General features: G+C 48.4%; 1 protein-coding gene and 1 long non-coding RNA gene across 2 annotated transcripts in view; one reads left to right on the top strand and one right to left on the bottom strand.

The window, feature by feature from the left end:
• Positions 1-6,386, top strand: part of TRNP1 (TMF1 regulated nuclear protein 1) — a 6,963-nt gene extending 577 nt beyond the window's left edge. Inside the window, exons 1-2 of the mRNA XM_078682624.1 lie at positions 1-1,723; positions 1,988-6,386. The exon at positions 1-1,723 is cut by the window's left edge and continues 577 nt beyond it. Of these exons, the coding sequence (XP_078538750.1) occupies positions 4-1,146 (1,143 nt within the window). The 5' untranslated portion in view covers positions 1-3 and the 3' untranslated portion in view covers positions 1,147-1,723; positions 1,988-6,386. The remainder of the gene's footprint in view (positions 1,724-1,987) is intronic.
• A 17,437-nt stretch (positions 6,387-23,823) lies between these two features.
• Positions 23,824-54,068, bottom strand: LOC144825135 (uncharacterized). Its single transcript, XR_013609296.1, has 3 exons — positions 53,885-54,068; positions 53,315-53,422; positions 23,824-25,363 (listed from the first exon to the last, which is right to left on the bottom strand). It is a non-coding gene; the product is annotated as an uncharacterized LOC144825135 (long non-coding RNA).
• Positions 54,069-72,089: the final 18,021 nt, after the last annotated feature.

Below are 72,089 nucleotides of genomic sequence, written 5' to 3'. Positions count from 1 at the left end.
ATTATGAGTGGAGAATCCGAGCAGGTGATTTCTACTTGTGGTATGCCTTCAGAGGCCAGACAACAGCAGGCTGAAGGGGGTATCGACCTGTCCACAGAGCCTGGGCATCATAGGAAAGCAGCGGGCATCGAGGTGAGAAACCAGAAGTCCACCTCTGGCAGTGATGTGTTGCCAGTGTCTTGCCAAGAAGAAACAGTAGAGGGCATCAGTCCCTCTGCAGAGCCCTTGAACACCAGGGCCTCACCCAGCAGCGACGTGTGCCATGAGTCTGTGCATCTCTCAACACAAGGGGCCGGCGACCTATCTCCAGGATGCGACCCCCAGCAAGACTCGGTGAACAGTGACCCATCGCCAAGAACTGAGCATCAAGCAACGCACGAGGGCGACAGTCCCCTTTCAGGGTCCAGGCACAAGAGGACCAAAGATGGCACCGACCCGGCCACAGGGCCCGAGCACCAGCCCTCCCAAGCGGCCACAGACCTCTCTCGAAGGCCGGACCTCCAAAGGACCTCACGAGACTGCAGCTCATCCCCTCAGCGCAGACTCCAGGCGAGGACACAGAGTGGCCGCAATAGTCCTTCTTGTTCGGGGCATGAGAGGGCCTCGCGGGACAGTGACGGGACCCAGAGGACCTCAGCAAGCCTCAAGCGAGGCCCGGGGCACCGTCAGCAGAAGAGCCTCACAGGCGGCAGTCCGGGCCGGAGGCCTGGTCCCAGCTCCGGCCTGGAGGTGGCCGAGGCCCGCCGCAGGCTGCTGGAGGTGGAGGGCCGGCGCCTGGTGCTGTCCCAGCTGGAGAGCCACATCCAGCAGCTGCACCAGGTCTTCGTCCAGACGGAGCTGCGCGTTGTCGGACGCGCAGACGGGATCGACCGCCTGGGAACTGGCATGTCCCAGGCCGAGATCTACATTTCAGCCCATGGGCAGCGCCTGAAGAAGAGTTTGCGACGCCAGAAGAAGCCACGGCTGCTGGCCTCAGCACTGGGACTGGCTGGGTGCGTGCCATGGGCTGGTAGACTGCATCGGAGGGCAGAGCCGATAGAGAGAGTGCCCCATTCCCCTGCTCCTCGGCGAGGCCTCCCCACGGCTCCGTGCGCCATCATGAGACTGGTAAGAAAGAAGAGAGCGGAAGACAAAAGTGACATCTGATACTCCCTTATCACCAGCGTGCGTGTGGGCACAGTGCACCCCACCGCAAACAGGTCATGACATTGGCAGAGAGCCCATCCCATACTACATCATCCATAACATTGGTAAAGCACAAGCCTACAGGACTGAGAAACCCACTCCCCATGCCAAAGAGCCCTTGACTGGCATAGGCCAAACACGTCTCTTGTTAAAACTGCACGCAAGGATGCGCACCCTATTTTAACGTTCTTTGTGATCTCTGGTGTGCACGTCATCATGTTTATGAAGGTGCATCTGACTGACGCTGGGGTATTATCGTTGTCATCTCTGAAACTACGAGTGGAACAATCACTGGCTCTGCGCAGTTTGCAGCCATTTGGCCCCGCTGGAGCTCCCTGCAGAAGTGGAAATCCCACGGCTTCTCTGACACATCAGTGGTGGTGGGAAATCTCCCGCTGACTAGACGTCGGGTGTGTGAACTGCCTTCAGCAAGCAAGACTCATCTAGCTAACTGTGGGCGAAAGAAAGTAAGGAAAATCAAAGAAATACTTCTTGACGTACCGAAAGCAAAGAAAAGCGACAACGACAAGTTTTTAAGGTAAATTTATAAAAAAAGAATTATAATTTTAACGATAAAAATGTTGTATACTTAAAAAAATAGCACTGTGGCCTTAATTGAAAGGGCAAAGGCGAATTGAGGGCCTGGGTATGGGTTAGTCTTAAGTTTAGATTTAGGATTGTAGCATGAGTGACAGTGTCTTGTATTTTCACCATGAAGTGTCACATTAAAAAAGTCACGGACGGTTCTTCCTTTTTGGGTGATTATGAGTATACGTATTCATTATTTTTTTTGTCCATGCAGGTATCTACCAAACATCCTTCAGAAGTAAGCAACGTTGCAGCCAAAGAAACTCTTTTGAAATAATAGGGACATTCGGTCATTACTTTACAGACTTTTAGCCCATCATTTACCAGATGTTAACCTCGCTAGCACGTCCAGAGAATCTTCTGGATGCCACATTATAAGTCAACAACCAACCAGAATGGTCTAGAATGTTCTGACATTATTCCCATGAGCAAGAGACAGCAACGATTTTCTAGCTAGAATGTAACACCACCACATCGGCATGGGCAAGAGGCTGCCACTATGTGCCTCAGTGTACCAACGCAATACCAGCATGGCCAAGAGAGTGGCATAGTATATGGACGCCATACTGTCATGGCCAAAAGACACCACCCGCAATGTGCCAGAGTATACCAACACCATACTAACAGGACCAAGAGGGGCCCAGAATGTGCTAGAGTGTGCCAACACCATACCGGCAACCCTTACAGATAACCACAATGTGGCAATTTGTCATGGCAGAGGCAGCTACGATGCACCTGAATGTTCCTGCACCTTATTGACATGGCCAAAAAACAACCACAATGTGCCACAATGTAAGTATACACGATTAGCATTGCCAGCATGTCCTCGCAGTGTGACAGAATGTAATCTTACCAGCATACTCAAAATACCGCCATAATGGCCGGGATAATTTGTCCTCTTCCGTGATTGTACAGAATCGCCAAAGATTGTGACCAACAAAATCCAAAATGCTGATAATTCACAGAGAAATCTGTGGCCAAAGTTTGCCACCTTACTAAAGCTGAGACCCCAGACTGTCATATGGCCTGGTTATAATCTGTGTGTTCAAAGTTTGGGATCCCCCATCTCTGAGGTAGGACCCCTCCACAGGCCTGCACCAGGCACCTCACCTTGCTGAAATGGACATGGCAGACTCCCTACCCTACCTGGCACAAGTGGAGGTTTTCTGGGCGCACTGCACGTAGTTCAGCAGTCTTCATGCGTGAGAACCACCCATGGCACCAGAAGCAGGGTGCTGTGGTCACCCTCTGTCAAAGGTGCTGGACACTTTGCTGCTGTTTGGTCCCCCTAACCCCCACCTATCTGTGGTACCTTGTCACAGTACCTTTCCAGCGTTACCCACCTGGAAACGCCCTGCCCTCGTCAGATTCAGGGCAGATCACTGGAATCTGATTTTGGACCTGTCTTCCTGGGCAGCCAGCTCAGATGCCACACATGACTTGGATTCTGCTGAGTTACATTGGCTTGTCATTCATGTTCTTTTGTGCATCGTGGGTGACGTCCTGAAGGATAAAACACATCGACGTCAACGTGGTGGGCCCTGCATAGAAATATCCGAACATGTTTAGCTAGAGGGTCTGCAAAGTCTCAAAAGTAAGGCATCTTCATACGTGATAGTTTGCCTGTATATTGTTATTTGATTGCAAGCACCAAAAACATTTAAACGTGTTTTTTTTTTTAGTGAGCAGGATTTGTAACTCAAAAGAATGTATATCTGCGGTGTTTTTTAAAGATGTGCACAATCCCCATTTTCCAAAGTCACTTGAAATGTCAATTCAGCAGTTTTAAACGTGTTCAGTTATATTTTTGTCACTGCTGTACCAATATTGTGAAAGAACCCTCTCTTTCTCTTCGGAAAACTAAGCATCTTTTAAGTGTAGGACGTTCATAGTCCTGGTGGGGGCAGTAAAAGCCTTTTTTTATTTGCTGAAAATTCCACTGAAAACCAAAACGTAGAACGTGCTGTCAGTGCCCTTGCTGTGATGGACAGCTCTCCTCACGCCCTTTGGTTGTAGACGCTGGGAGGGAAGGCAGGAGAAGCCGCCCCCACTGCCTTCTCACTGGGAATACGTTTTGATAATTACAAGATGTGCTGCTTTTCCCCAAAGAGAAGGCGCACACAACAGTGCAAAACAAGATGTCTGCCAAGGGACGGCGTAGTCATGTTTTCCTTGCTATGTAATCTGCTAGATAGTTATATTAATTTCCGTGCTCGGCGTGGGGGTGAGTGGATGAGTCATTTACCGACTGAGCAATGTGATGTCGGGCTGTTTGCCGTCAGCTCCGAACGTCAAAAGGCGGTCTAACCTATCAAGCACTTTAATGTTATCTATTATTGATCCCATACCCGTCCACTGCCCTAAACAGGCTTTCAAAATGTTGTTATTCACTGCAATTACGTCACAGCATTAAGCTTGCTCGGTCTTGGCGCACCCCCCCTCTTATAGTGTGTTTTCCATGTTTAAAATGCCACAGTTTACAATAGTGGACGGGCTTTGAATCCATATATAGCATAGACCTATTCATGTATAAGTGTGAATAAAGGGTATATTTCCACCTCGGGTTCAGAGTGATAGTTTAGACAACTCAAGCTTTACTCTTGTCGTCTGTTTCAGGTCACCCAGAACTCCTGGGTGAAATAATATCACTGTTATTCACAGTTACCCATCGATATGTTCACATGTAATATTGACTTGAGAATATTTATTTGCACCGATATGGCATGAATGTGTGTAACTTATTCATTTTTATTGGGTGTAGTACGGTAGTTGTAGAAGGAGGCCTTATTCACAAACGTAAGTTCGGTTATACAGTCATACACTTGCATTACGCTTATCTATTCATGCCTGCCCTGCTCCATTCCTATGAATTTGATGGTGCTGCCTAGAGGACGTATACCAACATTTCCCCCTAAAATTGTAAGCAGTCATGCGAAAGTGATTTTATGCGCAGAGTGCCTAAAAGGCCAGGTGGGCCCGCAAGCTGCATCTGAGTTTGCAGACTACCCACAATGCTTCAGGCAACTTTGCAAGATACAGTAAAGAAGACCTGCCTATCCTTTATGATTCTGGTAAACTTTAACAATTTCACACAACTTTAATTTAAACAAACTATTAAAAGTAATATATGGAAACACTAAACTTGATAGTTGAAAATAAACACCTTGGAGGTTATTCACTGTTTGTGCCGGCACTTTTGGGGCACAAAGCAGCTCAACGCTTTGTGTCTATTTGCTAGCCGTTATAAAATTCCATAGGCACAGTGCAAAATTGTGCAGCGCCTCATGAGAGCCCATGCAATCCATAGTAAATGCAGGTCCTGGTCTTTAGTACAGAGGCTACACAGTTTCTAGCTCTATCCTTTCTTACTAGTGGTGGATATGTTTGTCCTTCATTTCCATAACATTTCAATAAAGTGCTATGTGGACATTATCCCTGAACTTTATACCTTAAGTTGGGTTTTCAGACGCGTGTTGCTGTGATACATCAGTAGTGGGTATATTTCCATACCAATTCTGCAGTGCTTAATGAAGAACCCGAATTTATAAAACATTCTCCTGTTCATATCGCTCCATTTTGGTTGTAAAATTAATTTTCACCTTGCGGAAATAAAACGTTCCCTCTTTAATCAAGGGTAAAAAATTGACTGGAGTCATTTGCCTCCGAAATATATTGCAGCAGTGGTGAATATCACCTGCTGGGCCTTAAAGGTTGTGCTTTAATCAAAGTTAAATATGTGAAAGTGGTTCTTATTAGACTGATAAATGAGCTGCTGTGTAAATATTACCATTGTATTTCACTATATTGTTGGGTCTGGCTGTCGGAAAGGTTAGTGCCTGTAGATAGTGTAATGCAAGGTTTCAAAGGGGATTCCAGTAGGACTGGATTTATCCAGAATTAAAGGATAACCTTCAACTATGTAAATTTGTTTCAAAGACCTTTGTTATATGCAAATCTGTTTTATGGGAATAATCCAAATGTCAGACATGGGTCTGGACGCCCTGGAGGTGTGCTGTGCACTCCTAGTCTAGTGGTAGGGTGACAGGCAGAAACTGTGCTATGTCATGTGACAGGATGTCTGAAAACACGTCACATAAATGAAAGTTCTAGTTTATAGTACAGCTTTCTGTCTTTGTGGCTGCCTTCTGCGTACACATGCTACATAAGATTCTAAATCAGACAGCTAAACACTACTTTATGGTTTCATTTTGATTGGCTTCTAGCTGTTCAAAATCTACTGAAGAGAATCTTAGCTGGTACCTGAGAGATGCCTCATTATAATATTGACCCATATATCCCTATGGCTTCATCCCTTAATAGCTGTCTGTGAAGGTCATAGAGTTCTAGTAAATAACTGGAGTGTTCACCTGGTTCAAATAATGTGCCTACATTGGTAGGCATCCTGCTGGAAAAGACAGTTGTAGAACCATTCACTCTCCAGTGGAGAAGGCTGAATATGTATGTGGAAATATTTCTCATCTCTGCTGCTACAACTTTTCGAATTAAACCAGTTACTGAACCATTCACTCTACAGTGAAGGCTGAATATGTATATGAAAATGTTTCTCATCTCTGCTGCTACAACTTCTTGAATTAAACCAGTTACTGAAAACACTCCTTTCCATGTGTTTGTATTCTATATTTAAAATTTCCAAGTGTTTGAAAATGGTGTTGTCCATAATGGTTTTCTATGTTCTAAAAAGTTGCCTCATTGTCCTGTCTAATTAACAAGTTTGCCTATTTAAACATATTTGTAATTTATTTCAAATGTAATTTTGAATATAGTCATTTGTAAAGTATACAGAGAGGCATTTTTATAGACAAAATATACATTTTTAAATATGTTTTATCATCTTCTTGCATTTAATCCTTAATAACAATGTATTTAAATTTAGTGCATATTCAGACAGGGAGATGAAAGTATTGACAAAAAGAAGTGGGAAAAGAAAAAGTCAAAATGAAACGTCCAACCAACAACTCCTTTGGAGGATTTCTCTACTTACCGGAGCGCAAATCTGTTTATTTTAAACATAAAATCTCTCTGCTAATAGATTCCTTCATCCCTAAAAACAATCTTCTTCCATGCTTTTAAATAAAAATTGAAAGAAGCTCCAGTTTATCAAAATATTGCTGTTTTTAAAGGAAGGCCATATTAAGCGACAGAGAAGATTTGTAGACCAAGGACACCAAAATGACAAAAATCCAATGAGTGGATCCGGAGGTATGGATTGTTAAAGTTTTAAGTAGAACTAACACCAAGGAAAAGTAAACAGCAGATCATAGTCAATAGTCATGGTAGACCAGGACATAGGCGAAATGTCAGGCTGACTGATATAGTGCGCCGGATGGATACACCAACCAGCTTTGTCACGGCCAACGATTTTACCTTCGGACTTAGTCTCTTTTAAGTCACAATCAACCAAGAGTACACTTCTAAAGCCACCCTAGGACCTCAGGGGAGGCACTTAGAGACTAAAAAGGTGTTAGGCAGATTGCAACAGCCGGGTTCAGTGTAGGTCCGGTTGCCACTAGTCAGCTGTGGACTTCTAGAAAAAGTACGTAGTGAAAAGAGAGGAGCCCCTTCAGACACCCAGTGGGACTGGGGCACTATCACAGTGCAGCATAACAAAAATCCCAGTGGGAAATAAGTTTTCAAGGTTTTTTACACCCTAAGTGGGTCTCGAAATGTCACTCATTCCTTTCATACCCCAACATCATACTTCAATCAATATACCTATATCTACCTGACAGACCAGTGAGTTCAATTTGTATGCAATTTATTGGGTTACAAGTTCATAAAAACATTTTTTATGTATTTTTTTCATAAAAGGCTAAAATTCCGAATGGTACATATCAACAAATTATTAAAAACAATATGCAGTCACAATAATCACAACAACATTATACAAAAGCATAAAACAAGTTCATGAGAGAGTATTGTACCAGACCTATACACTTGGTCTTAGAGAACTACACATCCCCTATCATGCTTATATATTTCTCAAACAGTACTTGACAACATTTGTGCATCATCGGCTGTTCAAGTAGTGAGAAGCAAGGAGATTGTGCATTAATTCATGTGCGTCGACGCGTTTCGATGGATTTTCGTTTTATACCATCTTTATCAAGACCAAAACTTCACTCTCATTAGACAGGAAACAGTCGTGAATGGAAAAATGCCTTCTATTGGTAAGGGTAACTACTGAGTTGATACCACGGCTATTGTCACCCAGTTCGGTCTGACTCACTCCGTGGGTTTATGTACAAAGAACTTTAGTTCTCAGTGGGAGCTTAGTTGACTGGGCGTGGATCTTGGTTCAGCTGTTAGATTGCTGGTTGTTTGGTTGGTTGCATTAGTGTAATCACCCCTCAGTTTGAGAAACTTGTAGGCCTCCTGCTCTCAAAGTGCCTTTCAAATCCTCCTTTTTAATTTCCGGAGATAGCTCAAAGCTGGTTGGTTCAACCAACCAGCTTTGAGCTATCTCCGGAAATCTCCGGAAATTAAAAAGGAGGATTCGAAAGGCACTCCGAGAGCAGGAGGCCTACAAGTTTCTGAAACTGAGGGGTGATTACACTAATGCAACCAACCAAACAACCAGCAATCTAACAGCTGAACCAAGATCCACGCCCAGTCAACTAAGCTCCCACTGAGAACTAAAGTTCTTTGAACATAAACCCAAGGAGTGAGTCAGACCGAACTGGGTGACAATAGCCGTGGTATCAACTCAATAGTTACCCTTACCAATAGAAGGCATTTTGCCATTCACAACTGTTTCCTGTCTAATGAGAGTGAAGTTTTGGTCTTGATAAAGATGGTATAAAACGAAAATCCATCGAAACGCGTCAACGCACATGAATTAATGCACAATCTCCTTGCTTCGCACTACTTGAACGGCCGATGATGCACAAATGCTGTCAAGTGCTGTTTGAGAAATATATAAGCATGATAGGGGATGTGTAGTTCTCTAAGACCAAGTGTATAGGTCTGGTACAATACTCTCTCATGAACTTATTTCATGCTTTTGTATAATGTTGTTGTGATTATTGTGACTGCATATTGTTTTTAATAATTTGTTGATATGTACCATTCTGAATTTTAGCCTTTTATGAAAAAAATACTTACAAAATGTTTTTATGAACTTGTAACCCAATAAATTGCATACAAATTGAACTCACTGGTCTGTCAGGTAGATATAGGTATATTGATTGAAGTATGATGTTGGGGTATGAAAGGAATGAGTGACATTTCGAGACCCACTTAGGGTGTAAAAAAAACCTTGAAAACTTATTTTCCCACTGGGATTTTTGTTATACTGCACCCCTCTAGAAAAAGACCTTTTGCAGCTTGTTGTCTCCCTGTAGCCACACAATGGTCAACTAACTGACCTTGGACTACACTTCTTTGTCCTGGGTACAAGCAGGAGCAGGTCAAGTACTTCACGGCTCCTCTTATGTCACAGACAGCAGGTCCAGTCCTCTTTTGATCTTCTGCAGGTCCAGAAAATGTTCTGATGAGGGTGCCTGGAGACCAGGAAGTGTCTATCAACATCTAGTAGGTGGGGTTGACCTCTGGGAACGTTCTTACCAATGGGGTATATTCTCCCAGTGCCAACCATACCCACTTTTCCAGTAGTTCCTGTTTGCCTTACTGCTAACAGGCCCGTAATTCCAAGTGTCCGGGCCTTTTCAAGATGGTGAAAGTCTTTGGCCAAATTAAACTTGGGCTCTGGGACTGGGTTTGTGTGTGGGGGTGTCATAGGGAAATCACCAGTGTACTCCCACATCTAATTCTAAAATCCAGTTTGAAGCATGCACTGTACTAACAACAAACCAATAGTCAGAAGTGTTGTTGGATAAAAGCAGTGTCTTTAACACTGTGCGCGGAGCCCGCTTCAAGGACACCGTGCTCAGTGTTAAAGTTAATAAATAAATAAATAATCAGAGCGTGGTGTCCGTGAAGCGGTGCCGCGCTCAGTTTCAAAGTTAAACAAAAAAACAAACACAAACAGAGCGCAGTGTACTGTCATTAGCGAGTAGCGCCCGCCATTGTCCAGTGAGTGCTGAATGAGGTGAACCGGAGTTTGTGACAAACAGAAGTCTACATTCTTGACAAAGACCACCATTAACCGCTGCCTCTCGTGCTCCTCAATTGTCATCTGGAATTCCCACTTAAACATTTTGAGCACCCGCATCAAAGGTGGAAGAAAGCGGGCGCTTTGAAGTGATTTTGTTTGGGAGTGCATTCCAATACTTTGCGCCAGCTGCACGGAGTGGCACCGTTTACTTCTCACAGGAAGCGATGCTGATACCCTGAAACCCTTGCTGTATAGGATTAAAGGTCTGCCCCAGCTTTGTATTTGTATGTATTTTATTTTTTGTAAAGCGCATAAATCACCATTCGGTCTCATAGCGCTGACAGAGGGCAAAAAGAAAAACAGAACGAATGGGAGCTAAGTCCCCGATTAAAATAACCATGTCTTGAGATTTTTACGGAATGTTTTGTGGTTGGGGTTTGATCTTAGAGCCAGTGGTAGGGAATTCCATGTGACAGGGCCTATCTTAGAGAAACTTCTATCCCCGTTTCTCACTGTCCGAACCTTAGGGATTTTTAGGAGGTGTTTATTGGATGAACGTAAGGTTCTATCTGGACAGTATCCATGCAATTTGTTCTTCAGGTATTTGGGTCCTAGTCCATTGATTGACTTGTGCACTAAGCAGCATATCTTAAACCTAATGCGCTTCCTAATTGGGAGCCAATGTAGTTGTTTCAAACATGGAGCTGAGGGGGTGCGCGGAGGAAGGTTCAGGGTCAACCTTGCAGCTGAATTCTGGAGCGTTTGCAACTTGGTCAATGCGTTTTCGTTTATGTCTGCCAATAATGCATTGGCATAATCCAAACGGCTTATGATAAGGCCTTGAATCAGAGGCTTCCGATATATCAGAGGTAGCCATTTGAAGATCTTTCTTAGGCTTCTCATAATGCCAATACTTGTGTGGACCACTTTGTTTATATGAGGGGCCATGGTCAGTTTGTCGTCTAAAGTGACGCCGAGATTCCGGACCGTGCTTTTCGGGGTTGGGCATAGGCCCAGTTCCTGTGGCCACCATTCCTCAGACCATATTTTATTGACTGCACCGAAAAGCATTATTTCAGTTTTGCCGGCATTCAACATTAGGTAATTGTTGGTCATCCATTCCTTTATCGCGGACATGCATTTACAGAATCTCACTTTGGCATCTGAGGGGTTTGAGTTCAGGGTGATCAGGATCTGGGTATCATCGGCATAAGATACCGTGTCAAAGCCGAAGTCCCTGATTATCCTAGCTAGAGGTGACAGATAAATGTTAAATAAGGTAGGGTTCAAAATTGAGCCCTGGGGAACACCTTTGTCATTCCCAATCACCCCTGAAGAGAATGGTCCTGTTTTGACCCTGGAGCGTCTCCCTGCTAGATAGCTCTGAATCCATCTGAGGACATGACCTCCGACACCAATCCCGGCCAGTCGTTCTAACAGGACGTCATGGGATATGGTGTCGAAGGCCGCCGAGAGATCTAAAAGAATCAGAATAGCAGATTGTTTTGCGTCCAGAGCTAACCGGATGTTGTCAACCACCTCTAACAGGGCGGTCTCGGTGCTATGGGAGGCTCTGAACCCCGACTGGGAGATGTCCAAAAGCATGTGTTCTTCCAAGTGTTTCACTAGCTGCGTGTTAATTATGGATTCCATAATTTTCCCAAAGAGTGGTAACAATGATATGGGCCGATAATTTATTAATTGGTTAGGGTCCGCATTATTTTTTTTTAGAATTTGCCTGACAGTGGCTTCTTTCCAAGCTGTGGGGAAAGTAGAAAGTGCTAGGGATATATTAAAGATTGAGGTTAATACTGTGGCTATGGCTGGGGCTATCTTTGCTAGGACCTGAGCCGAGGCTGGATCGTCAGGAGAGCCAGATTTGGCTTTCTTCAGTTTATCGTTAACCTCCTCCTCTGCAATAGTACAAAATTCTAGTAAGCAGTTGTGTGAGGCCGGTGGCTCTGGGGGGGGTCGGTGCATGTGGCTAGGGTCATTAGTTACCTCTGCTTCTTTAGGGAAAGATTGATGTATTGTATTTATCTTATCTTTAAAGTAGATGGCGAGCTTGTCCGCCCAATCCTGTGATTCCAGTGTTGCTCCTTGACATGCAAGGGGGTTAGTGAACTCTTTTACAATGGTATAGAGTTCTTTGGCAGAGTTTCCCGCTAGTTTGATTTTTTCACCCAAGTAAGTTTTCTTTGCTGTAGCTATTTTACTGATGTAATCTTTATGCGCGATTTTATAGCGTTGTTTATCCTCTGTGTTTTTGGTTTTACGCCATTGTCTCTCCACAGATCTAGTAGTCTGTTTGGAAGATTTTAACTCATCTGTAAACCAGGGAGACTTCTTGTTCGGGCATTTAGTTAGACGTTTGGGGGCTATAAGATCTAACGCCCTGCCGATTGCTATATCTAAATCTGCAACCGACTTATCTATCTCTGCGTCTTGGTTTAGCTGGGGCGGTACAAAGACCTTAGTAAAGGAGTCCAGGTTAATCTTTTTCCAGGGCCGGCTCATTTTTTTCACCTTTAGATGGTCGCGAATGGTCACATTTGCTTTGATGGTGAATTTTATTATCATGTGGTCTGACCATAAGACAGAGGATAGTGCAGTTATAACAATTTCCTGGGAGTTGGTGCATATAATATCTAAAGTGTGGCCCGCTATGTGGGTGGAACTAGTTTCAAGCAGCCTTAGGTCCAAGGAATGGATACTATTAATCAATTCCGCTGAGTAGGGCTCCTCATGCTTTTCAATATGGTGGTTGAAATCTCCTAATAATAAAAAGTTCTTGCAGGCTAGTACATGGGGTGCTAAAATGTCCACTAGCTGGGCGGCAAAATTGGCTTTGCTTTCTGGGGGTCTATATACCAAAGCTCCTTTCCATGATTCCTTACTATTAAGATTAAAAGAGAAAATTAGGAACTCGCCCCAGGTGGCTAGGAGTGTGTCAATAATGTGAATTTCTATCTCTGTTTTATGAATGATTGCCGTTCCTCCCCCTTTTTTAGAAGTTCTATCCAATCTGGCTATTTTATAGTCTGTGGGCAGGGCTACTGCTATATCGGGGAGAGCTGTTTCTTGCAGCCAGGTCTCTGTTATAAAAAAGAGGTCGGGTGCCTCCTGGTCCAACAGAGCCCAAATTTCTAGGGCGTGTTTGGGGAGAGACCGTACATTTCCGTATAAGCAGGTCAGTTGCTTGCGAGGGGGAAGGTATTGAACGATTTGACTTTCCCTCACCTGCAAGTCAGGATTGAGTGCTAAGAGCTCGGTGCGGGTATAACTAATCATCTCCCTGCGTCTATACCTGTCCGGTGGGAACCGGAGGTGGCAGCTGGCGACGATCTGGCGCGGACAGGCGCAGACAGGCAGGGCTTGACTTTGGCGCGACTTAGGCGCGCTGCCTGCGCGAGTCCGCTCGGCACACTGTGCTTTATGCTTCAGTGGGCGGGATCGCAGTCAGTGGGGAGTCTAGAGCGCTAACCGGTGTGGGCTACCGGAAGTGCTGTTTGTTCACGGTCGGACCCCGCCATTCTAGCGGCACAAGCCGTGACGGATCGGGTGACCAAGCAGGTTCGACTTTTAAAACACTTTCAAGCTGCAATAGTTATTAGAAAGCGCTATTCAAAGTGCACATAATACAATTGCAGATGACGGCGCTACACAGTTAACACTCAGAACAAGAGCTGTCTCTCAATTTCAGTCAGTCTCTTTGATTTTAAAAGCAGTTTAAAATGCACAAGTAATATTACCAAAATACTCAAATATTTAAAACGGAGCAAGAGCTGCCTATCGTTCAGTCAGTCTCTTGGGATAATCTGTCTGTCTTTCCCCAGCCCTCATTATTTAAACCCAGTCATGGAGGACGAACAGGAGGCCATTGGTATCCTGGACAGAGTGCTGGAGGAGGAGTACGTGTTTCTGTTGGATAACTACGAGATCATCAAGATGCCTGCGAGCCCCCTGAAGCTGGACTTCCTCCTGCCGGGAAAGGTGGGGAGCGTGGAAACACTGCTTTTATTGTTCATGTTTACAATGTTCATGTTTTGCAGGTCAGTGCACTTTGGAAGGCCAATGTGGCCATGTACGGACATTGCTTGGGGGTTGGAAAGGTGCAGAGGGCGTGGCACAGCCTGCCCTCTTGAAGATGATTTGCTCAGTGCGCACAGTAAAGCCTGTCTTCCTGTTTATATGCGGGGTGCTGGTGCAAAGCGTAGGCCTGTCCCTGCCATGGCCGGCGGGCTCTGGAAATCTTTTGGTAGATTTAATTTACCGGTGCCAGGAGCAACGGTCGTTTTCCTGGGGAGCTGTTCGGAAGGGGGTAGGTGATAAACCAGAGGCCCATTTGTGCCCCTCAGCTTGGCAAACGCTGTTCTGGGTGAACAGCGCGCCCTCTCTGCCCCCTTGGTGTGGTGCCAATAGGTCAGCCTTCCTGATCACAACGCGTGCCTCTGGCAGGATCAGGCTGCACTTTGCTGTCCCTGCTTCCCGTCTGTTTGCAGGTGTGTGTCACACAGAACTCTGGGCATGGCTTGGATGGCGTCCTACCTCGGTGCCCTGTGGGCATTGCTACTTCTCTGAATGTAGCTCAGTAAAATGCAACAAGCATTGAAAATGCAATAGGTCTTGCCTTTCATTAAGTTAAAGCCATTTGCTTTGCTATACAATACCATTAGCAAAGCAAATGGCTTTAACTTAATAAAAGGCGAGACCTATTGCATTTTCAATACTTGTTATTAATGGATCTTAGAATGGCTGCTCATCAACCCCTTCACTGCGGCGGCTATTCTGCCGCAGTGCTAAGGGGGCGGGCGGCCGCGCGGCGAGCGCATGCTGGTGACGGAACCGCTCCGTCACCAGCCGCGGTTGCGCTGTGCTCATGACGGAGCGGTTCCGTCACGGCCCCGCCCGCTCAATGGAACGCTCAGCGCAGGCGAAGAATCCGCCCCGCGCAGGCGTGCCGAGCGGGCCATGACGGAACCGATCCGTCATCAGCACCGCGCGATCGCAGCTGATGACGGAGTGGTTCCGTCACCAGCAGGGGAGGGGTTCATCAATGGACTGTCACACTGCATTTCTTTATCTGGTGAATAATAACAGTGTATTTCTTTAACTTGTGAACAATAGTGCTGCAACCAGTATTTATTGTGTATAAAAAACAAGGGTAGGAGCCAAATACAGAGGCATGACCAAGATGGCCGACATGGTGAACGCGTGAGCTGGGAGCTCTGTGCCGGTATAAACAAATGCTGCTGTAATCTGTCCTGGACCTGGGCCCTCTCACCACATGGACACTTCCTTTGGTGGAGGGTGACCAACGATTGTTGTCTTTGGGCCACTGTCTCTCCACTGAGGGGGCTGTCACCCAGTCTAGGCCCACGATCTAACTGGAGGAGCAGCGGGCTGTGGCAACTGGCTGGAGCCTGGGCATCGTACTCTTCAGGCCTGGCGAGCCGGACTTCCTCCCCTGCCCTATTCGAGCTGCCCTGTTGGCAGGAGTGGGCAGTTGGCCCAGTGAGGTCCATGTATGCAGAGGCCACCGGTGAGTGGCACCTCCTACACACATGCAGAGGGCTGTGGCAGCCTAATCAACAAAAAAAACATAAAGTAACTAAGACACTGGGATGCGGCCCCCTGCATTATAGAATGGCTGTCTCGTCTTTCGGCGGTTGTAGTGGGCACGCAACGGGGGCATCCCCCCACCACTTTGTGGCGATACTGCATGACCTTCCCCTATTAGGAGCCGCCTGCCTCAGACCTGCGTGTCGGGGTGCTGGCGGTGCTGGACCCTGACAGAACATGCGTAAGGTGGTGTTGGGAATGCTATCGGCCTGTGGCGCCTGTGGCTGCGAAGCGGGCCAACAGCCGAGAGAGAGGAAATGACCCGTGGGGCCTGTCAGAGCAGTGGCCCCCACTTACAGTATATGCCAGTGTGGGGGGCTGCAGCGGCCGTATAGGCACTGAGGCGTGTGTCAAGAACAGACAGTAGTGTCCTTACTCTGTTGTTTGAGGGCTTTGGGAGAAAGAACCTGACTGCTGCATTGTGATCGCCTTCAAGGGGCCCCTCCTGCACACTGGATGACTGTGTAAACCTCCGCCCCATTTTCATTCTTGCAGTGACTGTGTCCACGAGGGCCCTACCCTTGTCATTGGCCCTGCTTGTCAACTTTACTAGGGGATCGAACAGAAGTTAGCCTAGAGAGGCTTCTGGTTGCTGCTGACAAGTGGGTATATTGCCTTTGTGCTGAGTGTTAGGTTCTCCATATGTCCCCTAGGCCCATGGCTTCAAGGAAACCACTAAGCTGACCACCATGTCTCCCAGTGTGCATCTCCGGGGTTCCACTCCTAGTCACATCCAACCCTGTCCACACGATGTTGTTCATGTCGCCTCCTAAGACCAGCCAGCCCTCTGGGAGTTGCAATAACAGGGTACCCAATGCCTCCAATGTACAAGTCTGGAGCCCCAGGGGGAGGGGCGGGGGGGGGGAGTACACTGAGCATAGATTGAGTCTCTTCCCCTCCCATGTCCCACTAGCAACCACATATCGCCTCAATGTGTCTGTCCGTATTTTGCCTTGGATAAAGGGGAATTCCCTTCTAACCAGCACTCCCACCCCTCTAGATCCAGAGGTATACTCTACATGTGCTAACAAAGTGTAACCATATCTATCTAGTGCTTTGCAGTAGTAGCCTTTTAAATGTGTTTCCTGTAGGAGAACCATATCTGGTGCAAGTCTTTTAAAGCATTACAGGACCACTGACCTTTCAAGTTTACCACTGAGTCCATTTACATTCCAGGACCACACTTTCACTGAGGTAGGCTTCGGTTTATGTTCTGCCATACTTGGGTAGGTTTTGAGTCAAGTGTCCCATCCTTTTATATTGGTCATTGTCCCACTGTCAAACTGTTTGCTCCCATTGTACAGAACTTTGTTCCGCACCTAACAACTTAACCCCATCTCTTACCCCCCCCGCTACCCTGCTTTAAAGGTTGTGAAATCCCCAACTCTCCAACCTGCAGAGTGCCTGTCACCCCTAAACCTGCATAACAACTCTATCTATTCAATTGGGGGGCTAATTAACTAACACAATTTCACTCCCTCCCGTCCGAGCCCATTACCGTCTGGTAGTCTCTGTGAGCCTCATAGGAATGTTCTCGGTCAGTTGTCCCAATCGTGACTGCTTCAAAGTCTCAGTGTTCCTGCCTGGAGCACAGATCTGCCTCAGGGATAGTTCTCAGATCCCTCCAATCTTACCTCCGCTATGGTCTCACTTATATTTCTTGTGCCCCTTCATCTCTGGGTGGGCTACTGGATCTTGATGTTGTGGTTTGTTGGCCACGCTTGTGGTTCGGATCTTTGTCTCTGTCTCTGCCAACTGAGCGCTAGTCCTCCAGCCACTTCCAGGCTTCCTCAGGAGATTCGAAATGTCAGGCTTTCCCGTTGGCTATTACCCGCAGCCGAGCTGAGAAGAGCATCATGTAATTCAAGTTTTGTTCTCAGTTCTTTTTTCACTGGTTCAAAACGTCTTCTTTGTCGCTACACTTGCAGAATAAAGTCTGGGAAAAATCTATGTATGTCTCCTTTTGCTCTGGCTGCTTGTAAGATAGCGTTCCTGTCACGGTGATTGAATATTCTGGCAATATTCGTGAGAGGTGGGGCCCCAGGTTAAGGAGGAGGTACCGGAGCACTGTGTGCCCTCTCAATGGAGAAGAACTTTGATAGCCTTGGGTGCTGCAGCTTGTTTACCATGAAGTCTTCTGAGAATAGATCGGCATTGGGCCCCTCTGCCCTCTAAGGTACTCCCATTACCCTTATATTGTTTCTTCTCACCCTCCCCTCCTAATTCTCCGGCCTTGCGGCTATATGTATGGCCTGTTGTGTGAGTGCGTGCACCTGGTCTTCCAGGTGTTTCATCTTAGACTGGAGTTTAGGAATGTGAGTCTCAGCTGTTGAAACCTCACTCAGTTTGCAGAGAGCCGCCCTGATCAAGGTAACCCCAGTAGACACAGAGTAATTTTTTGGTTCTAGGGAGCCCTTTGCCTCCCGGATCGCAGCCATTATGGCTGCCAGTGAGGGTTCTTCACCCTCCTCCTCCACAGTCTTAGCGGGCTTCAAGATGGCGTAATTATCCAACTTGTTGGTTTGGGTGGGGACCGCACCTCTGGGCTTTCCCATCTTCTCCGTGGGAATGGGTCTATAAGCAGTCCAACCTCCCCGACGGATCTGTTAATTAGGGTTCTCTCTGGATATCTCTTACCACTGTGTGGGTTCCTTGCGGGCCCTGCTGGTGCTCCCCACTGTCTCCTCAGGCCAGTAGCATTAGGTCCTGCATTCTGGGATCCAAACCTGGTCCAAAAATCTCCGGTCCTGGCCTGGTCCGAGCTGGGGGAACCGGGTCCGGTGATCCTGATTCCTCCACACCCACTACACATCTGATGCTCTGCTGGTTGATTGTGGCAGGGCGGGGTTACTAACCCAGGTCAATGGAGCCCTTTTCTTTTGGGAAAGTCACGTATGTGGCCTGTGTTGCTCCACCGCCTCCGTGCAGGCCGTGCACCACTGCTTGCAAACAGGCCATGCTGTTGACTGGCGCACATGGCCAGTCTCCAATTTCAGCCATGGGCCACCACTGTGCAGGCCCCGCACCACGACTTGTAAGTGGGCCGCGCTGTTTGCCTGGCAGTCCCGCTGCAGTTCAGGCCCAGCCCCAGATGTCAGCCGTGGGTCACCACTATACAGGCCTTCACCACTGCTTGTAAACGGGCCCACTGTAGTTCAAGCCCGGCCTCGGATTATGCCTGTGAGTCCCCCGCACCCTCGGGGTCAAGCGCCAAGCCCATAATTGTGTTGGCGGGCTCGGCCGCCTCGATTGGACTCCACTGCAGGTCCAAGCCTCGCCCGTCTGTCCGGGCACATCCTTCTGCCGGCCCACAAGCTCAGCACACTGCTCACCACCGTGGCCCGCCGGGTCGACAGTCAGTTCTGCATGCCTCGGCCGACCTCTGTCAAGACAGATTTGGAGTGGTGCTTTGGTGTTGCGTGGCCATCGCCTGAGGTCTCCGGCAATCTTCTGCACCGTGTCTCGTGGCGGGCTGGAATAACGAGGAAGGGTGCAGGGGAAACGTTCCCCGCCTCTCACAGCTCCCCAGCTATGTTCCCCAGGCGCAAGGAATTGGACGGATGTTCTGAGGTCCGTCCGGAGCTACACAACACTGCAGCCATCTTGGTCTGTGGTCAAATCACGCCCCCCCAGTGACATTGTTATAGGCATCAACATATTCTAACTTAAAATGGCACTTAGAGTTGCGGGACTCCTACTTCAGTAGAGTTGTACACCCAACCCAAAATTGCGCTACATTGCTACGCACTGCTCCTCCCAAAAAATAAACCAACGGATCAAAGCACTGAGCAGGAACTAAATGGCTCAAAAGATCGACACAGGATGTGATCCTCGACCAATCTTATTGATCCAACACGGCTGGCAAATGGTGTATCAAAATAATCCACACTCGTGGGTAAGGTTGCTATGATCCCCGTCGCCAAGTCGGCGATGCGACGAGCGCAAGATAAGAAGTTTTTAAATTTTTTTTAATTTAGCCTACCCCGTCATCTGTCGACTTATCCTCCTCACCCTGCCTCGCTCACCATTCTTACCTGTGCCGGCCGCCACTGCTGTATTATACCATTCGGAAACTGTAATACCTGAGTGGCATTTCAGTTTTTTAAATAAATGAGGTCACAATCTTTTTTCTTAATTAGAAGCAGCTTTACACAAGTTATTTTGTCATTCTCGGGTTTCGGACAAGACTCAAGTAATACATCTCAGCAATTGTGACATGCTGTTTTCCTGGCATTCTTGACTCTCTTGTTGGGATGATTGCAACTTCATCAGACAACATAGAAGCTTGTCATATTTAGAATTGCTAGAGCAGTTGAGCCCTAGGTTTTCCACAGGGATTGGGGTGTGATGACTCAAATCTTAATAACCTATTCCTATTGGTTGGTGTAGATAGACCTCTGTCCAAAAACCACCATTCTTTGCTATAATTATAATGTCTAACAAGCATTGGAAATGCAATAGGTCTCGCATCATTAGAGTTAGTGCTTTTAGAATTGTTTATGGGTTTTTGTTGTAAATCTTTAGCATTTTTGTTTCCTGTAGCCAATGGTAAAGAATTACAAATAAAAAAAGCCATAAACATTCCAAAAGGTTTGTCTTTTTTTTTTTTTTTAAATGGCGGTAAGGATGCCTGCGTGACCTGTTCAGCTTAATTAGTGGCCCCTTCAAAATCTGTAGCTTGAGGGTGGTGTAGGCGTGCGTTTGGTGCGCTTTTGTAAGAGGGGGTGGCCTAAACACGTCAAGAAAAAAAACACAGCCAGCAGCAGTGAAATAATGGAACACTCAGTGTAAAATGAGGTAAGCATGCCCACGCCTCCTGGGCAGGAGTAAAGCACGCATTCTCCCCTTCCAAGGGCTGTAATTAACCCCCCACCACCTGCCGCGCAGCTCAGTAAACAGCAATTAAGATAATCTCATCTTCCTGATTTAAACACCGGGCGCCGCTTGGTAACAGACGGCTGGCACGGGCGTGCCTGGGATCCGTGCCAGTTCTCGCCGTGTGCGCGACGGATCAGTGGCATGAGGGGGCGTGGAAGGACTGTGCGAAGTGTGACCCGAGCTGGCCGAGTTGCGTGTGAGGACGTCTGTGAAACAAAGAGCATTGCACAGAAACGGAAATGACGACATGGAATGTTTTGCTTTGAGCGCACAAGACTACGTTCAATAACTAACAGTAACCCATAACACTGGACTAACCTTGGGTTCTGGAGCTGCGTGCTGGCCAGCGTAAAGTGCCTCGACGCCTCACTAGGGGTAGTAAGCACTACATAAATACAATTACAATTTACTATGTAAGAGATCCAGCGTGCAATGGCTGCGAGGATCTGACACGAGGAGAATGCAATGAGAAATTGCCCCGGTGCGGTTGCTAAGGTGATGGCAGTGTTCTTTTGTTTTGTAACGCACTAGAAGGGGGGAGGAGAGTAGGAGGAGGAGGAGGGGGGAGGAGAGTAGGGGAGGCACGGCCTAGCGGCCGTGCAACAAAGAAGTGAGGGGGCGGAGCTGGGGGAGGCTGTGAGAGAGAGAGTGGGGAGGAGAGTAGGAGGAGGAGTGGGGAGGAGAGTAGGAGGAGGAGGGGGGAGGAGAGTAGGAGGAGGAGGGGGCCCAAAAGAGACAAGACGGAGGGAAGGCAGAGAAGGGGAGGGGGGAGGAGAAATGCGACACGGCGGGCAGGGGAGGGGGCGGAGCGGGGGGAGGGTGTGAAAGCAGCAGGGGCAGGCAGGCGGCTGGGGGCATGTGCACGCGCTTTTAAGCGCATGCGCATTGAGCTTGAATTTCACGGGCACTGCAAGGAATCGCCACGATTCCTTGCAAGTTGGTTAAAGATTGTTTAAGCCCCAATAGTCTCGCAAGCTCGATGCGCATGCGCATCGACAGGCGAGACCTAAAAATTCTGGGGCAGTGTGGCGGAGAGTGTGTTTGAATCTGAGGAAGGGGTCTATCTATTTAATCCATTTATTGAATTCTAGGGCCTAGGACAGTGGTTCCCAAACTTTTTCGACCCATGGCTCCCCTGACCTAATTGGCGTTGGCCGTGGCTCCCCACCATTTTTTTACCGGTGGGCGGGAGGGTGGGGGTGTAAGCACGACCTCGGGAATACTTCCTGTCAGCTTCCTAAAGTAATTGGGATGCAATGAAGGTATTATAATATTTGTAATAAAATAAAAAGATAACAGTGGTAGGCTTGTGGCCGGTTTCTTCTTCTAGCTCACGACCAAGAAAGCATCTTTGGAATGTGTGAGCATCCTTTAGTAAAATGGCCTGTATCCCAGAGTAGGGGGAATGTTAATGGGCTAGATCCCTGGCTTCGAGTGACCGCTGAGGTGACGCCTGTACTACTGGAATGAAGATTTTTTTTCTCTTTTTCACCTTCTGTCACCCCTAATTAGAAAGCCATAAATCTAACGCGCTGACCCACCAGAGCGTTCATGCACACTCTCCAGCCATGTCCTTGAAATAAGGGCACGATATATTCAATTTCAAAATGTAGGACGATGGAACGTTGCTTACATCTTTCAGAACTATTATATATGATTAGTTTCATTTTCAGTGTGTAAATTCAGTAACGTTTCCTTTTTACCAGTCATGATACTAGCCTTTGTATCCACCCCCTTTCTTCAGGTGCAGTCATTTTCAGAGATTGAGGCGCCTATAAGCGCGCCTGGTCCTACCTGAGTAAAATGAGTTAGGGGTGTGTGTTTGAGGCAGCTCTGCTGACAGTTTGCACGTGGAGCTGAATCTGAAGGGGCCACTTGCCTTTTATTTATTTATTTATTTATTTTTAACATTTGTTAAGCGCGAACAATTGCCCGCAGGCGTCTCGGCGCTGTACATTTGTTAGCTCTCCTGTGTAACTCTGTTGAATTTTTAGAGATTAAATAACCAAGTTTTCAGTTTCTTCCTTTATTATTTATTTATTTATTTAAAAGCTACAGACTCCTATTGCACCCAGGCCTAAAAGTTGGGGTTTTGAAGCCTCACAACTTCCCCCAGTTAAAGATGTAAAACGACACCCATTATTACAAACTCCTCAGGACACTTGATGATAGAGGTAGAGGTGAGCTGTCAGATTTTGGTTGTCAAACAGAATTTAAAGGCCCATATGTTCAGCAAGCCCGAGTTAAACTTTAACACACACTCCGTGGAGCCCGCCTTTTTACAGTAAAATGATTAATCAAACACCATGCCGATCTTCGGCACAACCTCCGTTTTACACCCGTATCACCAGCATTATTTTTGTGGAGACAATTTGTGTCAGACAACGGTACTCATGGCGTTTGATTAATAATTTTACTGTAAAAAGGCGGGCTGCACGGAGCGACTTAAAGTTAAAGCAGTCAAAGTCAAACACAAAACGGACCACACAGGAATCCCTCCCATGGCAACTTCAACACCAACGGCCCTAGTAATGTAACTAACCTTAGATGTGAAGGAGAGGCTCCCACGAGGCACGGCGGACAGCAACAACGCACCTGAAATGAGCTGCATGTAAAATGGAGACTAGGACTACGTCTGTGAAAGCACGTACGTCCAACGCGTATACGTAAGCACGTATCGCGCCAGTACTCTCGGGCCAAACCATTTTCCCAGATCATGCAGGAGGCACGTAATTTGCATTACAGCTGACACAAACTTCACTTTCCCACAAAGTGAGCGCGACGCCCCTGGCACCTCATAACGGCGCACCGGGGTGCCGTGGGGCACAGTTTGGGAACCACAGGCCTAGGATATGGTGCCCGTCTGTTAGAAATTGGGTTTTTGGTTGGCTAGGATATACAACTAAGCCAGGCAGAACCCACCACTCTAGTCAGGACATGTAAGTTACACACCAAATATAACGTGTGCTCACCCTCTGGTAGCTTGGTGGAAAGCAGTTAGGCTTATCATCAGAGGCAATGTATAAAGACATTGCTGAACTCACTCACACAGAAGCACAATGAACACACCACAATAGAGACTCCACACAGCATTACATAATATACATAGTATATTATACCTACAACAAGACAAAAATGACATGAATCATAAAGGCATACTATGCAAATACTGACATAGTGCTCGTTATCCTGGACATTGCAAGAATCCAAACAATATACATCATAAGTCTAGGCTTTCCTGTTTTCAGTTTCTATTTTTGGTCAATTCTAGTGGGGGTTTCTCAGTGTTTTCAAGTGATTTCAATACCTTAAAGAAACAGTGGTTATCAGTGTTTACACATTTTTGTGCCATTAAAAACAACAGAAACAGTGTTTTTCCGGTGTTTATGGAACATTTTGCTTTTATTATTGCTTGCTTTCTACACCGATAATGCATGGTATATAGACAGTGTATGTATAGTGTATTTAAGGTCCAAATACATTTTTGCAAAACAAACTTATTGTAGTACACCATACAATACTTCTTCAGTGAGTCTTTAGTCATGTGCACTCGCTTTTTCCATCCCATGTCAACTTTTTTTTCTGTGAAAAAGCCCTCAACATTGGCACTTGACACGGGCAATGCCAAAACAGCCAGTACACAATTTGCTAACTCTGGCCACTGAAATAGCTTTCCATGCCTATACTGGTGCACTTGAAGATTGCGATTCTCTGGGCAGGTTCTGCAGCATTTGCATTGAACTGGACGCATATGCCGTCCGAGTTATTGAAGCGGTCAAAAATGAAGCAGCACTTTTGAAACTACGGAGAAAATTCCCCTCTACAGAAGGGATCTAGAACTTGTACAGTGCACCACAGTGAGGGTTCATTGACTTCAAATGCCATGGTTGGTGAAGGGACATCTCTATGCCTCATTGCAAGCTATTTCTCATGCATTGTAAAATAAAAGTTCCTGAATTGCTCTTCAACATTGCTTTGTTTACCAAGTAGCAATCACTCTAACATAGAACCTGCTACAGCGCCAAAGTCACTAAAGGTGTTGCCAGCCTACTCTTAAGGAAATGTTTCACAGCTACACCAATCATGCTGAACACTTGGCAGACAAGGGTGTTTTCAGACTCAAGTTTTTTTATATCTAAGAATTCAGTAGAGTATACTTTTTTCACATCAATATCAATTTGCGACCAAAGATCCTCACATTTATTGCCTTTGGTATAATCACTCAGCAAACATTTTGCAAACGGTTGCCACATGGGTAATATGGCATGTGCAGCCCCTTGGAATGAGAACCATCAGCTAAGTAACACAGTTGAGATGACCCTTTCTTTGATTCCACACAAAGCACAAAATGATAAATATTTGCCTTTTAGTTCCTGCGCATTGCAAAACAGTGCACCAGAACGGACTAAAAAGTAAATAACATTCTTCATTAACTCTGAAGAATATAATGATGCTTTCAGCATACCATCTAACAAGTGGCAAGGATCTCTTATAGGGAAGCATTTCAGCTCAGGTATCGATTTTGACAGGTCATCACACAACTTTTTCATGTATGTAGCTGAATCACTGCAAGTACAAACAATATCACTCCAATCTTTGTTGAACTTGGAAAGAACCTTTTTTGCAGCAGCATCTCAAGTGACATGTTTATCCTGTCATATTTATACCACATGCTTGGCGATAGCACTCTTTTCACATATACTTGTCACTATACCTTGCATTGAAGTTTAAAGCCTGAGGTGTTTGCAAGTCACCTACTTAAAAAACGGACTCACTAGAAACTGGGCACTGATGTTTCAAGGGTTTTTACCCATTCTCTGTGGATACATGTGATGGTAGATATTAGTAAAGATTCTTATGAAACCAGACATTTTACCTATCAGTGAAAGAATAAAAAGCAGCCAAAATTTCAAATATGATTTTGATATTTCCTGATTCTCTACAGTTCATAAAATAATTAAACAAGACCTAAAACATGCTCCTAAACCGTCCATCTTCAGACCAAAGACCACAAAACTGCAAAAAGGAAGAATAAACAATATTTTAGTGACATCCCTCAACAACAAAAGTAAAGCAGAATAATATTAGCCAAGTCTTTCTTGCTGCCTGCTTGTATAACAAAGTTACATTGTATTGGCCCCTTCAGGAAGAAAAAAAACATGACTCTTTCACTCTTCTTTTCCTAACTTTCAATGGCATTTAATTTGTGGTTATGCAGGTGTTTTTCCAGTGTTTATATGTTTACTCTGGAGGGGGCTGTCCCCCTTTCGGTAGGGTTTTATCAGTTATTATAGGTTTAAACCTAAAACCGGACAGCCTCATTATAACATTCATTGCATGTAATGCCAGTTAGGTTAGAGGTAAAACACATAAATCAACAAATATCATCATAAGTACTTGGCTCAGAAAATATCACCATAAGTATAGGTTTCAGTGCACCTGCACTCCTACCACACTTTATATGGTCATCAGGCATCCCGCATAGGGCACCGGAGCACCTACTAACTGTAATACAGTCATTTCAGGCAGATTCCTCTGAATATTGCAAGTTCCAGTAACTCGCCGTGCTCAAGGGGCCACCGTAGAGGTCTCACCTCTTAAATCCACTATTGTATGAATGCCCTCCAGGTATGGCCTCACAGGGGACACACACACACTGCAGAGTTCAGCACGGAGATCTCGCCATGTCCCCCATGTGCAGCTACCCACGAGCACGCGGTTTAGCTGATAAACACACAGTGCAGCTCAGTCCCAAACTCTGGCTAGTTCAAAACCCTCCGGGACCACCATTTGGCCATAACAGGGCCGCCCGTGAAGGAGCGCAGGACGGCTTTACCCCTCTTCTGGGTAAGATCAGACAGTGCCCCCTCCAAGGGTAGACCACAGGAGAACAGTAACCTGCTAATCCGACTGTTGCAGGGCAGCGAAGGGCATTAGCGGATGGCCTCACTACCCATAACCACGCCGCAGGGGACCTCCCAAGAGGAGCATCTAGTGCAGTGTTGGGCTGTCAAGGCGGCACATGGCGCCTCCTCCACAGAGTTACTCTGTGCCCTACAGGCCCCTCCCTGGGCCTGCCCTTGCTGCTGTGGTGTCTCTCTCCTGCAGGAGAGGGTGGTGCTTAGGGGAAAGGTATGCTGGAGGCCCGTGCTGCTTCAAGGCAAGAGAGCCTTTGGCAAGAGTGCCCGCACCTCAGACTACCACTGATTGAAGTGCTCCACATGCGATGTCGGGAAATGATGTGCTCACCACACACTGGTTGACAGAAAGAAGCATTCAATCACAGCTCCTAGCCAAAGTGTGGCTGTGGCACTCACAAAGTGGTACACAGAGGAAATCTTTGATGTCTCTGAGATTTTACAACAAACAGGGGGCAAGTCCACAAGCTCTTGGAGACATTGGGGCACAGAGAGGAAGGCAGGCAGGAGGCCAGCACATATGGCAGATTGCAGACTGGTAGTCCCTCCAGCAGCCCCAGCACAGCAGGCCAGCACAGCGAAGCAGGTAGTCCAAATGGCAGTTTCTCCTGGCAGCACATCAGTCCTCTGGCAATGCAAAGTTGGCAGAGTCAGCAGCATCTGGTTACAAGTCCCACGCAGTGTCTTAAAATCATGAGGTCAGAGCCCCTGGACTTATACTCAATAAGGGCCATATGTGTCATCCTCACCATTTGCGATTTCTAAATAGCGAATTTTAAGGAATCGCTATTTAGAAATCGCAAAACGGTATGTATGTAGGAATTCGCTTATTTTTAGCGATTCCTACACATTCCTAAATTGAGATTAGCAAATTGCTAATCGCAATTTTCCCATTCATTTCTATGGGCCAGGAGGCCCTTAGGAATGAAGGGGATATTTGCGATAAGCAATTTGCTAATCGCAAATTGCGAATATTTTCAAGGGTGCAGGAGTGTCACAAGTACACCCTGCTGCACCCCTGAAAATGACATGTGTGGGCATATGGGGCACATACATGCCCTAAGGGCATGTATGAGCGTCATATGCCACCTTTGAATTTTAAATAAATTGCTTTTTCAAAAGAATTCGCAACTTACCACCAACTAGAAGTTGGTGGTAATTTGCGAATCCTTATGGGCATTTTTGCCTTGATTTTTCTTTGATACATTGCATTTAAGGAATCGCAAAAGTTGCGACTCCTTAAGTGCAATCGCAAAATAAGGAATGGCAAATTTAGCAATTCCTTATTTTGATGCAAAAATGTTTGATACATTCCATTTATCAAATTAGCATTCGCAAAGGCCGAAATTCTGCGAATTTCGGCCTTTGCGAATGCTAATTTGCTTGATACATATGGCCCTAAGTCTTTGATTAAGAGGTGACTTTAAAGAAATCCGTAGAGGTGCTCTACAATCACTTTCAAACCAGCTCTGGCTCCAGATGATCAGTAGGAGGTAAATCAGCCCTTTGTGTGAGGACAGGACACAACTTATACAAATGTAAAGAGTAAACGACCGCTCCCTCGCCCAGCCCAGGAAGGCTATCAGCATGCAGAGCAACAATTGTTACTTACCTGTAAACAGGTGGTTCTCCAGTATTGGTGTCTTTCATAGATTCACATGCTTGAATAGTCCCCGTCGTCGAAGTGGGAGTCCCACGGTAAATAAAATAGCAATAATGCTAAATATATATATATATATATATATATATATATATATATATATGAAAACATAATACATAATAAAAGAAGAGGAAATACAACTGAAAACCTCCAAAACGATTCCTACATAGGAATGCATGGTAAAGAGAAAAACTACTTGTAACACACTAGTGTCATTATGTTAGTCCAAAGTACAGCCAATCAGGCGCAAGCACCCTCTAGAACCTTCTCCTCAGAAGCTCAAGCCCTCAGATTTTCGTAGCACCAAGAGACCCAGAGTGCATGAGGAGAAGAGAGCCTCTGAGGGGAGGAGGGTGGGTCGCATGTGAATCTATGAAAGACACCAATACTGGAGAACCACCTGTTTACAGGTAAGTAACAATTGTTCTTCTCCAGTATTAGGGGTGTCTTTCATAGATTCACATGCTTGAATAGAATAGAAAGCAGTAACCTCCGTAGAGCTGACATTGCTAGGCACATATGGAAAAAGCCAAATACAGTAATAATACAGTCATGTAAACATCATTAGCAATCACAGAAAAAACACTAAGGAGGGGGGAACAGAGGCTCACCTTATTTGAAAAGATGACGAAGCAATGCCTGTCCCACTGCGGTATCCGCTTCATTGATGGTATCCAAACAGTAATGTTTGGTGAAGGTGTGCCTGCTGGACCATGTCGCTGCACGGCAAATCTGATGAAGAGGCACACCAGCAAACAAGGCGGTGGATGAAGACATCGCCCTCGTAGAATGAGCCCTCACTGAAGACTGCAATGGTTTGCCAGCTTGTTGATGGCAGAAGGTAATGGCTGAAGAAAGCCAACGGGCAATTGTTGGTTTGGAAACTGGATGCCCCTTACGCAGACGTCCGTAAGCAATGAACAGTTGATCGGACTTGCGGAAGGAGGCAGTTCTGGCAATGTAAAATTGAAGGCATCGTTTGATGTCCAAAGAATGCAAGCGCTGCTCCGCCGGAGACATTGGGTCCGGAAATAAAGTTCGTAGGAACACAGGCTCATTCAGATGAAAGTCCGTAGGCACTTTAGGTAGGAAAGAGGGGTTGGTGCGAAGCGCCACGCCATTAGGTTTGAACTGTAGATAAGGTGGCTTAACAGTGAAAGCGTGATGGTCGCTCACGCGAGAAGATGAAGTCAAAGCCAAAAGCAGCGCAACCTTCCAGGTGAGGAATTTGATATCCGCCTTAGGGATAGGCTCAAATGGTGACTTCATAAGTTGAGATAGGACAACATTGAGGTGCCATGATGGAGGAGGGCGCCGAACAGGTGGGAACTTTCGGAAGAGCCCTTTGAAGAATTGACGTATGACTCTGGACGAACAAAGGGAGGAAGAGCCATCGTGTCGGAAACAAGAGATTGCAGCTAGGAAAACTCTCAGGGTAGCATGTGAAAGTCCTGACTGAGCGAGACTTAAGAAGAACGGAAGAAGTTGCTCCGGAGTGGAATGGATGGGATGGACATTAGCTGCCACGCACCAATGACAGAATCTCTTCCACTTAAGTTTGTAAGTTTTGATGGTAGACGGAGCCCTAGCATGAGCAAGGATGTCCCTGCATTCCTGAGATATGTTCAAGTCTGCGAATTCAAGGTGCTCAGGTTCCATGCCGACAATTGTAGCATGGAGGGGTCCGGATGGCACACTTGGCCCCTGTCCATCGTCAGGAGGTCTGGAGGGGAACGCAGAGGAATGGGCTCGCACTGGGACAGCAGAAGCAATTCCGAAAACCATGCCTGTCTGGGCCAACGAGGTGCGATCAATAGGATGTGGCAGGGCTGCCTCCGCATCTTCCACAGCACCCGCGGTACTAACAGAATCCGCGGAAAAGCGTAAGCGAATAGATCGCACCAATCGATCAAAACGGCATTTCCGCACGACCCGGGGTGGGGATGCCAACTTGCGTAGGACGGGCATTTTCGATTCTCCGGTGTTGCAAAGAGGTCTAGAGCTGGGCAACCCCATCGGTGGAACACAAGATCCAGAGTCGGCTGGTGCAGTTCCCATTCGTGTGTTGAGGAAGTGGACATGCTTAGAGAGTCCGCCAGAATGTTGGACACGCCCGGCAGATGGACAGCTGTCAAGGTGATCTGATGACGAAGAGCCCAATCCCAGATCGACTTGGGCCAAGCGAGACAGGTGTGGAGACTTGGTCTCTCCCTGTTTGTTCATGTAGTGCATGCTGGTGGTATTGTCCGTTTGGATAAGCACTGACTCTCCGTGAACTACAGGAAGGAAAGACTTGAGCGCTAGGAAGATCGCCATCAACTCTAGCCTGTTGATATGCCACGTGCGTTGGGGCGGAGTCCACTTGCCTTTGATGGATAGGCCTTGGAGATGAGCGCTCCACCCCTCCAGAGAGGCATCCGTCGTGAGCGTGAGATCTGGTGCGTGAACGAGGAACGACGTCCCTGTCTCCAGATTGGTGGGTTGCGCCCACCAAAGCAAGCTTCTTCGCATGCGGGCTGTGACAGCAACTAGGTCGTTGAAGGACCCGGAGACCTGGCGCCACTGTAAGTCCAGTTCCTCCTGAATGGGACGGGTTCGCAATCTGCAATTTGGGATCAGTGCGATACAAGATGATGCCATCCCCAAAAACGACTTTAACGTCCGAACAGAAACGGACTGTCTTTTTCGAATGAGGGAGACCAGACGAAGGATCTTCTGTCGCCGCTCGTGCGAGACGAACGCTTTTGATAGTTTCGTGTCTAGGATCGCTCCCAAGAAGTTTCTGGTTTGCAGAGACGCAAACTGTGACTTTGACGTTGATGGCCAACCCCAGGGACTGAAACACCTGCTGACAAAGACGAGTGTCCTGACATAGTTGATGGTGGGATTGAGACTTGAGGAGGCAATCGTCCAAATATGGAAAGATTTGAACGCCTTGGAGATGCAGGTGAGCCACCACAGGGGCCAGTACCTTCGTGAACACACGAGGAGCTGATCGCAGCCCAAAGGGCAAGACCTTGAACAGATAGTGCGTTTGTCCCACTTTGAAACGCAGGTACTGGCGATGTTGTTGGATAATCGGGACATGAAAGTAGGCGTCTTGAAGGTCTATGGTGGTCATGAAATCCCCGCTGGATAGAAGACGCAGGATTTCCATTAATGTCAGCATGCGGAAAGATTGGATCTTGAGGAATTGATTGAGAGCCCTCAAATCCAGAATGGGGTGCCAATCTCCGGTCTTCTTGAGTATGAGGAAGAATCGAGAGTAAAACCCCTCTCCTCTTTGATGTTTCGGAACCACTTCGACTGCTCCCTTTAGAACAAGAAGACGGACTTGATGGTAAAGCTCCTTGAGGTGTGGAGGAGGCGGGCCAAATGGTGGAGTACGAGGAGGAATCTCGACGAATTCTAAGGTATCACCCAGCCGTACAATATCTAAAACCCAGCGGTCCGAGGTGATGGAGGACCACTGAAAATAAAACAGAGAGATTCGACCTCCAACACTTTGGGGATGACAAAAGTCATTGGCGCTTAGGAGTGGATCCGCGATAGGAGGACTTTCCCCTATAGGGTCTGGAGGACTGCTGACGATTCTGCTGAGTGGATGTGTAACGCTGGTTGCCCTGATTGTAGGAGCGGTACTGTTGCCCTCCTCGAAAATTGGAAGAAGTGCCGCGGCCGCCCGCACCTCGAAAGGACTGCTTCCGGAACTGCAACATGCTCAATGACTTTGCCGTATCGGTGTCCTTCTTAATGGACTCCAGAGCGTCATCAATGTGAATTGGATTGGACTTCCTGCCGGAAGGAGGTGGATTTTAACCAACCCTGGCGGCGGAGGGCAGCTGCGCTTGCAAGCAGACGGAAACCTGTACCAGCAATATCGACTGCACAGTCGATTATTTCTTCCGATGCTCTCTGCCCATCCTGAAGAATCTGCTGAGCGTCCGCCTTGGAAGCCTCAGGTATTGGATCTATTAATGCAGATAAGTCCGACCACATCTGCCGGTCATAGCGTCCCAAAATGGCCAAGGCATTGGCTGCTCGAACAGATGTGGAAGCCATGGTTGAAAATTTGCGGCCAATAGCGTCTAGGCGTCGACCCTCTCTATCGGGAGGCGCGATGATTGGAGACGCTGGATTTCGGGCTCGACGCTGTGCAGCTTGAGTTACTACTGAGTCCGGCTTAGGGTGAGAGATCAAGCATGCCGGAGAACCGGTTGGGGCCTTGTATTTCTTCTCAAGGCGCGGTACTTGAGCAGGTAACGAGTTTGGAGCGTGCATGAGTTTAATTCCCTCCTTCCAAACAAAATCGATTATTGGAATCGTGTGGACCTCCTTGTAAGGCTTATCTTTAAAATCGTAGAGGAAACAGTCCTCCTCACGTTGCGATGTAGGTAATTTGAAACGCTGAGCCGCTTTATCCATTAGCAGATGAAAACTGGCGATATCTACAGGAGGTGAATCACCAGAGTTTCCTGGCTGAGGAGAGGGCGCCTGCGTTCGGTAATCGTCCCATTCCGCCATATCTTGGTCGCCTGCATCCTCGTCCGAATTGTCAGGAACTCTCCGTCCTCACGGTCTGGGACCGCCTCATCATCCGCATCCTGCGGATAAACAGTAGTATGGATTCTGATTGACGTCTGAACCTGAGGCAAAGTTGTGGGTGGTAAAGTTGGCGGAAGAGACGGTGGAGGCAATGCAACGGCAGCAGGAGATTGTACAGGAGTACCTTGCGGCGTTGCTGGGAAACGACAGTTGTAATCATCCAGCATATGTTGGATATTTGAGATCAAGGTCAATGGTATTGTAGCCATAGGTACTTGGACCAACTGTTCCTCAGGTTGAGACTCTTGGTCTCCGCCATCTTCGTCAGTGTCAGATTCCTGACATTTGATAATCAAATCAGAGGGACTACGGGCTGCCCCAAATGTGTCACCTTCATTTTCAGAGTCAGTGTCATGCTCAGAGGTAGTGGCAAACATTGGAGAAGGTGGTTTCGGCTCTGGAGCAGCTAACTGTTGGCACGGAGCCTTACTGCGACGATGGCATGAATCAGAAGTCTTCAAAGGCACTAACGGCAATGAGGCAAAGGAAGCCGGTGCCACCGTCGATGGTGCCGTCGACGCTATTGTCAACGGTGCTGTCTTGGCTGTCGACGAAGATATTTTTTGAAGAAGCCATCGTTAACGGTGTGGCCGTCGACGGAGTCGTCGTCAGGGTTACCGTCGACGGGCGATCCATCGTAGACGAAGTCGTAGACGAAGTCGTCGACGGCGCAGTCGTCGATGGTGCCGTCGTCGACGTAGGCAGAACCTCCGTAGACTTTGGTCGACAGTCTTCGTCAACGAGACCTTCGTCGACGGAATCTTAGTCGACGACGAAGATTTCTTAGAGACTGTCGTCGATGAGGAATCTTTCTTCTTCGTCGACGAGGTGATGGGAATCGTCGACGAGACAGGCTTTGAAGGCAAAGAAACTCTCGTAGACGTGAAGGCTGTCGACGAGACCGTCGCCGACGAAGTAAAAGATGATGTCGTCGTCAGTGTCGTCGTCGATGAAGCAGACATTGCGGTTCTCGTCGTCGGAACGCTCGTAGACGCTCCTCTCGACGACGGAACTCTAAGAGGTGTGGAAACACTCCTACAGGGAGCAGAAGACGCCTGAGAGCCAGGTCTCGTGGGCGTTGTGGTAGTAGGAGTGGTAGGAGACACCACAGAAGCCAGAGGCAGGGCTAATTTCTTCTTTTTGAGGAAAGGAGATGGAAAATCCTGTACACTACCACGCTTAGAGGCTGCTGTAGAAGGACCAGAGTGAAAACATTCCGCATCTGACAGGGCAGAATCCTTGTCCTTTAGACGTTGGAGCCAAAGGAGAAGACGGCCTTCTCTGTCCTTAAGAGTCTTAGTAGAAAAAGTTCTACAGAACTTGCAGCTGCCAACCTCATGATCAGGGTATAAACAATAGATACACATCTGGTGAGGGTCCTTCTCAAAAAGGCGCAGCTTCCCACAAGAAGAGCACGGTCTGAATAAAGACTTCTTACTTGACATGTTGAGAAAAAACTGGAACTTGAAGATTTGAGGCAAAGAACTGAGCAGAGCTCAGGGAGACTCCCTTCACCCGACGTGCGGTAGAAAATCTGAGGGCTTGAGCTTCTGAGGAGAAGGTTCTAGAGGGTGCTTGCGCCTGATTGGCTGTACTTTGGACTAACATAATGGCACTAGTGTGTTACAAGTAGTTTTTCTCTTTACCATGCATTCCTATGTAGGAATCGTTTTGGAGGTTTTCAGTAGTATTTTCTCTTCTTTTATTATGTATTATGTGTTCATATATATATATTTAGCATTATTGCTATTTTATTTACCGTGGGGCTCCCACTTCGACGACGTGGAATATTCAAGCATGTGAATCTATGAAAGAAACCCCTAATACTGGAGAAGTATCCCGTTACACCCAGCCCTTCCTGTCTTGTGGCTATCTGGATAGTAATGCATAATCTAACTACATCAGTAGGCAGGATTTATCACCACTATTCTAAGCATACCATACATGGCAACAACACTCCTTTCTGGTCGGGAATTACCAATTATAAATATACATGGGAATTCCCAATGCTAGCCTATGAGAGGGAGGAGTAGGCCTCACAGCAGTGAAAATTGAAATATGCTCTTTGTCACGACTAGGACATGCCACGCATATCCTACCTTTTACTTGCACAGCACCCTGCCCATATGGCGATCTAGGGCCTATCTTAGGGGTGACATACGTGTACTTAAAGGGGAGTTTAAGGCTGGGCAAGTAGTTTTAAATGCCAAGCCAAAGTGTTAGAAAACTGCGCAACCAGGCCCCGCGGTGGCAGGCCTAAGGCAGGGTTGGAAGGCTACTTCTGTGGGTAGCACAAGCCGTGCTGCAGGCCCACTAGTAGCATTTAATTTACAAGCTCTGCATATAGGGGATACCACGTTACAAGAGACGTACAAGTAAATCAATTACTCCAAATAGGTGTAAACCAATCATACCTTGTTTAGAGGTGAGAGCACGCACACTTGAACACTGATTAGCAGTGATAAAGTGCCCAGAGTCCTAAAGCCAACAAAAATGTTTGGGGATAACCCCGCAAAAAGGGCCAGGTCCATCGCCATCCAAATAATCAATAAGTCAGCTACATACTTTTATGGACTGTCTGACCTGTGTCTTGGCCTTCCATGGCCCCAAACACTCTGGGCTACATTTCCAATATTTTGACGCAGAGCAGCGCAGCAAGCTTTCCTGCTGCGCTGGTGGGTGTCAAAATAAAAGGCAGGAATGCACTGTATCTACATGATACGGTGCATTCCTCTCCTTCTCCCCTGCACTGGTGCACAAACAGGAGCCGTGCACCAGCGCATACACCCTTGCAAGGTTGCCTGCGCTTAGGGGGATGATTGTTTTTGTGCAGGAAGGACATCTTCCTGCACAAAACAGTCATTAAAGGCATTTTCCTTTTTCTATGCATGCTGCAGAATGCAGCATGGATAGAAAGAGGAACAAGCATTTGCAATGCAATCGGTCCCGCATTAGGAAAGTTTGAGCTATTGGTATTGTAAATGAAAAATTTCGTATTTAGGTGTTGGTTTTGAAAATAGCTAAATTAATAACTTTGTCATTTACAATGCCAATAGTTTTAACTTTCGCAAATGTGACACCTATAGCATTTGTAATGCAATATGTGTTGTATTTACGTGACTTAGATGTATTGATATAACAAATAACAATGGCTTTTTTTGTTTTAAAATAATGAATACTTACATAAAAGTTATTGTAATTTATAATGGCAATAGTTTAAACTTTGTAAATAACTTTTGTGAAGAGTATGTTCAGTTTATTTTATTGTGACGAAAATCCAAGAACAGAAGTGAAATATTAACATATTTTTGTGACATTTGTAATAAAGCTTGAAACATTGAGAGAACATATTTGAACCAGTTGTTGAATGGTTGCACAGATTGATGCTGTGGTGGCGCCGAGTGATGTTGTGGTGGCGAAGAGTGATGCTATGGCGTTCAGTGATGCTGTGGTAGCGCATAGTGATGTTGTGGTGCCCCTGAGTGATGCAGTGGTGGTGCTGAGTGATGCTGTGGTGATGCGATAGATAGAGGGAGTGCGATATATAGATAGAGTGAGGCCGATAGATAGCTAGAGGAAGGGCGATAGATAGAGGGAGGGCGATAGATAGATAGAGGGAGGGTGATAGATAGATAGAGGGAGGGCGATAGATAGATCGAGTGAGAGCGATAGATATATAGATAGAGTGAGGGCGATAGATAGATAAACAGATAGAGTGAGGGCGATCGATAGATAGATATATAGATAGATAGATAGAGTGAGGGCGATAGATAGATAGATAGATAGAGAGAGGGCGATCGATAGATAGATAAACAGATAGATAGAGTGAGGGCGATCGATAGATAGATATATAGATAGATAGATAGATAGATAGAGTGAGGCGGATCGATAGATAGATGGCGATAGATAGACAGATAGAGTAAGGGCGATAGATAGATAGACAGATAGATAGAGTGAGGGCCGGCGATAGATAGATAGACAGATAGATAAGAGTGAGGGCGATCGATAGACAGATTCATAGATAGATAGAGTGATGGCGATAGATAGAGTGAGTGCGATAGATAGACAGATAGAGAGAGGGCGCTAGATAGATAGATAGATTGGGTGAGGGCGATAAATAGAGTGAGAGCGATAGATAGATAGATAGATAAATTGAGTGAGGGCGATAGATAGAGTGAGGGCGATAGATAGATGACAGATCGATAGAGTGAGGGCGATCGATAGATAGATAGAGTGAGGGCGATAGATAGATAGAGTGATGGCGATAGATAGATAGATAGATAGATAGAGTGAGGGCGATAGATAGATAGATTGAGTGAGGGCGATAGATAGATAGATAGATAGATAGATAGATAGATAGAGGGCGATCGACAGACAGACAGATAGAGTGAGGGCGATCGATAGAGTGAGTGCGATAGATAGATAGACAGATAGAGAGAGGGCGCTAGATAGATAGATAGATTGGGTGAGGGCGATAGATAGAGTGAGAGTGATAGATAGATAGATAGATTGAGTGAGGGCGATAGATAGAGTGAGGGCGATAGATAGATGACAGATACATAGAGTGAGGGCGATTGATAGATAGATAGAGTGAGGGCGATAGATAGATAGATAGATAGATAGAGTGAGGGCGATAGATAGATAGATAGATTGAGTGAGGGCGATATATAGAGTGAGGGTGATAGATAGATAGATAGATAGAGTGAGGGCAATCGACAGACAGAAAGATAGATAGATAGATAGATAGATAGAGCGAAGGCGATAGATAGATAGACAGATAGAGTGAGGGGGATAGATATAGACAGAAATAGAGTGAGGGCGATCGATAGAGTGAGGGCGATAGATAGATAGATAGATAGATAGATAGATAGATAGATAGATAGAGTGAGTGCGATAGATAGACAGATAGAGTGAGGGCGATAGATAGATAGATAGATAGATAGATAGATAGATAGATAGATAGATAGATAGATAGATAGATTGAGGGCGATAGATAGAGTGAGAGCGATAGATAGATAGATAGATAGATAGATAGATAGATAGATAGATAGATAGATAGATAGATAGATAGATAGATAGATAGATAGATAGATAGAGTGAGGGCGATAGATAGATAGACAGATAGAGTGAGGGCGATAGATATAAAGTGAAGAAAGTCCGGCAGTTGAAGAAAATTGAACAAGGCACTTTGAGAATGACCCTTTCGGAACTCATTCATCCGTCAGTTCCTAATAGCAATGTAGATCAGGAATATAGGGATTTGACACACAGCTTGACCAAAGCATTTGACTTGATTGTACCTGAGAAATCACAAAGAGTCAAGGGAGCGGAAAAGGGAGCACCATGGTTCACTCAAGCCCTTAGGGATCACAAGAAGAAGCTTCGCAATGCCGAGAGAAATTGGAGAAAGAATAAAGATGAAATAGCTCGAGAACAATATAGAAATCTATTCCATCTTTATAAAAAGCTTATTCTGGCAACTAAGGCTGCCTACTTTGAGAATCGGATTAGTCAAGCCGATAATGTCCAGAAGGAGACTTTTAAAATCTTAACGGAGCTAAGTAAAAGACCCCAAGAAATGGAAATAACAATTCCCTGCAATACCTTTCAAGGATACTTCTTAGAAAAAGTAGATACTATCCTACAGAATATAAGAAAGGATGCTGGGCCAGGCCTTGTTGACCAATTGATTGATCATCCTCTGAAGGACCTTGCAATCTCACATTTTCCTCAACTTGATCCTATGAGCCTGGAGCAAATAATGAGCAAAACTAAGTCGGGGTCTCCAGCCGATCCGTGCCCCCCTAGTGTATTTCGCCTAGCATGTCCCATTCTAGAGGAACAGGTCCTCTCATTGCTAAATAAATCACTACTTACAGGGCAGTTACCCGATGGATTTAAAGAAGCTCGGGTAAAGCCTTTAATAAAGAAACCAGGAGCTGATCCCAAGTCCTTGAAAAACTATAGACCCATTTCCCAGCTCCCGTTCCTGGCCAAAGTCCTGGAGCAACATGTGCTGAAGTCCTTGGCCTTGTTCTTGGAGTCAAACCATCTTCTCCATGAGCTTCAGGCAGGATTCCGCGCTCACCACAGCACCGAATTGGTGATGCTTTCGGTGCTGGATGAGTTGAGAGAGATGGCTGACAGTAAGAAACCGAGCGCCCTGATTCTTTTAGATCTGTCAGCGGCGTTCGATACTGTCAGCCATACACTGCTCCTGGACAGGTTGTCCAGCTTTGGGATTCAGGGGTCAGCACTCTGTTGGCTGAAATCCTTCTTGACTGGGAGAACACAGAGGATTCAGTTGGGGGAGGAGATTTCAGAGGTTGGAAATCTAACATGCGGGGTACCTCAAGGCTCCGCCTTATCTCCTCTCCTATTTAACTTGTACCTTCAGCCTTTAATCAACTCCCTGGCAAAGATGGGGTGTCGCGTTTTTAATTACGCTGACGACACCCAATTGTTGCTGAGTATAGATAATATAGCACAAGCTCAGACCCAGGCACAGAATGTACTTAGATACACCGTCAGGAGGATGTCCTCGAACCTTCTGAAAATAAATCCTGAGAAGACAGAAGTTTTAGTGGTCGCATCGACCTGTTCCCCATGGAGTGACCTGTACTGGCCCCAGGAGCTGGGCCCTACTCCTAAACCAGCGGACAAAGTAAAAAGTGTGGGCATTAAGATAGACCGGGAGCTGTCAATGGCAAGTCAGATTGCCACTGTAGCTGGCACCTGTACGGGGCTGATAAGACAGCTACGCAAATTAGCCCCTCTTTTGTCCAGGTCCATGCTGCGTACGGTCGTATCCGCGACCATACTATCCAGGCTGGACTATGGAAATGCGCTGTATTTAGGTCTTCCGAAAACACTAACGAATAGATTACAGGTGACTCTGAACGATGCGGCCCGTCTCATTTTTAGGCTACCGAGACGCTCACATGCCTCACCATTGTTACAGAGCCTCCATTGGCTGCCTATTAGGCAGCGGTCTGAATTTAAGAGCCTCTGTATAACCCACAAAGCGATCTATGGACAAGCCCTGGCGTATATAAAAAAACGACTGGAGCTGTATAAGCCAGAACGGTCCCTTAGGTCTTCTGATGCACAACTGCTTGTCTGTCCTCGTTATAGACTCGCTACAAAAGGTGGAAGATCTTTTTCGGTCTTGATCCCTAAAATATGGAACAAACTTCCTGAGTCCCTCCGCAAAGAAGGAAACCTCCTTCGCTTCAGGAAGTCACTGAAAATAATTTTATTCAGAGAGGCTTTGAGCCTAGCCTAAGTGTGCCCCTCTCTGGTCACCCTGCTGGGTAGGATGTTGTATCCTTTTGGTCAAAAGCGCCTTGAGACCTGCCGGTGAGCTCGCGCTATATAAACCAGAAATACAAATACAAATACAAATATAGACAGATAGATAGAGTGAGGGCGATCGATAGATAGATAGAGTGAGGGCGATAGATAGATAGATAGATAGATAGAATGAGGGCGATAGATAGACAGATAGATAGAGTAAGGGCGATAGATAGATAGATAGATAGAGTGAGTGCGATAGATAGATGACAGATAGAGTGAGAGCGATCGATAGATAGATAGATAGAGTGAGGGCGATAGATAGATAGATAGAGTGATGGCGATAGATAGATAGATAGATTGAGTGAGGGCGATAGATAAAGTGAGGGCGATAGACAGATAGATAGATAGAGTGAGGGCGATCGATAGATAGAGTGAGGGCGATAGATCGATAGATAGAGTAAGGGCGATAGATAGACAGATAGATAGAGTGAGTGCGATAGATAGATAGATAGATAGAGTGAGGGCGATAGATAGAGTGAGGGCGATAGATAAATAAATAGATAGATAGATAGAGTGAGGGCGCTAGATAGACAGAGTGAGGGTGATAGATATAGACAGATAGAGTGAGGGAGATCGATAGATAGATAGAGTGAGGGAGATAGATAGATAGATAGAGTGAGGGCGATAGATAGATAGATAGATAGAGTGAGTGCGATAGATAGATAGACAGATAGAGTGAGGGCGATAGATAGATAGATAGAGTGAGGGCGATAGATAGAGTGAGGGCGATAGATAGATAGAGTGAGGGCGATAGATAGACAGAGTGAGGGCGATAGATAGACAGATAGATAGAGTAAGGGCGATCGATAGATAGATAAATAGAGTGAGGGCGATAGATAGATAGATTGAATGAGGGCGATAGATAGATAGATAGATTGAGTGAGGGCGATAGATAGAGTGAGGGCGATAGATAGTTCGAGGGCGATGGATAGAGTGATGCCAAAAACAGTGTTTGATAAAGCCTTGCAGTGATCTGCTGGACAACAAGCTCTAGGTGCGGGGGAGCGGATTCTGGATCAAAAGCAGCTGGGGTGTTGTCTGCAAACAACAAGTTCTCTGCATTGCGTGGCGGGGGAGCAGATTCCTTTGAAGTGTGAGTACGGAGAGAAGCTCACAGGCTGCCAAATGGAGCAGCAAGTAACAAGAGAAGTTGTGCAGCAAACGTTTCTAAGAACACCTTCAATTTCCACAGCCAAGAAACAGAAGTCGGGTTGAAATACCACGCCTGGTTTGTCTGCAGGCTGGTAGGCTTATCATTTCAACGAGCCTGAAATGTTGAGAGGTAGCGCCTGGGGTACACCAGAGAAGTGTTGATGACTCACGGGTTAAATGATTAGGGGCATGTGCCAAGCAACCACTTAACCAGTCTGTTCCAACAACAAAAACAAGCATTTGCAATGCAATAGGTCTCGCAGCATTAAAGTTTGAGTTATTGGCATTGTGTATGACATTGCGTTGCATAAAGTTTTTAGAAAACTTTGAATTGGTGAGCAGTAAGAGTGTCTGCAAGAGTATGCTGTTGCTCACAGCCGGTATTATTCACACAGCTCTGATGATGCACCTCACGCACGGGGCTGACGCACTTATTATACACACAGCTCTGATGATGCACCTCAGGCACAGGCTCACAGCTGTTATTATTCACACAGCTCTGATGATGCACCTCACGCACGGGGCTGACGCAGTTATTATTCACACAGCTCTGATGATGCACCTCAGCCACTAGCTCACAGCTGTTATTATTCACACAGCTCTGATGATGCACCTCAGCCATGGGCTCACAGCTGTTATTATTCACACAGCTCTGATGATGCACCTCAGCACGGGGCTGACGCAGTTATTATTCACACAGCTCTGATGATGCACCTCAGCACGGGGCTGCCGGCAGTTATTATTCACACAGCTCTGATGATGCACCTCAGGCACGGGGCTCACTGCTGTTATTATTCACACAGCTCTAATGATGCACCTCACGCACGGGCTCACAGCTGTTACTATTCACACAGCTCTGACACTGGGCTGACACAGTTATTATTCACACAGCTCTGATGATGCACCTCAGGCACGGGCTCACAGCTGTTATTATTCATACAGCTCTGATGATGTACCTCACGCACGGGGCTGACGCAGTTATTATTCACACAGCTCTGATGATGCACCTCAGCCACGGGCTCACAGCTGTTATTATTCACAAAGCTCTGATGATGCACCTCAGCCACGGGCTCACAGCTGTTATTATTCACACAGCTCTGATGATGCACCTCAGCACGGGGATGACGCAGGTATTATCCACACAGCTCTGATGATGCACCTCAGCACGGGGCTGCCGGCAGTTATTATTCACACAGCTCTGATGATGCACCTCAGGCACAGGGCTCACAGCTGTTATTATTCACACAGCTCTAATGATGCACCTCACGCACGGGCTCACAGCTGTTATTATTCACACAGCTTTGATGATGCACCTCAGGCACAGGCTCACAATTGTTATTATTCATACAGCTCTGATGATGTACCTCACGCACGGGGGTGACGCAGTTATTATTTACACAGCTCTGATGATGCACCTCAGGCATGGGCTCACAGCTGTTATTATTCACACAGCTCTGATGATGCACCTCACGGCGCACTGTCCCTTTGTACAGAGTTGAAATACACCTCTCCTGCTCTACTAACAAAGGGCCCCAAATGACTCGTACGTCACCGCTTTCGGCATCTTGTCGAGTTTATCAATCATGGATATATCGGCCCGCCACTCCACATATGCATGTTACGAGCAGTCATTCCACGCTGATCTCCGTCGCATTCTGCGAGGGGCAGCAGTGCACACTGTTTCAGTAAGTGCGAAATGGAAGGATGCTGTTTGAAAGTGCGTGCACTGAATGTATTGTTTGGTGCATGCCTGCGTTCTGTCGAATCAGCGGTAAAGTGTCACGTTGTGCGGGGGAGGGAGGCTGCGCGCAGCTGTGCTACTATTGAGGCTTGCATAAAGAAGATGGGGCCACTGGGAAATACTGGGGGGAGGAGGGGGCTGTGTGCGTTTGTTGCACAGGTTAGGGATGCTGCTGTAAACACGTGTACAATATTGCCCAGTGGTGTTGCGTTTTTGCAGTAATAAAGAAAGACACTTTAGAATCCTTGAGACATGGCTGCTGGGTTTATTTTTTCACTCTCGTGCCATGCTCGTTTTCATTGTTGTCATGAGAGGGGTGTGCAGCAGTGTTATCATATATGCCGAAGTACTGTAGAATTGGTATTCCATGTATGAAGAGAACTCTAGGCAGCTTGGGGGACTCGGTCGAGGTCTTTCACCAAAACGCCATCTTTTAATACAAACAGTTGATTGTTGGACGCTGCATTTCTTGGAATCCAGTGGCCTTAAGAGTAGCCACGAGAAAGACTGTTGCCCCGGTTACTTACCGGTAATCTTCATTACTCCGAGTCCATGTCTTCCTCGCCACAGTAATCACATATGAGCCTCCAGCTCCACACAGAACTCCAAGTAAAATAAAAGAGCAGCGCTCTAGTCTCCCCTCCCTCCTCCAATATTGCCCCAGAGGCTTCATCCAATCCTATAAAAGGATACATATCAAGCAGCTCGACCTGAAAAACCAAGCCGCAGACATGAAGCCACCACCAGGGCCGGGAGGGAAGGGAAACTATACTGTGGCGAGGAAGACATGGACTCGGAGTAATGAAGATTACCGGTAAGTAACCGGGGCATTACCTCCTCGTCCTGTCTTCCTCGCCACAGTAATCACATATGAGCCGATACCAAAGCAATCAGCTTCATGTAAGGAAAACAGACCACACTAACAGTGCAGCGAAAACATATATTAATATACAGAGGCACAACAACCCAAAAAAAGGACAACCTCGCAAGGTACCCCAGCAGATAAAACAGAAGAGGCAAACTAAACAGAACCCCCACCCCCAAGTTGGAGGCGGTAATGGGACATGAAGGTATGCGGAGAAGACCACGTAGCAGAACTGCAAACATCCTCCATAGACACCCCTTCGAAAGAAGCTCAGGATACAGCAACAGATCTGGTGGAACGACCCTGAACAGGAAGATCCGGAACCACAGAGACCGAAGCATATGCCAACAGAATGGCCTCCTCAATCCACCGACTGATCGGGGACAGGGAGGGTTACAGACCCTGACGCGACAAACTAAAATTGACAAACAAGTCGTCAACTTTACAAAAGGAAGACGTGCGAGACAAATAAATCAGCAAGGCACGACGAACATCCAAGAGGTGCAAAAGGGACTCCTCAGCCGAGGAAGGATCAGGACAAAGAACCGGAAGAACCACCTCAGCAGACCGGTGAAAAAAAGAATCCACCTTAGGAACAAAGGTAGGACGAGGGCGTAAGACCACACGGGCCGCCAAAACCAACAAAAATGGGGCAGAGCGAAGGAAAGCACCCAACGTCTGGCAGAGGCAATCGCCACAAGAAACACCACCTTGAGAGTCAAAAACTTCAAGTCCACAGACTCTAAAGGTTCGAAAGGAGCCAACTGCAAGGAACGCAAAACCAAAGGAAGGTCCCAAGGAGGAGGACACATGAGAGGACGGGGGCGCTGGAAAGAAAGAGACTCAAAAAGTCGAGCAACCAACGGAGAAAAGGAAACCAAAGGCAGGACATGAAATGCCCGAATGGCGGCCCAATGAGCCCGAAGGGTCGAAATTGCCAATCCCAACACAAACCCATCGCACAGAAGGCCAGAATGCGGGCCAGATCCAAAGAACCCAGTGACAGCCCACGACCAACACACCAAGAAGCAAAATGATCCAAATGCTTGGCGTAAGATTTAAGCGTAGAAGGCCTCTGTGACTGCAGAATGGCCACAGCCACCGAACAACCCACACGCATCAGAGACTCCCTCACAAGAGCCAGGCCCGCAGACCTAGGGAACGGAACACAGGCAGAGGAAGAAGAGGACCCATCAGAGGATACGGCACGAACGGCAAGGCCCACCCCGGAGACACAGCCAAGTCCACCAGAAGGGGAAACCAAGGGCGACGCTACCAACAAGGATCAACCAGAAGCACCAATGACCCCTCCCGCTTGATCTCATGTAACACAGCAGGAAGCAGGGGAACAGGGGGAAACGCATACAGCAGACCCTTCGGCCAAAGGAACGAAAGAGCGTCCACCCTCCAGGCATCCCGGCAAGGCAAAATCGTGCAAAAACAACGGAACTGGGCATTGTCTGGGGAGGCAAACAGGTCCACAATCGGACAGCCAAACAGCATGCGCAACCGCCTGAACATCCACCACGTGAGAGACAAGGACCCCATGGAAGGAAAACACCCGGCTCAGACAATCCGCCACAGTGTTCACCACACCAGGCAGGAAGATGGCAGACAGGGACTCCAGATGCACCTCCGCCCAAGAACCAAGCCGACGGGCCAGGCAACTGAGGGAGTGAACCCTGCACCCCCCTGGACGGTTCACATAAGACATCACAACCAGAGTGTCCGTCCGGATCTGCACGTGGTGACCCTGAACAAGATCCGAGAGGTCCAACAGACCCAGAAGGTCGGCCTTCAGTTCCTAGTAGTTGGAGGAACAAGACAACACCGACTGAGGCCAAATCCCTTGAGTCGTCGAAGCCCCCAGAGTAGCACCCCACCCCAGCAGGCTGGCATCGGCAGTGACCACGCGGGTGGGAACAATCAGAAAGGGGCGGCCAATGGACAGAAGACCCACGTCCAACCACCAACTCGGGACCACCCGAACCACCTCCGACATAGGAACCAGAACACCCATATCGAGGGAACAGGGGACCCAATGCGACAAAATGTGGGACACCACCGGGTACATAAGGAGGCGAGGCTACGGCACCGTCAACAACTAAGCCGACAGCAGACCCTGAACCCGTAACCACAGGCTCACAGGATGAGAAAACCCCACCAACAGGGAACAAACAGAAGACATCATGGACAGAACACGGGGAGGGGGCAGGAACACCATCCCCAACTGAGTCTGGAACAGAGCCCCAATGAAAATCAATATTTGTGAAGGAACCAGGGAGGACTGCGGCACATTCACGAGGAACCCATGATGCGCCAGGACATGGCACACCTTCTGGACATGCAACTCCGCCTTAGGAAGAGAAGAAGCAGAAATAAAAATGTCGTCTTATAAGGAAACACAATAACGCACCCCCCCCCCGCAAATGTCCAATAAGAGGAGCCAGAATCCCAGGAAAGATCCGGGGAGCAGAGCAGAGCCCAAGGGGCAGTACCTGGAAAAGGAAATGACGACCCAGTACGCAAAACAGGAGAAACTCCGAGAGGCTGGATGAACAGGGATATGCAGATAAGCATCTCACAAGTTGATTGAAGCAAGGAAGACGCCCTGAGACATCAGAGTAAGGAGCAACCGAAGCGAAACCATTTTGAACTTCATGTGAGGGATGCAATCATACAACCACCTAAGGTCCATCACTGGCCGAAGAACCCCAGTGCGCTCGGACATCAGGAACAGGATGGAATACACACCCAACCCCAATTGATCGCGGGGAACAGGAATCACCGCCCCTTTGACCACCAGGGAATCGATGCCGTCCCAAAAGCGCCAATCTCCGCACAGGGTCCCTGGGACAAGGCGCGGTCCTGAAACAGTCAGGGGGAGTCTGGGAAAAACCAAGACGAACACCCTCCGAAACCACCCGAAGAACCCGCATGACCGACACAGTCTCGCGTCAATAGTCTATGAATCAAGGGAGACGACCCCCAACCGGGCCGACACCAGGAGCGAGCCCTACATGATTAGGAAGTGGGAGCGGAGGAGGCAGAAGCACCAGAGAACCGGGACTCGTCAAAGGAAGGAGTACCCCGGCCACGCCCCCTCCCATGAAAGGGCCGACCATCCAAGAATGACCAAAAGCATTCAGGGAACCAAAGGCATGGAAGCGACCAGTACGCCCAGGAGCAAGGATCATACGGTCCTCCGCAGTCAACTCCACCCTGACATCCAAAGGAGGATCAAACAACTAAACACCCGAAAAAAAAGGATCATCATCCGGAGAATATACAGCGCAGCACCATCTATCCAGGAGCGAAGAACACAGGAAAACATCAGAAAGCAGGCGCACCCGCAGCTCCAACATCGCCAGAGTAGAAGAACAACTACCCTTGGTGAATAGGCAACACCCTGATAGAAAAACAATGCAGCTGCAAAAGTGCGCTTCACCGCACCAACCATTACTCACAGCAAAATCCCGCAGTGGGTATCGTGTACACAAAAACGTGAAAACGAACCCCTGACCACATACTTCCATACATGTATCCATATTAAAACAGAAGAATGTATAGGCAAAGAATCAGTCACAGGGCGCTGATACCGCGAAAAACAGATCGTCCACTAGATCCACCAAAGATGCAGGAAACACCAAGTTCACACGAATGTAACCCAGCACCACCAATAGGCATCACCCAGCACAAAGCGACCTCGGACATCAACGTCCACAACAGCGACAGAATCAGCAGCAGGAGCGCCATCCACCTTCGCCTCATCACCAGGAGGAACAGGCACCTGACCCTGCAATGCCGTAGCCATAGCAGAAGTAATCAAAGCTGCAACAATTCAAAAGAATGAATAGCCACCTCTGACCCAGAAGTCCCTTGCAAGGACCCAGGAGCAGGAAAGTCTGAAGAACCACGCCCCATCACATCCACACACGAGTGGACGAGTGGAGTCAACACAAGCAATGAACAGGACAACATGCCTGGCCGAAAAAGGCCCGAGGTTGCTAGGCAACCACATAAATCAACCCACGCATGACTCCAATAACATAAATGCATTGAAGAAGAGCCGCGCGCATGCGCAAAAAGACATCCATATACCGCCTTGCGTGGTCGGAGAAATCCGAAAGCTGATCGCAGCTAAAGAATATGCCCAGAACAGTAGCAGGCAAGGAATGCGGCCGGGAGCCTCCGGCCCCCACAGCAAGCACACCCGGCCCCGGCAGCAGGTAGGGAAATGCGACCCGGAGCCTCCGGCCCCCACAGCAAGCACACCCGGCCTCGGCAGCAGGGAGGGAAATGCGACCGGGAGCCTCCGGCCCCCAGAGCAAAGGCACCCGACCGCGCAACGCCCGCTCAGCAGGACGCGCGGTCGGAAACAAAATAAAAAACGGCTTCCAGGAACCCATGCGTCCCGCAAAACAAGCCGAAAGAACAAGCCCAGAAGTCCGCTAAAGCACGACGAGAGGCAATAATGGCAAAAGAAGGGGGCAAGAAAAATTAAAATTACGAGACAAAATGAAAAACACAATCCACAAAGTGCATAGAAAAACAACACTAGCACAACACTACTACCCCCAAACTCAATACCAAAAGGGCAGAAGGGGACAGCTCAAGCAGGATCCCAGCCCCACTCACCTGACCAACAGGTAACACAGCACTCGGAGAAGTGCAGAAAAAAAGAACAGGTCGAGCTGGTTGATATGTGTCCTTTTATAGGATTGGATGAAGCCTCTGGGGCCATATTGGAGGAGGGAGGGGAGACTAGAGCGCTGCTCTTTTATTTTACTTGGAGTTCTGTGTGGAGCCGGAGGCTCATATGTGATTACTGTGGCGAGGAAGACAGGACGAGGAGGTAATGAAATGTATAAGGCCGTAGATGCCTGCGCATGCGTGCCTTCTGCTATGCTACATTTACATCCATAGCATAGAGGCGATTGCTTGAATATGGTCTCTCTGCGAACAATATATTCAGTCCAGACAGAGAAAGTAGAACTTTTCAACATTTTGACCCGAAACTGGGGAGAGGTGCCAATTAGAACCTTAGAACCGGGGCTTAACCACCCCTCTGGGGGTTGCACCTCTGTCTGTCCCAGTGGACTCTGCAACAATCTGTATTATTCTAACTTAACACTGCTCCTAAAGCCCCTCTCATAAGCCCTGCTTGTTTGTATTATGTATTTTAACATTGCGTCTGAAGTGAGTGTTGGAAAACCTGAACCTCACATCCCCCCCTCAAGCGACGCCCCTGATCAGAGCCGCCTGGCTCTAGGAATGCAAGTCATACTGTATATGGAGTGCGGAAAGGGGTCCCTCACTGCTGCTCGCGTTCTTCTGCTCTCATAACACGCTTTTGCATGATGCGAAAATACTATGAAGATAAACAGATTTAATTCAAAACAGGCAAAGTGGAAATAATCTGCTCGGTGCCCAGGAGCGTCAGGGCATCAGTGTCTGTAGGGGGGTCGGTGAGAGAAGCATCGGTGTTTCATGAAGTAGGGAGGCATGGTGAGGCTGTCATCCGGCGAGCGTACTGACGGGTGGCAGGGTCACAGGTGACAGGGTGGTAGTCTGGGGAGTCTGTCAGTGATAGGGAGGTGTGAAGATGGGGTTTGTCGGTGTGCAGTGACAGGGTCTAGTGCTACCCTGTATGTAATATGTAGTCAGGGGGCGCTAGCATGCAGGTTGCGGTGCCTGAGTGGAAGGGGGAAAGGTGCTTCCGTGTATGTCGAGGTTATCGTTGAGAGTTGTGTAGCAGTGTCTGTGTGAAGGGTGGCATGGTTTTAAAGACAGCGTGGGTGTCGGTGTGCGGGTTTGATGGCATCGGATTGTAACTGCAGACCGTGACTGCACTGTGGGTGCTCGTGTGTGCGGGCTGCGGAGGGGGGGGCTGCCAGTGTTGTCAGGTATGTGGCTCCGCTCCCTCCCTCTTCCACGATTCAGAGGCCGCATTCCTTCCCTTGGCACCGGCGGCCCTGGGGGATGAGCGCGCAGAGCAAGGTCTACCCCGGGGGCAGTACACAGGAGCCCCGCCCAGGGGCACGAACGAGAGATGGGGACTGGCGCATCCAGGGCCATCGAGAGGCGCAGCACTGAGGACCACCACCCGGCACAGGGCAGCAGCCAGAGCTACTGCAGAGAGGCAGCAGTCCAGAGGCGTTACATGCATTCATTCCAGCCACCGAGGGGGTGAACCAAGGGCGCCGAGGAAAAGAAAGGTGCAGCTCGTAAAAAGAAAGGTGAAAACTATCGGCGAATGAGAAGACAAGACAACTTATTAGAGGATTGTAGGTTTCTAAAACGTTTCAAAAAATAATAAATAACCGGGTCGTACAACATTTCACCTTGCATACACCAGGCGGGTGGAGATGAGGGGTTTCTGAGACTAAAGGTGGAGAAGTGTGGCTCAATGGTTAGAGCAGCAGACCCTGATGCAGAGGTCTAGCCTGGGACCAGGGTTCAATTCCCCGCCTCGGCGGGTCTTGGGCTAAAAAATTCCACGGACCTGATAATTCTCGCCTCTGTGCCTATTCCAATCATGGAGTCCCACTCTGCAACTCTGGGCAATAGCTTGCTTAATCTCCACAACGGCCCCCACAACGCTAAGGATGCCTGGCCTCCACCTTGGGGGTGCCCAGGAGTGGACATCTCACAGGGAAAGCCAGGATTGGTTCCACAGCGGTATTCGTACAAGCGCCTTGAGACCCTTGCGGGTGAGTAATGCGCTATACAAGTATCAATTTACATATTTACATTTACAAAGTCCCAATGCAGAACCTCGGAGCGCAGGTGAAGTGTCGCATGCGCCCACAGGTCTAACAAGCACTGAGGAAGTCGGCGCGCACCAGACGCCGTCGCAGCCTCGGATTCCGACGCGCACCTTGGGATTGGGCCGCGCGACGTCACGTGAGCTGTCTACGGTAGAAGCTCACGCGCGCGACCCGATCCGAAAGCGCGCGTCGGTATCCGATGCTGCCATAGGGAATGCCGGGCACGGCCAGCTCTTGTAGCCACATTCCAGCACGTTGTCGGCTGAGACGCCGGCTATAGTTCTCTGGCGAGAACGCGCTTTCAGCGCGTTTCCAGCCGAGACCTAAAAACTAGTTGCCCTTTCCACGATGCTCTACCTTCCTTTCCCAGATCACTTAAATTAGTCGTCCCTGCCCTCCTGGAGGCTCAGCACAGCTCCCTGCCGTGCCCGGTGCAGCATGTCTGGTGGCAAATACTTGGAACGCCCACTCTCTAAACCGCTGTCACGCTCGGTGTGTGCGGTGGGTCATGGCAGTGGCATCACGGGGTTTGAGCCAGTGTAGCCAGGTATGTGCTGCTGGCACACGCTGCACCTATCGCTCTGCCCGTCTCTAGGAGGAGCGGGGCCTGCACGGACACAACCAACAGTGCTCTGTTCCCTCGCTGGCTCTGCTGGGGGGACGTGATATGTGCAGATGTGGGTATGAAAAGGTGGCATTGTCCACTCAGCCACGGTGTCTATGGGCCGTGGGATTTACCGAGCTACCTCGTGACATTTCTGGTGTTACATAGGTGTGGGAGTGGGGGCGGGGATGGGGATTGGGGCACGTGGGAGGTTGCTGCGGAGTTCCTAGACTCGGGGCTTGCACTTTCAGATTAGCAACTGCAACTTTCCAAGGGTTCCAGGTCTGTATTCCTTGTGTTTTAGCATGTGGTTTAAAGGGGAAAGTACCAATGTTGAGGCTCCCGCGTCCCCCACACACGCTAGGTTTTCCCACGTGTCTGGTGTGTCTCCCCTCAGCTAAGACCATCCCGCAGTTACCCGAGTGGGGAAGCTTGTTTTGCGTGCTTCCGTGAGTGTACCAGAGTACTGGGTGGTGCGGTAGGTGTGTCTGCGCTGGTACTGGGTGGTGCGGTAGGTGTGTGTGCGCTTGCTTGAGTGTTTGTGTGTGCATGGTATGGCGTCGTTTGTTTGAAGGTTAGGCGAATGTGTGAGCTGTGTGTTTGGCTGTTGGCGCACGTGTATGGAATACTTATCTTTTTTTCTACAGTACTGACTATATGCTTCTACGTGTGGCTGGGCTTGGGGACATTGGAGTTTGAAAGTAAGTATGTGTGTTTTTGTCCGTACGTGTATACTTGTGATCATGCGACTGACTGTGACTGAGGACATGCAGGTTTTTAAACCAGGGCATGCTCTGTTGGTGAGGATCTCACAGGGCAATGAGGATGAAGACTCTATTGCACGGATCTCCCCTCTGGGTTAGGGGTGTAAGGGACCGGGTCCACTATGGAGAAGATGCTGGTGTGGAGCGGTGCTTAGTTCACAATATTCTAGTAGGGCTCGAGACGGCTTCTTTGTGAGTGAGGTACTTGTGAGTGAGGTACTTGTGGGACGCAGTCGTTTGTGCAGAAGTTGCTCCTGTCCGGCGTGTGAAGGTAAAAAAAGAACAGCAAGACTGTGGTACTAGCATAGATGCAAACGTCTGATCAGGGGAGGGACAGTAGCTTTCTCACTGCTGGTTGTTAGTGTAGCTAGCGTGCAGCCTCTGTAACATGTATGTGGAAGGCTGGGCTTTGAACAGTTGAGAGAAGCATATGCAAATCTGTCTAGTTAGGGGACAGAGAGTGCTTGTTAGGTCCTACCTGAACAGTGTATGCAGTTCTTCGAGACCTTTAACAAAAAAACAGTAAATAAACGGAGCGCGGTGTCCCTGAAGCGGGCACCGCGCTCGGAATGAAAGTAAGCATTCGACCTGTACAAGCTCTCAGCATTGCGTGGTGGGGGTGGGGGAGCGGCACTGGGTGGCGGGGGTGGGAGAGCGGCTTCCTTTGAAGTCTGATGCAGAGCGCGGGGCGTGCGCAGAGAAGTGTCTGGTAGCAAATGGAAGCTGTTGAGAATGCGCGTGGTTGTGGCAGCTGTTGAGAATGCGTGTGATTGTACCTCACATGAACTGTACGCCATCCGCAGCTAGGTAGACTTTTTGAACCGCTTACTATAATCTCGACTATGAATCCCTACGGGATAGAATAGGCGAGACCTAACAAACGAGGAGAAATAAAAGTATTTATCCTCGTTGCACCTCCTTACGCTTCTGCTGGGGAGGCATAGGATTCTGATGCATTCCCAGGTTTACAAAATGTAAATTTGGGAATGTGTCAAGTTCCATGGATGTTGTGTTAGAACACCCACAGCAACACCCATGGAATGCCCCTTTCACGCAAAAAGGGAAACATACTTGTAAAGCTATGAAAAGTGATGCAGGGTGACTTTATATGGCCATGTAAATATGGGGAAGCCCATTGCGCTGCCGGTGCATCAATAAAAATGACACACCTGTGGCGCAATGGGCTTGTAAATGAGCCCCTCTGTTTCGCCCATGGCTCAGTTGAGCTGCTCTCCTGCTGATACTTCCCTGGGCCTGGCTCCCAACTGTGAACTCTTGTAGCCACCAAGCTAAGTTTTTAGAGGCCTTATCCCAAGTGTGCTGGTTAGCATACCACTACTGGTGACAAGACCAGCTGGATCCTGGCTGGTTCTCCCTCTCCTCGTCCCGCAGACCAGGATATTAAATCTTATGCAATTTCAGAGTGATATCAGGGACCATGGAGATGTGGTGGCCATTTTGGGTATGGCAACCGGGTGTGGTCAAGCGCTTGGCTTTCATTCTGCGTTTGGAAACTAACGCCCAGTGCTGACCTTAGGTTGCTCAATTCCGGTTTGGATTCTTTTGCTCCTTCTTGTTGTCTTGTGTCTTCTTGAGTTGATGCACTTCTTCGTGGACATCTTCAAGAATAATCATAGTTCCTGAGAAAGTACAAGGACAAAAGGTTAGTGCAAAACTTTGCTGCACATGCACATTTGGAAAAGGAAATGTTCTTGAATCAGGATCTGTCAAGGGTTATTACTGGACCAAAATTGAAGATTAAGTAATCAGTGATAATGCGTCTGGCACAGGGAAGAATACAAATAGAACATTACAGCTGTGATGTAACCATTGTGCACTTTGGGACAGATACTCTTTGGGGTAGCTGTATCTGAATAGCTATAGATTTGTTTTGAAAAGGGTCTCTTTATTAGTTGGGAGTGATGCACCGGACTTGAGGGTCGATACTCCTGTTGCAAAGTACTAAAAGACACAAGTATTTTATCTGCAATCTATTATCCTGTGATATCTTACTGTAGTTGTGGTTTATGACAAATTCTTGATATTTATTCTCTGTTTAGCCATCATTTTAATACTCTTGACACCTATACTGAAGAACCTACATTCTTTGAGAGTTTTAGGAGAATTAGTGAGTCTTGGAGAAATCAACAGAGTGGTGACGACTGGGCACTGTCTGGTTGTCTCGTCCACTCATCACATTCAGTCTGCTCCACCATAACTACTGGCAGTCTTGCAATTGTATCCGTCTCTTGACAAGACAGGCGTCTGGTGGGCTTCGTGTTGTTCCTACCATCTTCTGGCAGACACAAGGCAGTGGTCTTGGCTCCCTGCTGTCGTCCTGGGAAGAGTTTTGTCAATACAAAAACAAAATACAAGGAAGAAATTTACTCTGGCACATAGAGAGGTGCAATAGATCACACATGCACTACATAAAACTAAGCCCAGGAGGCCACTGTAAAGTCAAGGTGATCAGCAATCCCCAGCATCAAGCAATGTGCAACAGCCCTTGACCTCCATGGACTTGATTCGCCTCTCCTCTGCTGATGCCGATCAGCTGCTTGGCTCTGCCTAGCTGACCCCTCCTCAGTCCCTGAGCCCTCAGGTTCGTGCCCAGTGAAGGGTTCCTGTACTGCTATTACAGCCGTAATTGCGCCTGTACTTCATTCTACCCTTTTTTTCACTTGACTGTTATTAGGGCATTATTGTGAACTTCTCAGTGACTTAGTGTGTTTTTACTAGAGTAGTAAGGAGTCTTTCCCTAGTGTCCGTTTTGCTACCAATTTCTGCAGCCAGGTCCTGCTTCCCTCTTCCGCCTCTCTGCCGGCCCTTCCACCGTCCAGGACAATTTATGGAGGCCGCTGTGCAGCCAAGTGCAACGGGCATGCCGCTGGCATGCCAAAATCAAGCCCATCTGAGCCATGACCACGCCCAGCACCAGGACCCCTGGCCCTGCAGCCACCCGCCGCTACTCCACCAACAGCTACACTTCCTCCCCGCGATTCAACAAAGGACCATTCACCTGCTGCACTTCTCCTGCAACACTGGACCACCACTCAAACTGGAGCCTGCACTGTCACTGCTCAGAAGACCACTGACAACCCGAAATCACTCCACTGATTCCTGCTAAAGGCCTGATCCCTCTGCAAGCATGCCACGGAAATGTGAGACACCATCACCACCTCTCTTTGAACATTGCCTTCATTACTGAAACCTGGCTCAACCCCTCCTCGAACTCCATCACCCCAGCAACACTCGAAGGCTACAAGACGATACACCAAGACTGCACCGACTAACATGGCAGGCACCTCACCATCATCTTCAAGGAAACCATCTGATGTATCACCACCATTGATGACCCCACTTTGCTCATGGAACCCCTCAACTTCCAGCTACAAATCGACGCTAAGACCATGTTCAGAGTCACCCTAGTATACTGACTCCCTGGACCCCAACCGGATTTCTGCAATGCCATTCCCAACATCATTGCCCCCTTAGCCATCGACTCCAAACACTATGTACTACTCGGCAACCTCAATTCCTATGTCGACGACCCCAATGACTCCAACTCCACCTCCCTCCTGGAGAACTTGAACAACATCAGCCTAACCCAATTGGTCACCGAACCCAAGCACAAAGCCAGACACACTCTCAACTTCATTTTCACCTCCAGCAACAGAATCAAATTCAGTCATGTCACAGAACTCACCTGGACCGACCATGCCATCATCCACTTCAGCATCTCCGATGCTCAGCACACCATCACCAACCCCCACAGCTCATACTACCGCAGCTGGGGTAAAGTAACTGAGGCACAGTGGACACAGGTCCTCTGCACCAGCCAACCCAAAACCTCACTTTGACCAGGCCATCCAGAATTTCTCCGCTTGGATCACCGAATGTGCTGACAGTCTCCCCAATGAAACCTGCAAAATCCAGTGGTAAGCTGATTTTTCAGAGAAGTCATCCCTGATGAAGCTTCCATTTGAGGGTCAGAAGCTATTTAGCGACCAATTGGATGACATGATGAGGAAATCATTAAAGGACAAGAAACATTCCTGGTCTTGAAGGTCCTCTTCTGCCAGATCCTTCAAACCTTGGGCTAGGCATTCAAAGGATTTCTGCTAGGCATTCAAAGGATTTCTGCAAAGGAGAGTCTACATCTTATTCCTCAAAACAGCGCAGATTCCAGCCTCGTAAGTCGGGGAAGTCTCAGGATGGGTCCAGTAAGTCGGGCCCTTCTTCTTAGCGTTCCTGATTATTCCAATCCTTCAGGCCTGGAGGCTTTAGGAGAAAGGCTCAAGGACTTTTCTCCTCAGTAGAAAACTTCTATTACAGATCAGTGCGTTCTGAACATCATTCAGATCAGGTACTTTATTGAGTTCAGCTCTCTGCCTCCAGACTCGGTGTAAATCCATACTCACGTTCCCAGAAGCCCCCTTCGGAGGCAGGCCTTGTTCTACAGAATGTCTGCGTTATTGCAAAAGAAGGCCATCATCCCAGTTCCAGAGAAGGACCTGGGGCAGAGAATAAACTCCATTTTATTTTTGGTGTAGAAGTTATCATGAGGCCTTTGTCCTGTATGTGACTTAAAAAGACTCAACCCTTGGATAAATATGGTGCATTTTTAAATGGTAATCTCACAAGTAATCATTCCTCTGGTCTCTGGGCAAGACTTTCTGGCTACTATCGATTAACAGGATGCTTACTTGCATATTCCTCTTCACCTCACACAACAAAAGTATGTCTGTTTCTAAGTGGGGGGAGCTCATTTTCCCTTCTGTGTACTCCTGTTCGGGTTGAAGTCTGCTCCTAGGTGTTCACAAAGGTTCTGGCTCCACTGTTGGATCTTCTTCATCGGCAAGGGATTTGCGTCCAGCCCTATCTTGGCGATTGCTTAATTTTGGCAGGCTCAACTAGTCAGGCGGTGGATCAAATCTACACTGGGAAGGTTCGAGACGTGCTGTCGCGATCAGACCCACCGCACAGCAATGCTCAATTTTTTCTATGTAATCTTGATTCAGTTATTTACACCATTAAATCAACATTTAACACATTGTGTTTTACTCAGTCAATGTTTGAATTCATTCTGTGTCTTTTTAAATCATCATATAGTTTACATACAAAGCCGACTGAAATTTTCAAAACATACATTTTGTGTGTATCATACATTCATTTTTCAAGACTTTATGCTTCAAACATAACATTTCAACATTGTTTTAAGTACAAATCATTAATTAATCATCCAAATCCATCAGTCAATGCAATGATTGTTGGCTGGCCCAAGGCATTTCGGGACCGTCGGTCCCTTCTTCGGGGGCCACTGTGAATAAAAACCTTAAATGAAACTGTGTCAATAACAAGAAATATGATTCGCTCTAATGATTAATACTAACGAAACTCTGGCCTCAAATACTCTCGAATATCAAGGGACCAAGTGCTATGGTGTGTGGATGGGTCACGCTAACCTATTCATTCATACCACAATCTTTGAAGTGTGCAAAACGCCAGAAAAGTGCAAGTGAATTAGCAGAATTCTCAAACCCGAAAATGGTGCTAACAATCTAGAAAAAATTATTTGCAGAACCTTTCAATATCCCAAGTGAAAGCATAAAAATGTCGTCAGTTCCAAATTTCATAGCTGACCTGTGCCGAGGCAACTTCGAAAAAAATTGTTCTTAATGTTGGTCCCCAAGCTACAGGAATTGCGGTGATCTACAGAGTAGAACATAAAACATATATTGCACATTTCTGCACCGTCACAATTCCGATATTCCTGCGTATTACCAACAACAACAAAAAACGCTACCTGACGCCGGTTTTACTAAACGTGAAGTAAAATGCTCTGGACGTAGTCGGGAACAACCTGCAACAGAGTGGTTCTCTGTTACCATCAGCATACAAAAGATCGTTTAACGATTAGCACAGACTGATATTATAAGCGCTTAATGTCTCGTAATCATCTGTGGCTTCTCCGAAAATGTAACTGAAAGCTCACCAACCTCTCTAGTACGTTTAACACCCATCCACACACAATAGCACTTGGTCCCTTGATATTCGAGAGTATTTAAGGCCAGAGTTTTAATCATGAGAGCGAATCATATTTCATGTTATTGACACAGTTCATTGGCCGGTCTCTCGAAATGGAGGTCTGCCATTGGACAATGACCCATGAGGTAGATTTGTGTAGGCCGGGGGTTTAGAGAATTGCTTGACCGTCGCGAGCTGTCTGCCGGCAGCTGGGGTTTTCTAGCTCACGCGTATTGCGATTCATCCGGCCATGCGGGCGTATCGGCTGAGGAGGTACGGGTGGCCTAATTGTTGTTGGCCCGCGCGGGCAGTGAGGACCTGCTGCAGCCTGGTGTGTTGGGCCAGGCGTGGGTGGGGGCTGTGAGGGCCCTGCGCGCGGCCTCAGCCAGGGTCGCGGCGACGGACCTGGCTTGTCAGGACGACGTGCTTCCACCGCAGGGGCAGGCGACCGAGCGGAGGGTGGGCGGGGCGCCCAGAGACTCAGCGCGGGGCGGGAATCGCAAGAGCCTGCCCCCGCGAGTCTTCCCTCAGCTCGATTTCCTGCCTGGGGCCTCTGGGGCCTCTGGGGCTGTGTCAGGGGGCGTGGAGCCTCCTGTTCAGCCTGAGCACGCCCGTGGGCCGGCGGTCCCGGTTGAGGGGGCGGGGGTGGGTGATAGGCCTGCAAGCTTACCGGAGGTCATTCCTGAGGCTGGGGGGGCGGCTCTGGGCCCTGGGGGGGAGCAGGTGGAGAATCAGGTTGATGCGCAGGTCAGGGAGGGGGGATCTGAGGCAGTGGGCGAGGGGCTGTGGGATGATGCCCCCATTGATTTGTCCACCAGTTCCAGGACACCTACCTCTGGGCCCTGGGGGGGGAGCAGGTGGAGAATAAGGTTGTTGCGCAGGTCAGGGAGGGGGGATCTGAGGCAGTGGGCGAGGGGCTGTGGGATGATGCCCCCATTGATTTGTCCACCAGTTCCAGGACACCTACCCCCGCCCATGCGGGGCGGGAGGCGGACGGGAGGTCAGAGGGCCAGGGGGAGCTAGGTGCATCTGGGCTCATGGGGGCTGGGGGGAGGTGGGCCCCGGGGCCTATGCACGGGGGGTTCATGCCTCTAGGGGGGGGTGTTTTCTGGGCTACTGCCCGCCCCCTCCCCTCTCGGTCTGGGGACCCATGTCTTGGGAGGACAGGGCCAGGTAACAGCGGCTTCTAGAACAGATTCAGGAGGCCAGGTTGGCTGAGCAAACCATGGCCAGGGTGGGAGCGATGTGGGGGACGGAGATGGAGGGGCCGCATACCCCGACCTCGGAGGAGGAACGGGCGGCGGAGTTAGAGGAGGCGCGGAGGTGCGCAAAAGACAAGATGGGGACAGTTGAGTGCCCTAAGAGCAGGATGGCAGGTGTAGGGACGGCCGGGACGGCTTTGAGGCCCGATGGTGCTGGGGCCCACTCAGGCTGGAGCGACCTGAGGGGCGGGAGGGGATCCAAGCCGGCGGCTGTCGGCAGAGCCCGGGGGTGCCTGGCGGGGTGCAAGACGGCCCAAGACGCAGGACTGAAGCAGCAGGGCGGGCTCGGGCACCGGCGGCGCGGGTTGCGAATGTGTCGCGTGTGTCAGTGAGAGTGCAGAAAGGTGTGAAGAGAGCGGTGAAGGATGTGTTGGGAGTGCCTGTTGAAGTGGAACCAGTGCTGGAGTTGGACTATGGTGACGAGAGTGAGGAACTTGAGGATGGGGAGGTGCGGGATGACACGGACGGCCCGAGGGGCGTGGTGGACAACAGCGACCTTGGTGTTTTGCAGGCCCCGGCGACGACGCAGAACAAGGTCAAGGCGGTGGCGGTTCAGGCATCGACTCCCAGAGGACGGTCCCGAGAGCGGCGTCCAGCAGTCACAGGTGAGGGGTCCTGGTGGGCGGCCTGGAATGGCGGTCCACAAGGGGGTAGGAAGAAGGCGTGTAGGTCAGTGGGTGTGGGGGAGGGGTCGGTCCGGGAGCCGGAGTCCCCAACGGGCGGTCCACCTGTAGAGGGTAAGAAGGTGGACGGTAAGTCGGTGGTCATGGCCGGGGTGCAGACGGACAAAGGGGACGGTAAGGACAAAGAAGCTCCTGTACATGGGGTTGGCGATGCCCTTGGGGTCGCATTTATCGGAAAAGGTCAGGACTAAGATTTGGAAGCACGAATTCGTGGATTTTTTCAAGCTGTTACATAGGGAGGTTTAAGCAAAGGAGGGCTCGAAGGAAGAGGAATGGGAGCTGACTAGGTGGCCCAGGGTCCCGGTGACGATGGAGAACTGGACCTCTGCGTTCTTAATATATGCCAGTATTTATTGTGAGAAGTATTTGGATAGGGCTATTGCGTTGCTGAAATACACGGATATAATTCGCAAGTTGTAAGTTCAAGCACGAGTGCTCCAAGTGCGGCGGGAAACATGCCCTCACTTAGTGCCTTACACTTGTCACCCCCTCGGAACAATGGCGAATGCCAAAGGACGGGGCCACCCTGGTCAGAAGGGCGCCTACACCGGTTAGGGTGGAGGCGATGGCCCCGTGGCTCGTGTGTTACCCGGACCAGGAGGCGGCGTCGCGGCTTCTCTGGGGTTTCACAGAGGGCTTTAGGGTAGGCTATCAGGGTCCCAGGGTGCGTAGGTGGGCAGACAATTTGCGGTCCGCGAAGGAATTGCCGGGAGTGGTAGCTGCTAAGCTGTTGAAGGAGGTTGAGGAAGGAAGGGTAGCTGGCCCGTTTACCGATTGGCCTTTGGAAGACCTGATCATTTCTCCGCTGGGGGTGGTGCCGAAAAAGGAGGAAGGGGAGTTTCGGATGATTCACCATCTCTCGTGGCCAGAGGGTCACTCTGTAAACGACTTTATTGCAGAGGAGGACTCGAGGGTGCTGTATGTGTCAGTGGATGATGCGATCCGTTTGGTGAGGGTGTGCGGGACGGGGGCTGAATTGGCGAAATGCGACATCAAGTCGGCCTTCCGTTTGCTGCCTATACATCCGGCGGATTTCTCGCTTCTGGGGATGCAGTTTGGGGGGGGCATCTACGTGGACAAAGTTTTGCCCATGGGGTGCGCCATCTCAAGTGCCTTGTTCAAACTCTTTAATACTTTCCTGCAGTGGGCAATGGTGGAATCTAGTGGGTGCCGTGAGGTCACTCACTATTTGGATGATTTCCTCTTCCTGGGTAGGGCGGATTCTGGTGATTGCGGCAGGGCCCTGTCGCGGTTCCAGGAGATGGCTTCCCATTTTGGTGTTCCTTTGGCGCCAGAAAAGACAGCTGGTCCCAGCTGTTGCTTGACGTTCCTGGGGATTGAGTTTGACTTTGTGCAGTGGCTGACGCGCCTTCGGGGGCCAAGGTGACGGAGATACTGTCATGTCTCAGGTGGGCGATCGAGGAGAAGCGGATTGCTTTGAGAGCGGTACAGAAGCTGTTGGGCCTCCTGAACTTTTCATGTAGAGTGGTCAGGGCAGGGTGGACGTTCTGTAGGCGGCTCGGCATGGCCATGTATGGGGCAGTGCTTCCACACCACAGAGTCAGGATTTCCATGGGCGTGCGGCTGACTTGAGGATCTGGTTGACATTTTTGGCGGACTTCGACGGGGTGTCCCTGGACTTTGATGAGGAAAGGGCGGTTTGGCAATGTCAAATTTTCTCTGATGCAGCTGGGTCAGCGGTGTTTGGCATCTTCTGGGACGGGAGGTGGTGTGCGGAGAGTTGGCCTGCTCACTGGTTGCAACAGGGGAGGAGCATTGCTTTCCTGGAATTCTTTCCTTTGCTGGTGGCGTTGGAGGTTTGGGGGAGTGAGTTTCAGAATAGATCTGTGCTTTTCCACGTCGACAACATGACGGTGGTGGAGCTGGTGAACCGCCAGAGGGCCAGGGACCTGAGAGTGTTGCGTTTGTTGCGGAGATTCATGTTGGCTTGCCTGCGTCTGAGTGTGGTGTTTAGGGCTAAGCATGTCCCTGGGGCGAATAATGACATTGCGGATGCTTTGTCTCGTTCGCAGTGGCAGCGGTTCCGGCACCTGGCACCGGGAGCGGATATGTGCAAGACCAAGCTGCCGGACGGCATCTGGGCCTTGGGGGAGTGAGGATGATTGTCCTGGTGGAGCGTTCAGTTGCTGATACCACGAGGAAGACATATCGGCTGGCATGGTCAGAGTTGAGTGCATTCATGGGGTGGCGTCAGGAGTCAAGTTTGTGTGACCGGTCAGAGGTAGAACAGGGCGTTAAGCGTTTTGTGCTGTGCTGTATAGATAAGGGATTGACTGCGGCTACGATATCTGGGAAACTGGCAGGGATCTCTTTTTATTGTACTTTGTTTCTGGGGTTTGATCCTACGAAAGATGCGATTGTGAGCAGGATGCTCCGAGGTTGGGGTAGGGAGCGTAGGATGGGGGAGGGTAGACTGCGGGAGGCAGTTACGTTTGAGCTGTTGGTTCGGCTGGTTGGGGTGTTGCCGGAGTGTTGCTATGATCTTTTTGAAGTGAGGATTTTTCGGTTGTGTATGGTGTGGATGTTTTTTGGTGCGTTTCGGGTTTCTGAGTTGTTGGGCACAAGGACGCGGGCTGGTAGGGTGTTTGAGGAAATTCGTGTGGATGGGGGCGCTTGGGGATTTGGTTGGGGTACTCCAAGACGGATCAGCTGGGTAGGGGTAAGTGGGTGTGGCTGAATGAGGCGGATGGCGGGGATGTGTGCCCGGTGGCCGAATGTCGGGGGTTCCTGGGGGCTGCACGTGTGACACAAGGTGAGATTTTCTGTCATGCATCAGGGGCACGAGTGAAGGCTGGCCAGTTGTTGGCGGTGTTGCGCATGGCATTGCGATGGCTCGGTTTGGAGGCATCTGGTTTTGGGACCCACTCCTTTCGTATTGAGGCTGCAACAGCTGCGGCCCGCTTGGGGTGGTCCTGGGATAGGATCAGACGGATTGGGAGATGGAAGTCGCGCTGTTGCGAGAGGTATGTGAGAAAATGAGTCGGTCCTGAGGGTAGTCGGTTGGCTGGAACGTGGGTTGTAGTTTTGTGCTAACATATTTCTCTTTCGTAGGTTGCGTGGGCGGACCAGGGACCAAGACGGTAACCTGGATTGTGGGGCACTCCTTCGTACATTGGGCATCTAAGTACGCGGAACAGCAGGTGTACGGCCGTAACCTGGGACTGAAAGGATTTACATGAGGTACACTGGTGGGGTAAAGCAGGCATGTGATGGGGGCACTACTGCCCTGGCTCGCAAAAATGGTCCCGCAAAAAGGATGGCCGACCTGTTGATTATTCATCTGGGAGAAAACGATTTGGTGCAGCTGTCAGGTTTGGTGCTTGTGCAGCTGATGCCGAGGCTTGAAGGGACTTGCATTGCCTGGACGGAGTTGGTACCCAGGAAAGTGTGGAGGGGGGCAATGAAGCACGGGGCAATTGAGAAAGCACGGAGAAAACTCAACAGGGCGATGAGACTTTTTTGCGGGGACAAGGACATTAAAATGATATCACACGGAGGAATTCGACTGGAGGAACCTTTAGTTTTCAGGGACGACGGAGTGCACCTGTCTCGACTGGGGAATGCATACTATATGATGGAGATGAGAGATGTGGTGAGCAAGTTGTGGAATGAGGCGATATGGTGTTGCAGGGAGTGAGTGCGGATGGGTGCAGTTTGCGAGGGGACAGCGGACCCGTGGGGGGTGGGGCAGGGAACCGCCCTACAGGGGGTTCCCTGGTTGGCGCTACTTTGAAGGGAGAGGGGGGTCAAGAGCGGGCACACCCATCCCTTGGGGGGGGGGAGTTCGAATGGCAGCTAGAGGCATGACTGGAAGTTCACAAGGATCGAGCAGGATGACAGGTGATTGGTGGATATGAATGAGGTATCGGTATGGGGCATTGAGTGGTTCGTGATGATGTAGAAAGGGTGAAGCTTGTGAGAAGGAAAGTGTGAGTTGGGGTTTTGAAGTTATTTATTTGCTGATGTTATTGTTATGTAAGATTACGCAGCCTGGTCTAATAAAATGGCCTTTTACGCTTAAACACTGCGTGGTCTGTTTATTGCGCGATGGCTGCTGCTGTGTGCTGTCTGTGCGCACTGCAGCCAACTTTGAAAGTGTTCTAATGAGGTTCGCCCATCTCTGCAACAGGGAAACAGCCATGGAGGGAGAAATTGTTTGGCATTAAGTGACCAGTCTAAGCACTACTGCCAACCAGTAGGAAAGGTGGAAAACACAACATTGGTAATTCTAAACACAAGTGGTATAATATTGCAAGTTGCACAAATTTACATTTCGTTGTATTGCCCTAGTGTGTCCTTGTCAGATGCGGGTGAATTCAAACCTTGATCTCAAGCATTCAATTAAACACCGGATTCTGCTTTCTTATTGGTTGAGTGGGTTCTGTTGTGAAATAATATGTTGATGTTGTGTTTAAGTTTTGTCGTCAGATTGTTGCAATGTTAATTATTGTTCCGTGCGTGTAGCCGTAGATTTAGGAATGCAAGTAAATGCCTTTTACAACGTTGGCGTGAGCTACAAAGCTATGGCAAAAATATGAATACCCAATTAGAAATCTTATTTTTGTCTGGGGGACAGAAGTTTTTCAATTGTATCAGCAAAGGCATATAATTCTCTGCAATATTTGCTTTCTGCTCTAATTCTAGTATACTGTTGTTAAAGAAAGCTCTGGAAACTTATATACAGGGCTTAAAGTAAAATGAAGAAACTGGGAGGAGGTCTCTCAAAGGGGCGTGGCTAATCTAATAAAGAACGTGGCTTAAAACAAGTAAACTAAATATCTGTGCTAAGCATACTGTGCCACACTACTGGATCTTATCACATCACATTAATATTACTCCGTGCCTCTGCAATAACGACTTTGCATTTCTTGTGAGGCAATGTTTTTGTTTTCGTTCTACCTACATCCCCCTTGCCTTTGTCTGACCGTATTATCATTGCTGCGTGCCTGTTCATCCAACCTCCTATAATGCTTTGTATGAAACCTAGTCTCTGGAACACTCAGACGATATGCAAGTTTTTAAAATGGTATGTGTGTGTTCATAGAACTGGGGAAGATAAGTGCAAAATGTTTTGCAAGCAGGTGTTTTTGTATAATATTAAAGTATATCTGTCTACAAATCAGAGTCCCACAGACCTACTGTAAGGTTATTTTAAGTATTCTTCCTTTCCTTAAAGTTTCTGTATATTTTGAAAAGTTGGTCAGTTGCCTTAGGTTTGCACCAGGTTATGGGTAGCAGCCCTTTTTGTGGATGCTCGATGAGGCGAGATATCAAATTGAAACTGCTGTAATTGAGTGACTACAGTACCTGAACCTTGGTGTTACTGATGCGCCTTCAGAGTTGTATAATCCTGTTCTTGTGCACTTTTGTAATTGACCACTTCATGTCAACTTTATAGAAACTGCAAGATGGTGCAACGATTTGGGAGGTGCATGTGTTTTGTTTTTTATTTTTATTTTATCTATTTTTTTGCTTTCGGAGTCAAAGGAGACAGAAGAACGATGAAAGATGTGTGTGTGGGTATAACCTATTTAACCATAAACTTATTGGTGGTTTACACTAGTCATGTACTGCTTAACTGGATACATTGTGTTGGAGGATCTTATTGGTGTCCTTCATTTTGGGTAATTGGTAGGGCGCGTTGTCTTTGACAATGGATATTTGCCTTCAAAGTTTTGTGTTTCCTAGGCCCTTTTTAGGTATCGCCAGAGACAGCGCATGCGCTGGCTCTTCGAGACATTTAGTAAGTGGCTTTTAAAAGTGCCACCAGAGGCTTTTGCTGGCCTACAGCCTGCGTTCACGTTCATGTGCACAGCTGCCATCTGTGTTTTTAGGTCTCGCCTTCGAGACATTTAGTAAGTGGCTTTTAAAAGTGCCACCAGAGGCTTTTGCTGGCCTACAGCTTGCGTTCATAAGCTCGTGCACGTGCACAGCTGCCATCTGTGTTTTTATTGCTGTAATCAGCCTCCTCTGCTTGCACTACCCCCTCCTTTTTCCCCCTCCCTCCTGGTCAGCTTCATTGTGTCTTCTAGCTGTGAATCATGCTCCTCTGCTCGCACTCCCCCTCCCTTCTCCCCCTCCCGCTTCGTCAGCTTAATTTGTGTCTTCTATCACTGTTAATGCTCCTGCTTCCACCAGGCACCCACACCACCAGCCGTCAGTTCACGCTCCCACCAGGCACACACGCCACCAGCCGTCAGTGCACACTCACCAGGCAAACACACTACCAACCGTCAAGCACTAGCAGCCGTCGGTGCATGCTTCCACCAGGCACACACACCCAGCCGTCAGTGCACACTTCCACCAGGCACACACACCACCAGCCGTCAGTTCACGCTCCCACCAGGCACACACGCCACCAGCCGTCAGTGCACACTCACCAGGCAAACACACTACCAACCGTCAAGCACTAGCAGCCGTCGGTGCATGCTTCCACCAGGCACACACACCCAGCCGTCAGCGCACGCTTTCACTAGGCACACACACACCACCAGCCGTCGGTGCACGCTTTCACCAGGCACACACACCACCAGCTGTCGATGCACGTTTTCACGGGCACACACACCACCAGCCATCGGTGCACGCTTCCACCGGGCACACACAGCACCAGCCGTCGGTGCACGCTTCCACCGGGCACACACACCACCAGCTGTCAGTGCACGCTTCCACCGGGCACACACACCACCAGCTGTCAGTGCACGCTTCCACCAGGCACACACACCACCAGCCATCAGTGCACGCTTCCACCAGGCACACACACCACCAGCTGTCAGTGCACGCTTCCACCAGGCACACACACCACCAGCCGTCAGTGCATGCTTCCACCAGGCACACACACCACCAGCCGTCAGTGTATGCTTCCACCAGGCACACTCACCACCAGCCGTCAGTGCACACACCATCAGCCGTCAGTGCATGTTTTCACCGGGCGCACACACCACCAGCTGTCAGTGCACGCTAGCACCAGGCACACACACCACCAGCCGTCAGTGTATGCTTCCACCAGGCACACTCACCACCAGCCGTCAGTGCACACTTCCACCAGGCACACACACCACCAGCCGTCAGTGCACGTTTTCACCGAGCACACACACCCCCAGCCGTCAGTGCACGCTATTACCAGGCACACACACCACCAGCCGTCAGTGCAGGAGGCAGGCTCTTCTCAGAGTTTCTTGGTAAATATGTGTTCGATGCCTGGGAGGGAGTGGGTCGAGTTTCCTTAAACCATGCTGAGTATGCAGATGCAGTGCATGAACTCCTGTGTGAGTGAGTCATGCTGCATGGGGCTCACTCACTCCACACTTGTAAATTGTGACTGCACCAGTCTTTTTCTCATTTGCAAAGTTCGGCGTGTGCGCACAGCTAGGCAGCCCCCTCACCCCCGAGAATGACTGCTTCCTACAACCAGAATGGAAACAACATTCAGAGCAATGAAAACAAGTTCATTTGATGCAAAGAACTGTTAACAAAAAAACATGTCCAACCATTGTAGATCTGGCAACATAAACAAAACAGCAACAAAAAACAAACAAGCATTGGCATAGCCAATAGGTCTAGCTTGTTGGACCCTATAAGTATTTAGTTATGCAGCAGAATATCCTTGGTGCAACAACACCAACTGTTGCATGGCTAAACACTTATAAGGTCCCAAATGCGAGACCTATTGGCTATGCCAATGCTTGTTATTCACAGTGGCCCCCGAAGAAGGGACCAACGGTCCCGAAATGCATTGGGCCAGCCAACAATCATTGCATTGACTGATGGATTTGGATGAGTAATTAATGATTTGTACTTATAACAATGTTGAAATATTATGTTTGAAGCATAAAGTCTTGAAAAAAATGAATGTATGATACACACAAAATTTAAGTTTTGAAAATTTCAGTCGGATTTGTATGTAAACTATATGATGATTTAAAAAGAAACAGAATGAATACAAACATTGACTGAGTAAAACACAATGTGTTAAATGTTGATTTAATGGTGTAAATAACTGAATCAAGATAACATAGAAAAAATTGAGCATTGCTGTGCGGTGGGTCTGATCGCGACAGCACGTCTCGAACCTTCCCATTGTAGATTTAGTCCACGTAGGGATTGGCAGCCCTACGATACCCACCAGCACCCAGCACGCCGTAATATGATACTGACGTAAAACAGGTTTATTTAGTGATCACTATAAAAACAGGTGTGCTAGTGATTAACTTCAGACAATATAGTTGGATCAAATCTGCCAGGTGATCATGGTGTTAACATCTCCTGTGTTCCTGATCAACTCCAGAAAATCACAGTTTGGTCCGGTACAGGATTTTACCTTCATTGGAGCCCGATTTCGCACAGCGATTGAAGTAGTTACTCTTCCAGACAGCATGGTCGAGAAGATTCAGTCATATATCATGGCCCTTCTGTAAGGGTTGTGGACTGGTTGATAGTTCAGGGGGATATGGCAGCCATTGTGTTCTTGATGCCTTTGGTTCGGTTCCATCTGAGCATCCTCTTACACTTCCCGTTTCAGGCCTGGGATCATGCCTCACAGGATTTGTCTCTCTGTCTTCAGGTGGCACGATGTGCTCGGCTGCAAATGGCTTGGTGGTTGGATCCATTGAATGGGGTCCCCTTATCTCCTACCACTCGAGTGATTGTTACCTCAGATGCCAGCATGAAGGGATGGGGGCTTGGGTGGCTTCACATCAGGTGCAGGGTCTATGTACATCTTCCTAGAGGGCCAGGTCAGCGAACTGGAGGGAACTCGAAGCAATTTGTTTGGCCTCCTTGCCTTCTCTTAACCCCTTCCATGCTGCCGTCGGCCATTGGCTGACGGCAGCACTACCTCGCTGGTGCTGCCGTCGGCCAATGGCCGACGCGGCCCCGCGCGTTTTGCGGAAGTGCCGCACTTCCGCAAAATCGGCAGCGCAGCCGAGGGATTAATGGATGCAGTGCAAGGCTGTCGTGCAGGGGCGGCTGGTGATAGTTGAAAGTGGCGGGGCGTAAAATTCTTGTCATACTTTACCAACCTACAATGACTATAGTGAATATATAGTGCCCCTTTTGCCATTACATAGCGCACCTGAAGTGCAGCTGAATGCCTTTGTTTACTTTCACCACAAGTGAGAACTTGTTGCCAGTACATACTATTTGAATAACTTCATTTTCCTCAAGCAACGCAACACTTAGTGAGTCGCCAGTGCAGGGTAAGTGGCCGCCAGGAGAGTTACACAGGTGTCGACGGTGTAGTGGTGTTAAGATAAAGACGATAGCATGTACCTTAAATAAGGCACCTGTTACATGATTTATGTGACCGATGGCACATGGATGTTAGTAGTGCAGTTGTGCCTTTTTTACAAGTGCCCTTGTAGGTTACAGTTATAGTTTTTTTCCTGTAACATGTATTTTTGTGACCGCATACAGCACAGGTGTGCTGGGTGCAGATGATGGACATCCTTGCACTGTCAGCACAGACTGAACTTTTTGTGAGGATTTCATCCCTCCCCCACCACATGCCTAGCAATGGTTATCAATAATAAATCCTTTTTAAAACAACAACCTTGCTCTTGGGATAGGTTTTATTAACAGTGAGTTACTGTTTTATTCATTGTTCGCTCTTGGTGTGGCGCACAGCATTGAACATCATGCATGGTACTGGTTGCCCAGCGTGTTTAGTGAATTAAACCACTTTTCAGGATCTTTTTTCACTTTTTCCACGATGCCTACTTTTCAAGAGTCAGAAATGATGCGTCTCCCTTGGGATATTGGTGCCCCTCGTGGCCTCCCAACAATCTTTGTTCAGTTTTCCTGGGTCTTACATATGCCCGGGGTCAATACACAACTCTGACAGGGGGCCAGCAACGGCCGGCATGCCTGAGATAGGGAGGGTGGTGGTGGGGTGTCGCGGATGGAGATTAACCGATCGGATTAAAACAATTAAAATAAAACATACTTTACTGCCGGTCGGATACTGCACCACCTCTGCTCTTGCCGGTCAGCACCACGGCCCATCACTAAGCCCCACAGGACACCATGGCCCTTCATATCATCTGTAAAGGTCTCTCGGTATAATTCAATTACGACTAATGGGTGATCTAAGGTTGTGCCCAAATACCAGCATGTAGCAAACGGGAAGAACAGCGCCTCTGTAGTTAAAGTTACGCTACACATAAAATGCATTTCTGAAACCCGAATAACCATGGCATTGTTTAACTTAATGACCCAAATCTCCACAAAAGACCAGAGATTTACCATCGATACCTAAAGGAATGTAGCACATCCACCAGGGACATGGTTTCGAAATAAGCAGACCCTAAATTCCCAAATGTAGGTATAGGCCCGGAGGGGTGCCTGACAGTCGCGGCTTGCGGGGGGTGGGGGGGGGGGGGAAATGTTCACGCAGGGGTGGGTGGCAGCCTGAAGGGAGTTAAATGTATACAAAGGAAAACTTACCTCAGCCGGTCCGCGCCACCTCTGCTGCTGCTCCCCTGCCTTGGCGCCTTCACGTACGGGCTGGCCCTGGAGTGGAGTGGCAGCCTCTCCCAGCCAATCCTGGCACTGCCAGCAGCGCCAGGCATGGCAAAGGGCACGGCTAATTTTCACCCGCATCACGCCCATTAGGAGCCTGAAGGGCTCCTAATGGGCATGCGCAAACAAGGAAAAATACAAGTGCGCATGAGTGGGCACGGTGCGAAAATTAGCCCTCCGTCCCCACTCATGCGCACTTGTGTTGCTGCTGGTGACAATCACGTCTATCAACATGACGCCAGACCGCCCACCCCCCTTCAGTCTCTGAAGGGGGTGGGCGGTCCGACGTCATGCTGACTGACATGATTGTCAGTTCTCCCTCCCTCGGCGTCTTTGAACTTAAGTAAACTGATTCAGTTTACTTAAGTTCAAACGCCGAGGGAGCTGCGGTCGGGGGGGCTATGCCCCCACGCCCTAAGGACGCACCGCGGCTGCTGTCCTGATCAGGACAGACAACACTACTGCAAAATCCAACTTCAACAGGGGTGTGGGGGGAACCAAAGTGCGGTTCCTGTCTCTCATATCAGATTGCATTCTTTACTAAAGCCAGTCTTGTCTCCTGCCTCTGACTGTGATTTATATTGTTCTCATTTCTGTCTGGATGTGTTGAGCAGGGTGATTCCCTCCTCTCACGATTTTTGTCTTTGGCCTCGTCTGTTCAGCCAGATATATTACACATGGGTTGCCCAGTGTCACATCTATTTTCAGATTCTCACAACGCTCTACTGTCTCACTTTTGTTCCAGGATAAGGGAGAGGATAGATACACTGTCCTCTCCATGGCATTAGTGTCTTCTGTTTGCTTTCCCTTTGATCGAGAGTTTTCTGCATAGAGTGAGGAGGGAGGGAGCACAGGTAGTCCTGGTTGCTCTGGCATGAGGCTGCTCTTTGTGGTTTTCTCTTCTGGTGAGGATGAGGAGGGGTAGGGAGAGGTTGCTGTCTATGAATCCTTCCCCTCTGAGCCTCACAGTCCTTCAAGGGGATTCCCTGATTCGTCTGCACTTGATGGTTTGGAGACTGAGTAGTGTGGGTTAATGGCTCTGGGTTGCTCTGTTTCGGTTTCCTCTTCTATTCCGGCTGCTAGAATACCTTCCACTAGGGCCTCCTATGCTAGACACTGGGTTTCTTTTGGGAAATGGTGTGAGAAACAGCAGGTTGGGTCTCTGCTGCTCTTCTTCCCCAGGTCCTTCAGTTTCTGCAAGGTGAGTTCTCTTTAGGACTATCTCCTTTCACTCTGAAGCTGAAATGGGTTGCGGTCAGGGCTTTGGGAGCACCTTGAGGTTCTCTGGTGGATTCCCATGGTTTAGTTCAGAAGTTGTGTAAAGGGTTTTCCAACATATGTACAAAACGGTCACCTATTTGGCCTTCCTGGTCCATGGTCCTGCAGGCTCCTTATTATCCTCCTTTAAAGCCTCTCTCTTCCTTTGATCTGAGATCCCTTAACCAGGAAGCGCTTTTTCTTGTGCCCATTTTTTCTGGGAGGAGGCTGGGTGAACTAGGTTCTCTTTCCTTTAGAGCTCCTTTTTTGCAGATCTTTGAGGATTGTTTAGTGCTCAGACCGGGTCCTTGATTTATTTTCCAAAGTCAATTCTGTCTTTCATGCTCAACAGGAGATTTTTTTGCCAGTGTTTTGTCCTGAATGCCAGTCACCTGAGAAAGCAAGTCTTGAGTCCCTGGATGTCAGGGGGGCGCTTTGATTTATTTTGAGAGGGTAGAGAGTTTTCGTCAAGGCTCCTCTTTCTTTGTGAACACCAGGGTATCACGTGAAGAACCATAGAGACCATAGTATAAAAGGTCATG

The sequence above is a fragment of the Lissotriton helveticus genome, chromosome 3_1, assembly GCF_964261635.1.
Source record: "Lissotriton helveticus chromosome 3_1, aLisHel1.1, whole genome shotgun sequence".
Lineage (NCBI taxonomy): Eukaryota > Metazoa > Chordata > Amphibia > Caudata > Salamandridae > Lissotriton > Lissotriton helveticus.
The sequence above is the reverse complement of the archived record's forward strand: the minus strand, read 5'-3'. Positions and strand labels throughout refer to the sequence as shown.